Here is a 72,089-nt window from a genome sequence, read left to right as displayed (position 1 = left end):
TCTCCCTACATCCACAGAGCCATTCATCTCATTATAGAAGGCAATCTGGTTGGTCAGGAACTACTTGCCCTTGGTGAATCCATGCTGACTGTTCTTAATCAGCTTCTTCTCCTCCAAGTGCTTAGAAATGGATACCTTAAGGACCTGCTCCATGACTTTTCCAGTGACTGGGGTGAGACTGACCGGGCTGTAGTTTCCAGAATCCTCCTTTTTCCTTTTCTTAAATATGGGTACTATATTTACCCTTTTCTTAAATATGGGTACTATATTTACCCTTTTCCAATTGTCTGGGATCTCTCCCAGTCACCATGAGTTTTCAAAGATTATGGCTGGTGGCTCTGCAACCACATTGGCCAACTCCCTCAGCACCCTCAGGTGCACCCTGTCTGCTCCATGGATTTGTATGGACCCCACGGAGCCCAGCTTTTTTAGATCGTTTCCTAGACCACTCAGAGTCCAGTTTTTTCACCTGTTCTTTCACCACTATTGGCTGCTCACCTCTTCCCTAAGCTGTGCTGCAGGGTGCAGTAGTCTGGGAGCTGACCTTGTCTATGAAGACTGAGCTGAAAAAGGCACTGAGTACTTGAGCCTTTTCTGAATCCTCTATCACTAGGTTGCCTCCCACATCCAGTAGGGGACCCACACGTGACCTTATCTTCCTCTTGCTACTGACATACTTGTAGGAAACCTTCTTTTTACCCTTCACAACCCTTGCTAGCTGCAACTCCAATTTCGATTGGGCCTTTCTGACTTCATCCTGGCATGCCTGAGCCATACTCTTATACTCTTCCCTAGTTGCTTGTCCAAGTTCCCACTTTCTATAAGCTTCCTTTTTGTAATTTAGCTTACTGAACAATTCCCCTGCTAAGCCAAGCTAGTCTTCTGCCATGCTTGCTAGTCTTCCTGCACATTGAGATTGTTTGTTCCTGCACTCTCAGTAAGATTTCTTTATAGTACAACCAGCTCTCCTGGATTCCTCTCCCCCTCAGACTAGCTTCCCAGGGGATCCTGCTCATGAGTTCCCTGAGCAAGTCAAAGTCTATTTTTATGAAGTCTAGGGTCTAAACTCTGCTGCTTTCCTTCCTTCCTTTCCTCAGGATCCTGAACTCAATTATCTTGTGGCCACTGCTACCCAAGCTGCCATCCACCACTACATTCCCACCAATTCTTCCCTGTTTGCAAGCAGCAGGTCAAGAAGAGCACAGCCCCTAGTTGGCTACTTCAGCACTTGCACCAGGAACTTGTCCCCAACACTCTCCAAAAACTTCCTGAATTGCTTGTGCACTGCTGTATTGCCTTCTCAGAAGATGTTAGGCTGATTGAAGTCCCCCATGATAACCAGGACCCGTGATTGGGAAACTTCTGCTAGCTGTTTGAAGAAAGCCTCATTCACCACATCCTCCTGGTCTAGTGGTAAATAGCAGAACCCCAGCACAACATCACCCTTGTTGCTCTCTCCTCTGACCCTAACTCAGAGACTTTCAACAAACCTATCTCCAGTTTCATACTGGAGCTCTGAGCAAGCATACATCTCTTTCACATAAAGTGCAATTCCACCTCCTGTTCTTCCAGGTTTTACCCATCCATGACAGTGTTCTAGTCATGTGAACTATCTCAGCAAGTCTCTTATTTCAGTTGCATCATATTTCCTTGACTGTGTGAAGACTTTCAATTCTTCCTGCTTGTTTCCCAGGCAAGGTTCCCTCCAAGGTGCGTGCTTGCATGGCTGCACACAACTAAAGGTGTGGCTGTGCACAGCCTTTTCAAGGCAGTGCATGAGGACAGGCTGGGGCAGGAGCCTGGCATGGGCTCCGCTGGCTCCGGGGAAGTGATCTGCTCCCTTGCATCAGGGCCGGGGAGTGGAGCACTTCCCCAGAGTCAGCGGAGCCTGTGCCAGCACCCTGCCCAGCCTCCATCCCTGCCTTGCCTCACCTTGGGGAGGAGCCGCTGCCTGCCCCAATGAGGCTCCGCCGGCTCTGGGACACTGCTCCGCTCCTTGGCATTGCCTTGGGGAACGAGGAGGCACATGGCATCAGGGCTGGGGAGCAGAGCAGTGTCCTGGAGCCAGTGGAGACCTCCTGAGACAACAGATAAGGCTGGTAGATAGATGCCTCTGCCCTGCAGAAGGGAGTCTCCAGACACTACCACCTATCATTTCTTCTTGGTGGTGGTGCTGGTCACAATCCTTCACACCTTGGGGAAGCCTATTCTCCTCCACCAATGGAAGGTGCTCCTCCCCCTCTGTTGCTAGCACTTCATATTTGTTCTCCATGCAAACTGCTGGAGGTAGAGATGAAGATTTCTGCTTGCTGCTAGAGGTCGCAAGCTTCCAGCTTCTGCCTTCCTCAGAGTCCATGTCCTCTCTCTTCTATAGCATTACCTTCGGCAATCCTTCCTCCACAGTCCTGGAGGTCTCCTCCAACATCAAATCAATGATCTCCTCAGAGACTCCCTATGCCTGAAAAAGGGTGTTTGTGCCCAAAAGCTTACTAAAAACTTTTTTCCAATTACTCAGTTGGTCTAATACAAGATATCACATCTACTCAAAGAACCTTGCCTGTCATAAAGAAGGATGCTTCAGAAGTCTCAGCCCATGAAAAGCCCAAAGAAAATCTTAGGCCCTGCATATAATAAATGTGCACCCTTTTCCCTCACATATACCACCAAGCTGTGTGAAAAGGTAGGGCTTGGGCCTAATGCCCTTTTTTCCGCTCTGTTCACCAACTCACAGAACTGACCTGACTGGGTATGGAGTAGACTGCACAGCAATGAATGGATGACTTGGTCATCTAGATGACTTGGGTGTTTTCACTGTATGCTGGTAACCCCAAGAGAGCTGCTGTTTCTGAGGGTCAGTGCCCCACTACAATGTGACTGCACTATTTCTAAATCAGGACTGCTTTTAAAGAACACATATGTTTCTGCCAGGCTGAGGGCATGGCAGAAAGCACTCAGGGCCAACCATCCAACCCTTGTGCACCCAAATCCCATATTGACTTCAGTAGTGAGTAGCAGTGGGATTCGGAGCCTGGGCAATCTAGGCAACATGGCTGATGTTCCAAAATGTTGTTTGTCCTTTGAATTCAAAGATGACCATGCCATCACTAGTTGGTGTGGTTTCTATGAGCATGTGAGTGGCTAATCAGGCCAATTTGTGGTTTGAACTCTCTGTGGTACAGTAAGCAAGAGATGCTGCTTTGGGTTGCTTGATCAACAGTGGATGTGCTGCTGTTGCAACATTTACCCTGTTTGCATTTCTGCTCTGCCTCAGCAGTTGTTCCAAAATGTTTGTCCTTCCAAAATAGAAGAATGATAAAGCACTATGGCCTTCACAATGGGCATGTCTGCCTACATGATGATCCTGAGACCCACCCCATTACAAAAAAAAACCCCACTCACTGATCCCTGCTCCATGTGAGCCATATACTGAAAAAGCCACATATTGCAGCCACCAGTAGAGCTGGTCTAGATATATCCAGCTTTGCTGTCAGGGGCAAGCCCAAGGCAGAGATCCTAAATGAGCTTCTAGGCATGCCCCAGAAAGTGACCACATAACTTTTTTTGGTAAGGGGTGAAGATGAAGCAAGAGTGAATGGGTGGGGCTAGTTTCTCAGCAGCAGTCTTAGGATCACCATGGAGACACAACAAACATACCTTATGATAGCCAAAGATTGTACTTTGGGGGTGCATAACATATGGACCACCAGGTAACCCCAGTAGATGCCACAACTCTTTATTAAATGACTTGAATAAATGGAAAAGGATTTGAAAAGCAGAATGGTGAATCCTGCATCCTCACTGTGCCACTATTCATTAATCTCTCACTAGTCATTAATTTCACATGCCACTGTGGTCCAGCTCTAATTACAGTGGACAGAGGGCTTATATCTGACTGAAGCAAGTCCTACTAGTGGTGGGCTCCTACTGGAATATGTACCTTGCAAATGGTCCTCAATGAAGGTTATGAGGTGTACCCAACCTGCAGCCTACTTCAAAAGAAATTATTCAATGTGTCCAAACAAGTGCTGCTAAATCAGAGCATTTTTGCCATGGACCCAGACAAATCTCCATCTAAACAGTTTGGGTGGTAATGGTCTCTGGGTATGGATCTCACAGTTTCTGGTCTAGTATTTAAGAAGTATTAAATTCTAGTAGATTCTTCAAGGTCATTAATGGAGAACAGGTGGAATGATTTCAGCTTCTCGGGGTACACACTGGCACTAAACCAATTCAAACTGAATTAGTTTCATTCTTAAATTTTTATTAAGTCTACTGCAAATTATTTTGTTCTAATGAACTATTAGGATGTTTCATTGCCTGTGTGTGGATGCAACTGTTCAGGGGCTTTGATCTGTCACTACAGACCAGGGCTGGGTAAGAAAATGACAAAGATCATTAAGGAAAGAAATGAAAAATAATTTATAACCAAATAGCTCCAAACCAACATCACAAAGATGAGTGAAAACAGAATATCAAATTTTAGACAGCATCATCACAGAAGCAAAAGCCACTCTCGCATAGTTCCTGGACTGTCACGGCTACAATATCACTCTAACTCTACCAAAAAGGAAAATTGCTTATTAAGTATTCAAGATGCAAACTGTACAAAAAAAAAAGACCAGCAACCCAAGAAACATTTCTCCATTTCCCCCTTCCCATTTCAAATGTTCAGTTGAGACATTCCAGTCCCAGGGTCGAGGTGGTAAGTTTGCAAATTGGCATAACAGTGCACTGCTCAGAGACTTCTGGACAGCACTGATGGCAGAAGAAACAAGACTACACTATATTTTATGCTGAACAGTGAAAGGCAAATAAACACAACGCCTTTCATGGCAACAGCCCAGGTCAGCTGTGTAAGTGAACAGCAAAAACATTCCTCTGTTCTTCAGAAACCCTTGGAAGGAATCCAGAACTGTATTTACTTAGCCTGACTATTTTTCTCTTATTAATGTAAATACATTTAGGTATTAACTTACTGAGTTCTCTCATTTTTTCCCTGGTAGTTTGTTTGTCCACTCTATCCCCCTGCTTGGGTGAGATCCTGAAGGAATAGTAGCATATTAATAGCCCTGTTATTCCTCAGTCACAGTAGAAATCTTAGAGAAAATACTTACAGCATGTGCACTAATAGTAGATGAGTTCATTCTGATTCTTGTAGCACATCATTCAAAAGCACCCCAGGCTTCAATAAACTAATCAAAACAATTTACCAAGTCATCAATATTCAGTGATCTGAAAAATGCTCTCTGTGACTGATGCAGATGTGTCTCTCAAGCACTGTAGAACCACACCCAGAAAATGAGCTATTTTGTTAGTTCTTGTAATGCTTCAGTGTAAATTAAAAAACAAAACAGAAAAATATCCCAAGGAGCTGCCCAATGATGTCTCTTTTGAACATTTTTGAACATGGCCATGCACAACCATTGCTGTTATGCCAAGGTTTTAACTTTTATTGGCCCCCATCAGGTGCTGCTGCCCCTGATACTCTGGATGATTACATTTAATGAATGAGAGTAATCAATTACTTTTATCACAATGCTTTTGATCATGACGGACAGGCGAGCCTTAACCACAGCAGATGATTTATTTGCACTGTTTTCTAATTTAACCACTAAGACAAGTTAGCTGTTACAACTGAACTACAAGGATAGCTCGCTGTTATAGGTCAACCTAAAGAAAATTACTGTCATTTTGAAAAGCTTTCTAAAACCCGAGACAATAAAGGCTCTAGTCATTGCACTCTATTATTCCTAGCCAGACTCTAGAATACTGTTGGTGTAAGAAAATGTCATTCGTGTGGCTCCTGCTGCTTTTTGTTACTGACCAGCTCTGTAGACTATTTGGACAAAAATGATAAAAGCTATGGATTTCTTTTATAGCATTTTTGTGTCATTTTAGGAATAGGTTAGACAAGGACATGTATGGAGTAGTTTGGATAGGGATTACCTTGTCTTGAGCAGGCAGTTGGACAAGGTGCCCTCCAGAGGTCCCTTCTACCCCTGCTTTTCTCTGATTCTAATCTTTGTTTTATTTTTCATGGAACTGCTGGGCTAGTTCATAGGGGAAATGTGCTGGATGTTTTTTAGAATCTGATATTTGCTCACATATAACCAAGGTGCCTGTTATTAATTAGATAAATTTGTAGATTGTTCTGCATTTTTGCTTACCAGTTATTAGCGGAAAATGGTTCCCCTTTTTCCAGTAAATATATATATTTTTTCCACAGGTCATGAGAAACTTTCCTTGAATTCCTTCAAAATCTAGCCCCTCCCAAACCCCAAATTCCCAAGGTACGAACTGGTCTTCTCTTAAACCTCCTTAACCCTGGCACAACAATATGTTTTGGATTTGTGTTTATAAAGACAAATATTGGTACACCTGGACATTTAACCAAAGTCCCAGTTTTCCAAAGTGACATCATCCTTGGCTCTTCAGTGCCAAACAGCTCTTGACAAATATTCTAAGCCTTAAAATTTTACCCAAAGGTTTTGCTGTTGGAAGGATTTTATCGGGTTTCATCAGTTGTTAACCAATACAGAAACAGTGGTAGCAAATGAATCCCATCCATAAACTTACTCACCTGCGAACTTCTACCAATAGTCCTCTATTGCTATGAAATACCTTTAGATTCCACCTAAAAGATAACTGTGTTATCCAAAAGAAATAGAAGGTAAAAAAAGGAGAAATATTTTGCAAGGATAATCTGACTGGTAAGAGAGAATTCTGTGGCTGTAAGCATCAAAGACTTTTGGAATGAAATGTTTTGTTTTTTCTTTCTTAATGACATTTGTATATTATTGATTATCATGGTGTATTTTAAATTTTCCTTTTGTATTATACTGCACAATGCAAACTTAAAAAGTTTCAACTTTCATTTCAACTTTGTCAAACCAAAACATTTCACCTGATTATAAGCAGGTTTTTATATGCATATATTCCTTTATGAAATATCATATTGTTTTGATTTTGATTCCAGTTTGGAACAATGATAGCTTTCAAAAATCTCAGAATCCTTCATGGGACAGAGCTTCTGTCCTCCACACAGCACTTGTGTTCAAGGGAGAAGTCTATGGAATATCTGCAAATCTTTAATAGTCATCGGCTAAAGATCAAATTCTGTGAAATTAGAAAAGTGAAAGAGACTTCTATTTTTTGACTTTTGGATCATCAGAGACTACTAGTAATGGTAGGTATAGGAATAATTTATTCCTCTGTTTCTAATACCAGCCAATATTTAATATTTTGAAGGAAGGTGAGCCCCAGCCTAACCAAAACAAAACCCACCAAAAAATCCACCATCCCCTCTTCCCCCATCCACAAACAAACAAAAAATCCCACACTCACCTGTCAAATTATACAGTGTTATGGAAGACCTTTTCCTTACTTTCCTTCATGGAAGATTAATTTCTAACTCAGGCTTGACGTTTGATTTTCCCTGTATAATTGTCTACCATAAACATGGTGAAGGGTGACAAAATAATCTAAACCTTTAAATCTTCCAACATGTATCCTTTACGACTTGCTGTAAAATGCAATCTGCAGAATTATTCCCTTTTATTTGTTTTAAGGGTTTTTCATTCCCTCTGCATATACTATAGCTTTCATTATTTTTATACCCAAAGCAAGTCTTTATTGCCTTTTATTTATCTTTTTCTTTATCACTGAAGCACAGTACACAGCTATTTTCAATGAGCTACTAACAATGGCTCCTAAATCTTTTCCCATGGAGAAAACTGCTTGTTCAAACTCATCAGCATACAGGAGAAGCTAAGATTATTCTGCCTACTGTATATTACCTTGTAATTTTCTAAGTTAAATTTCACCTGACACTGTGCTCGTTGAATTAGGTCCTTCTTGATTTTCTCATGTGGCTCCTGCAGTTTTTATGTAATTTAATATTTGCATGCGAAGGCCAGATTTTATCAAATCACTGTCTATTGTCTTCAAATCACTAATAAACTTTGTACAATTGTCTCAGAACTGAGCTCTTTGCAACTCACTATTAACTTTTATATATTTTGAGAAAACAATGTTATTTACAATTCTACCTCTTGGGACTTAGCCAGTTTTTTAAAAAGGATTTTGCCTGTGCTATATAATATAAAATTCCTCCTTGCAAAGGGACCTAATCAAAGTCACCTAAAAACCTTGATGATGTATGCCACCTACTCTCTTTCTACCATTTAATAACACTTTCAATTATCTTCAAAGAGTGAATGAGGACAGCAGAAACTGTTGATGGTTTGACCACATGAGCCCACATATCCCTCTTGCAGCATCTCAACCCCCTTTGTGATCCTGCAAGATGCACACTGGGAACAAAACACCATTCTTTGTGCTGCATATTTGCAGTGTGGGGTCAAAATTCAATACCTGGATACCCAGGTACCAAAAATAGCTTGGGGAAAAAAATTGGGGCAAGACACGGTCGGGGAGTTGGGGGAATCAATGGAGGGGCTGGGGCAGTGGTCAGGGAGCTGGGGGAGTGATCGGGATGTTGGGACTGGGTGGGGGAGTCAGCGGCAGGCTGGAGGCACGTGAGCCCTGTGGGGATTGTAGCCCCTTCAGGGGGACTTGTGCACCTTTTGGGGGACTTTGGCTCCTGTTGAGGGGCTGTGGGCCCCTGTTAGGGGGCTGGGAGCTCTGCTGGGAAACTGTACCCCCCTATGGGGGGAGCTGTAGCCTCTGGTGGGGGGCTCTGTGCCCCTGCTGGGGGGCCTGTAGACCCTGTGGGGGGAGCTGTGGCCCTGTTGGGGTGCAGTCTGTGAGCTGTGCTGGGGGGCTGCACCCTGCAGGGGACAGAGAACCCAGCCCTCCTGAGCAGCCCCCATGCACCCCTCCCCAAACCCACAGTCCCCACACAATCCACCCACAAACCCCACACCCCTAAGCAACCCCCACAAACTCCTCATCCACATACCTGGCCCTGCGGGTCAGGAGTGAGGGGACTGGGGCGGAGGGCAGGCTGTAGGTTGAGAGTGAAGGGCAAAGCATGGGCAAGGCACTGGCATGTCAGTGCTACTCAGCACTACACATCCTGGTGAGCAAAGTGGGTAGGGCAGCTCTGATTTTGCTATGACAAAAAAGCCAAAAGTAAATGCCAAACTGTATAGATATTTAGAATTTATTTTATTATGATAAATAAAATAAGGCACTGGTAGGCTTCTAAATTGCTTTAAAATTGTAAATGTATCAATTCAAAATACATTCAAAAACATTGATCAGCCGATTTGTTCTCTCTCTCTCTAGCAGTCTTTTGTTTTAATTGTGGAAGAACATGGATTTGGGGGTATTTTAAAGAGTGAATTTAGGATTTCTTTTTTTTTAATCAGGGATTTTGCAGTTTTTAAATAGTGAACACCGGATTCCTGCTAGTAAGGCAAGTAGCAGGACCCAGGCAGAGGAGCCTGCTCAGAGCTGGCACCCAGGACCCAGCTGGAGATGGCTGACCATCTCCATGTATTGACACTTCAAAACAGGCCACCACACTGAGAACATCTTCTGGGCGATAGCTACCCAGATGGCCAGGTGGTGGCACATATGGCAGTAGTGCTACACAAAGGCCAACTGTGTTGCCAGAGCCCACTGGCAGCTTGCCCAGAGGTGCAGATGCTTCTAATGGCCATGCAGTCCCCATCCAGGTCTGGCAGGTGTGCAGCCTTGAGGCCACATGCTGTCCCAGGTGGCAGCAGGTCACAGCCAGGCAGCAGCCCCCTCTGCCAGACTGCTGCAGTGGGTAAAGGGTACAGGGAACATTCAGGGCTGCTTCAGCAGTCCAGCTGGCACAAGGGATAGTGTCCCCAGATACCAATTGAATGGGCCCCAGAAGCTCCTGAGAGTGATTTGCCATGAGCTAATTGCCAGGGCAGCTTTTTATACTGCTGGGGCCAGCTCAGGTGCTGGCTCCAGCCTCTAGCTCCCCCTGGCTGCACATCTGGAAGGAGCCAGGCAATGTTATTTTGCCCCCCCATGGCACCATTTGCCCCAAACCAAAGTTCATGTCCAGGCCTATGCATTGAGGCAAAAAGCCCTAGCTCAAATTTGCACCGCTGCTGCGAGTGCACATGCCTGCATGTATGGATGCATCCACTGTAATTTTCAGAATACATATCTTTGTTCTGATCATTGTGAATCAGCTTCCCCATATCTGTTTCATTAACCATTTGTCTGTAATTCACAAGGTCACTTTTTGTTCCATGTTGGAACATAAGCTCCATGGTAGTAATTTTGTAATGGTTACAGTTTTAAGGAATGTTTTACATGTGTTTGCCAGTAACTGCTACTTTGGAGTTTACACCTCTCACACTTCTCAGATAAAAACCATCTGGTCCTGGTGATCTACTGGAAATCTGTTTTTCAAGTTGCTCTATTACCTATGCCTTAAAGACTTTTCCCGCTGTCAAGATTTCCCACAAAAAGTTTGCTTGGGTTGGGAATTTCATCTATGCTCTTCTGTTTCAAATTTAGCTTTTTGGCAATCCTGCCATACTACTTTTAATTGCCTTTCCTGTCTTGGAGATTCACAGGCACAAATGTGATCCGTTTCAGAGCTAGACAAGGTTCTTTTGATGAATCTGATATCTTTCATTAGACCAACTAAAATAGTTGGAAAAATTCTTCTTTGTAAGCTTTTGGGTACAAACACCCTTCTTCAGGCAGATGCATATAAATCCTTTTTGTTTGAGTTTGCTCTTCAGATATTTGTTTGTTATGACTTTTTGTGGGATATCAGTACTGTACATAGCGTAACAGGCATACATGGAACTTCCTTTGGGTTGGGATGCATTCAGGATTTTTGCCCTAATGCAGGCTGCCCAGCTTCAAAGCAGGTGGGAGCCACATGTGCCATGGGCTGCACCATCTGGGGTTGCACACTGCAGGGACAGGACTAGCAGGGGCCACGGGCTCTCCAGTAGAGCTGTGCTAAGCTTTGGCAGCCGATTCAATTTGGAGGAGATCCGGTCCTGAATCTCCAAATCTGAATCGAATCAAGAGACCCAATAAAAGGTCCAAATCGAATTGGAAGCCTCCAAATAGATTCAGAAGGATCCAAATCATAGTTTCATAGTATCTAGGGTTGGAAGGGAACTAAGCAGATCATCTAGTCCGACCACCTGCCATGGCAGGAAAGAATACTGGGGTCAAACGACCCCAGCAAGATGTGCATCTAACCTCCTCTTAAACACCCCCAGGGTAGAAGCCTGCACCACTTCTCTTGGAAGTTGGTTCCAGACCCTAGCCACCCTGACTGTGAAGTAGCGCCTCCTGATATCTAACCTAAACCTACCCTCTGCCAGCTTGTGACCGTTATTCCTGGTCACTCCTGGCGGTGCTCGGGGGGAACAGTGACTCCTCCAATGCCTGCTGATCCCCCCTGACTAGTTTATAACAGGCCACAAGAACCCCTCTCAGCCTTCTCTTTTGGAGGCTGAACAGGTTCAGGTCCCGTAGCCTCTCCTCATAGGGCCTGCCCTATTGCCCCTGATCATACGAGTGGCCCTCCTCTGGATGCTGTCCACATCCCTCTTGAAGTGTGGTGCCCAGAACTGGACTCAATACTCCAGCTGCAGCCTGACCAGTGCCGCATAGAGGGGGAGGATTACCTCTTTGGACCTGCTCGAGATGCATCTGTGGATGCATGACAAGGTGCGGTTGGCCTTCCTGACTGCCCCTCCACACTGCCGGCCCACGTTCATCTTGGTGTCAGAGATGACCCCCAGATCCCTTTCCACCTCTGTGCTGACAAGAGGGGAGTTCCCTAACCTGTAGGTATGGTGCCGGTTGTTTCTCCCGAGGTGCATCACCTTGCACTTGTCTGTGTTGAAACCCATCCTATTCTCGCCCGCCCACCCTTGTAACCTGTCTAGGTCTGATTGTAGCCTGTTGCATCCTTCCAGTGTGCCCACGTCCCCCCACATCTTAGTGTCATCAGCAAATTTGAACAGGGTGCTTTTTACCCCCTCGTCCAAATCACTGATGAAGATGTTGAACAGTGCGGGCCCGAGGACCGAGCCCTGAGGAATCCCACTGCCCACGTCCTTCCAGGTTGAGAAGGACCCATCCACTACCACCCTCTGGATGCGGCCCTCCAGCCAGTCGGCGAACCATTTGACTGTGTGGATGTCTACACCACAGCCCTCCAGTTTCTTAATGAGAACGGGGTGAGAGACAGTGTCAAAAGCCTTCCGGAAGTCCAGGAACACTATATCCACTGCTACCCCTGCATCTAATGATCTGGTGATCTGATCGTAAAAGACCACCAGGTTGGTCTGACAGGACCTGCCACTGATGAACCCGTGTTGGTTGCCCCTAAGCATGCAGTCCCCTGCTGGCCCCTCCTGGATGTGTGCCAGCATAATTTTCTTGAACAGCTTGCCTAGGATCAAGGTAAGACTAACCGGCCTATAGTTTCCCGGGTCCTCCTTCCTGCCTTTTTTGAAGATGGGGACCACATTGGCCCTCTTCCAGTCCTCCAGTACCTCACCAGAGCACCACGAGTGCTCATAAAGTTGTGCCAGGGGACTTGCAATGACCTCGGCCAGTTCCTTTAGAACTCTAGGGTGCAGATCATCCGGGCCGGCTGACTTGAATACGTCCAACCCCTCCAGAAGCTCCTTAACTAAATCCTCGCTAACCCGTGGCCCAGGTGTGCCTCCCCCTGCTGTTCTGGTCCCTACTTAGGAAGACAGAGGCAAAGAAATCGTTAAACATGTTAGCTTTGTTGTCTGGTGTGACGACCAAGTTTCCCATGGCGTCCTGCAAGGGCCCCACATTACCCGGAACCTTCTTTTTATCCCCTACGTATTTAAAAAAGGACTTATTGTCCTTAATCTGGGAAGCTAGTCCCAGTTCCATCTCTGCCTTGGCCTTCCTAACTATCCCCCTACATCCCCGAGCAACTACAGAATAGTCCTCCCTGGTGATGACCCCTTCTTTCCATTGGGTGTAAGCCTCCTTTTTAGCCAGGAGACATTCCCGGATGCTTTTGGTGAGCCACGGAGGCTTGTGTGCTCTCTTGCTCCCTTTGATCCTCGTTGGGATTACCTTCCTTTGGGCTTGGAGGATGGTCTCTTTAAGGAGCGACCACTCTTCTTGGACACCTGGCTCCCCTCCCCTCCGGGACCTCAGCGCTTCTCCAACTATCCTCCTTAGTTCATTGAAGTCTGCCCTCCTAAAATCTAGGGCCGCTGCCTTACTGCATGCCTTTGCCACCTTGCGCTGGATGGTGAATTCCAGCAGGCAATGATCGCTGTCATCCAGGTGGTCGAGCACCCGCAGCCCCCTTACCAGGTCATCACCCGTGGCCAGCACTAGGTCCAACAAGGCGTCTCCCCTGGTGCAGCTGTGCACCTCCTGGGTTAGATGGAGGTCCTGCACTCAGGCCAAGAATCTACGTGAGCGTTCAGACCTGGCTGACTGTTCTTCCCAGGAGATGTCTGGGAAGTTCAGGTCCCCCATGACTACCACATCCTTAGCCTTCACTACCTCTGTGAGCTGACCCAAGAATTCCTGGTCAAGCTCTTCTCCCTGGTTGGGAGGTCTGTAGTAGACTCCCACCGTTAAGTCTCTTTCCCCTCGACTGCCTTGTACTCTAACCCAAAGCACTTCAGAGTGCCCCTCCCCTGACTCCTTGCTCCCAAATCAATTTAGATTTGGGCAGTCCCTGCTCATTGCCACAGGGAGCTGGACTTAGGCTCCATGCTGGTAAGTAGGAGGTTGGGGGGGCCTGGAAGAGGAGAGAGGGGACTATGGGGGGACCCCTGCCTGACTCCATGCCCACTCCAGCTCCTCCAGCCCCCTGAGCACGCCTCTATCCAGCTCCACCCCCTACCTGCTCCTTCAGCCCCCTCCCATGGCTGCCCCACCTGTCTCCAGAGTCCTGGCACTTGAAAAAAAAAAAAAAAGGAGCCCCATACTCACCAGCTGCAGCAGCAGCAATTGAGGCCTCTGGGGGCTCATGGCAGAGCCTCCCTCATGCAGTATGGGGCAGTGGGGATTGCTCCCCCACCTGGCACCCACACAGCTGCTGTCACATCATGAGGGTGCAGCATGGCTCAGCAGGGTGGTGCGGGGGTCTGCACACTGTCTGGGACCTGGGGCCACTCAGGCTGAGCGCTGCTAGGCTCTGGGTGTGCCCCATCTCCAGACATCACACAGTGCCCTGCTAAGTTACATTGCCACATGGGGGGGGGAATCTCCCCTGCCCCCCACTGCTCTGTGCTGTGCGGGGGGTGGAGGAGGGGTTGCTCTGCTGTTAGCTGCTAGAGGCCCCAATCACTGCTGCTGAAGCTAGTGAGTGCTGGGCTTTTTGAAAAAAACTCCACACTCACCAGCTGCAGCAGCAGCGATCAGGGCCCCTATGGGATCGTGGCAGAGCACCCCCCCCCGTAGGGCAGCAGGGGGCAGTGGGGATTGCCCCTGCTGCCTGCACCCATGCAGTAGCTGTCACATCACATGGGTGCAGTGCAGCTCGGTAGGGCACTGCACACTGTCCTGGAGCTGGGGTGGCTCCAGCAGTCACCTAGAGCTGGCAGTGCTCAGCCTGAGTGGCCCCAGCTCCCAGGCAGTGTGCAGAACCTGACAGCACCCTGCCGAGCCATGCTGCACCCTTGTGATGTAAGAGCTGCCATGCAGGTGCCAGTCAGGGGAGGCGATCCCCGTTGCCCCCCACTGCCTCACGCTGCATTGGGGTGGGGGAGTAGCTCTGCCACAAGGCCCCAGAGGCCCTGATCACTGCTGCAGCATCTGGTGAGTGCAAGGCTTTTTTTTTTTTTTTAAATGCCAGGAAGCTGAGGGCAGGTGTGGCAGCCATTTGGGGAGGGGCAGGTCTGGGGGAGCAGGCGTGGTGGGTGGGGGGTCCACTGGCCACTGCCATGCCCCCTGCTGCCAATACTGCCACTTGTTCAATTCAGAGGAAATTCAGCCTGATTTGGTGGTTGAATCTCCAAATCTGATGATTTGAATCGGGACAATGATTTGAATCGCTGAATCGAATCATTATCCCTCTGAACTGGCTGAATTTGAAGCCAAATTGAATACTTGCTGCTTTGCACAGGCCTACTCTTCAGGCTGTATGCTCCATGCATGTGAATAGGAAGGTGCTGCCCACTGCTACATGGCAAATGCAGGCCAGTGCCCCCATACCTGCCATCCTGTGGGAGTGCAGGTGCTACATGTTAACCCCCCACAGACCATACGTGACCCATCAGCTGCCACTTTGATAGCCCTGCCCTAACATAATTACACTGGCACAAATGGTTCAGATTCAAGCAATCTAAGAATTTAAGACAAGAAGCATTTAAGGCCATTTCCATAGTCCAGTCTGACCTCCTATAGAAGACAAGCAACAGTACTTTTCTGAATGCACTTTGGACTGAACTAGACCACATCCTTTTACATAAGCATCAAAACTTGATGAATCAATTTCCAGCAATGGAGAATCCATCACGACCTTCCATAACTTATCTAGGGGTTAATTACTTTCAGTGTTAAAAAAGAAAGGGTGGTGTGATCTGTATAGCCCTAATTTCCATCCAAATTCATTTTCCTTTCCAGGAGAAGCCTAAGGGAGCACTGGGGCTCTGGGCTAACTCCCATCAGCAACAGGAAGTCAGTGGCTACATTTAGAGACTTCCTGGACTGAGCTTAATCTTGACTCAGATGTGCAAACAAGGCTCTCATGTCACAGATCCAGAGATGCCTCTGCAGAACTTATCAAAGGCTGCCTCCTATTACAGGAGTCTCTGGCTTGAAGTACACGTCTTTAGTACCTCCTTACTCTTTCCAATTTCACTGCATACTACAACCATTCTCATTCATTTCATCCTTTTTGCTTTTGTCCAGTGAAGCTAAAAATATTTTCCGAATCTGCAGTCTGTAGCCCTCCAAAATCTGACAGGAAAATTAGAAGCAGGCTGATAACAATCAAAGCCACATGGCAAAGGTGTAATAGAAACTCAAAACCTATATGAACGCACTCTTGAATAAGGAAAGCATTCCAGAAGGAAGACAAACAGTTCTTCTAATATTTGATGTTCTTTTTTACTCTCTAGCTTTTCTTTAATACACCAGAATTAAATTTGCTCTCAGAACAAATACATCTTCTCTTTCTTTGGGCACCATGGGCACAAAGCTTTCAGCAGTTCTGAATTGTACTTGACACATTACACCGACAAAATGCCATGCACTTCAGGTGAAGTCATGTTAATTCTTGTATAGAATTTGCTGCCAAAGGATTTTAAGGGCTTCACAAGCTGCATTTAATTTAGCCATATCACAACTCCAATGCACAAAAAGATTATGCGCCTCTAATATTTGAATTTAGATATGTGAGCACCAGAGGCAGATTAAGGTGTACTGGGGTCCTGGGCAAACGGAAAATTGGAGGCCCCCTCCAACCATGGGAGCTGGTCTGCTGGGAGGGGAGAGGGGCCCCTTCCCCTCCTAGTGCTGGTGGGGGAGGCTGGGTGGCACATGCCTGCCTCTTCTCCCTGCTCCCCATCCCTACTATAGCTGAATGTACACACACACACACACGGATAAGGGAAGCAGTTTGCAGGTAGTTCATGGGTAGTACCATAGCCCGTTACCACACAATCGCTCTTGGCCATGGCAGTAACTCATCATACCCGCAGGAGTCCTGGCATCTCTGAGACCTCCACCAGACAAAGCCTGTGGCCCCAGACTGTGAGGGCTACCTGGCATGGCTAATGGCAACTGGGCACAGGGGCACCTCCACTTGTGGGGTGTACTCCCTGATGGAGTCTCTGGAGGGCTGGGTGCAGGAGCTTGAGAAGGAGATGTCAACTGCACACCATCAGGGCTCATGAAGACTCCACTGATGGCTACTGCCAGGCCCTTCTACAGAAGAAGGAAGAAGAGAAAGAGACAGAGATGGTGGTCAACGTGATAGCTAACCAAGATGACCCACCTGGAGTGATCTGGAAGACAGTCACCTAATGTTCCAAGAAATGCAGGGCCATGACTGCTCATCCCCTAGCCCTGAACAACAGGTATGCTCCTCTCCTCACACATGAGGCTCTGATGGTGACACCGGAACAGGAGGAAGGTAAGCAGCTTGCTGTCACCCCTAAAAGGAGGTGCAAGGTGGTGGTAGTGGGGGACTTCCTCCTGCAGGGCTCTGAGGGACCCATCTGGACTCCCTAGCCCATGAGGTTTGCTGCCTCCAAGGACTCACATCTAAGATGTAGCAGAGAAGATCTCCAGGCTCTTCCAGCCCTCTGACTACTACCCCATGCTCCTCATCCATGTAGGAACTAATGACATGGCCAGGAGTAATCCAGACTGGGTCATGAGCAACTACAGTGCTCTGAGGGCTGGGCTCAAGGGGTTGGGGGCCCTGGTAATCTTTTCCTCTCTGCTCCCTGTTGCAGGCCAGGACCCCAGAAGGGAAGGATGCATTGAGGAAGTGAACCGTCCGCTCCAACACTAGTGCCATTGAGAAGGCTTCGGATTCCTTGGCCACAGTGCACACTTCAGGGAGAGAGGACTCCTTGGAAGGGACAGCATCCACCTCAGGAAAGATAAGTCCCTGTTCGTGGCCAGGATGGCTGATTTTCTGGACAGGGCTTTAAACTAAGATTGCTGGGGGACAGGGATACACAAATTCAAACATGTCCAGGGACCAACATACAAGTAAGCCCTGTAGATAGAGACACTGGGAGAGCCACTCTTGCAGGAGCTGAGGGAATAGTTCCCCATCAGCAGGGCAGGAAAACAAGGGCCTCAGCAGGAGGACTCAGGTGCCTATATACTAACACCAGGAGCATGGGGAACAAGCAGGAGGAGCTAGCCCTCCTACTCTCCAGTGGGCATTGTGCTCCAAGTAAGGATTATGGAGACTTGGTGGGGCTCCTCACATGACTGGAGCATAGCTATAGAGGGCTACACCACCAGGTGGAGAAGAAAGGTGGTGATGTTACTCTCTAAGTGAAAAAGCCGTACACCTCCTTGGAGGCTGACATCAGTTCTAAAAATAAACAGCTTGAAAGCCTCTGGGTTAAGTTCATCTGAAAACTGACTGAGGCCACATGTGCACGTGACATGGTCATCATGAGTGATTTTAATTATCCAGATATCTCCTGGAAGTTGGATCGGTTATGATCCTTCCTGACCTGTGTTGAGGAGCTCTTCCTGACTCAGGAGGTGCATGGGCCAACCAGAGGTAATGCTCTGCTAGACTTGGTCCTGGCCAAAGGAGATGACCTGATGACTGACTTAAATACAGAGGGAAGTCTGAGTGACAGCAACCATGAAACTATCATGTTCAGTATCCAACATAAGGCAGACAAATCTGATAGCAGGATTAAAGTTTTGGACTTCAAAAATGCAAATTTCAACAAGATTAGGTTACTACTAGCGGAAGTGCTGTGGGACCAGGGACCAAGGGTGAAAGGTGTGTATGGAGAGTGGTTGTTTCTTACAGACATGATCCTTGAAGCACAAAGGAAGTCCATTCCCATGCAGAGAAAAAGGTAACAGAAGGGCTAGGAAGCCCTCTTAGCTAAACAGGGAAATCATGATCCTCTTAAGAAAGAAAAAGAGAGGCTTATAAACAAATAGAAGCTCAAGGCAGGCCCCAAGGAGGACTAGTCCAAGATGGCCTGCACTTGCAGGGAACAGATAAGAAAGGCTAAATGGCGACCAAACTTAGATCAGCAACATGAACCAAGGACAACAAGTTGTCCTTTTTTAGGTACAAAGGGAACAGGAGGAAAATAAATGGGAGTGTGGGGCCACTGCTCAGCAACTCAGGAGAGCTTGTTACTGGCATCCAGGAGAAACTTGAACTCTTGAATGATTACTTCACCTCAGACTTCCACCAGACCAAGGGGAAAACAATGCCAGGTAATTAAAAAAATGAGACATTTACAAATCAGCGGGACCAGGTAATCTTCATCTGAGAGTGCTGAAAGAGCTGGCCAAAGTTATTGCAGAACCCCTAGTGAAACTCTTCCACAACTTGTGGCACTCTGGAGATGTCCCTGAGGACTGGAAGAGGGCCAATGTTGTGCCCATCCACAAGAAGGGCAGGAGGGAGAACCCGGGCAACTCTAGGCCAATCAGCCTAACTTACATCCTAGGGAAAATCCTAGAAAAAGTTAATCAAGGAGTCTATCTGCGATAAGCTCGCAGAAAATAAGATTCTGAATAACAGCCAGCATGGCTTCATCGAGGGCAGGTCTTGCCTTACAAACCTCATCTCCTTCCATGGCCAAGTAACTTGTCACCTGGACATGAGAGAGCAGCCTTTGAGCTAGTACCCCACAATGTCCTTGTGAGAAAGTTGGAGGATTGTGGGCTTTAATCTGAGACAGTCAGGTGGGTGAGAAAGTGGCTACAGGATAGGACCCAGAGAGTCATAGTGAATGGATCCGTATCACCTGGAGAGAAGTGGACAGCAGTGTCCTGCAGGGGTCAGTGCTGGGTCCAGTACTTTTCAATATCTTTATCAATGATTTGGATGTAGGTGTGAAGAGCTCACTGGACAAACTCACAGATGACACCAAGTTATGGGGAAGCGTGGTCACACTTGAAGATTAGCTATAGATATAAACAGACCTAGAAAGGCTAGCAAGTTGGGCAGATCGGAATCTGATGAAGTTCAATGTCAAGAAATGTAAATGCCCCACCTTGGGAGAAGCAACCTCCAACACACCTATAGGCTTGGCAGCACCAAACTGACTAGTACCATGAATGAAAGGGACCAGGGGGTAATAATACATCACAGTATGAATATAAGCCAGCAGTGCAATGCTGTAGCCAGTAGGGAAAATAATATTCTGGCATGCATCAATCAATGCATCCCCAGCAAAACCAAGGAGATAATTCTTCTGCTCTACTCAGCAGTGGTGAGACTGCAGCTGGAGTACTGCAGCCAGTTCTTGGCACCACACTTTAACAAGGATGTGGACAAGCTTGAGAGAGTCCAAAGAAGAGCCACCCGTATGATCAGAGTCTCACACAGTAAGCTGTATGAGGACAGGCTGAGGAATCTGGGAAGCTTCGGCCTGAAGAAAAAGAGGCTGAGAGGGGACCTGGTTTTTGAGGGGAAAACTAGGAGTTTGTGGCCATTGCTCCTGGAAGACAGATTCAGGCTCAGCATTAGGAAAAATTTCTTCACAGTCAGGTTGTCCAGACTGTGGAATAAGCTCCCTCCAGATGTGATGCAATCACCTACCCTGGAAATCTTCAAGAGGAGACAAAACAGTCACTGTGCTGGGGTCACCTGACCCCCGGTTATCTTTTCTGCTTGGTGGAGGGGGCTGGACCCTATGATCTACTGAAGTCCCTTTCAGCCTTACAATCTATGAATCTATGCACGCACACAGGCATGTGCACTCTATTCTCTGCACATGGACACAGACACACACACAGACCCCAACTCCACATACCCAGACAGACCCACACAGACACAGACTAGATTCACAGACAGATGCTTCCACACACACAGACCCCCCACACAGACACTTTCCCCTCACAAGACCTCCCCCAGTCTCAATCGCATGGAGGCAACCATCTCCCCCTCCACACTGTGAGCCACCTGTGGCTCAGTCTTGCTTTCCACCCAGCCCCTGTTACACTGACCTGCAGAGAGCAGCTGCAGGTAGGCAGTGGCATAGGGAGGGGTGGCTGCAGGGGGTCTAAGATTAATTTTGGGGGGTTATAACCCTTTAAGGCCTCCCAGTGCTGCTGCCAGCAAAGATGCAGCATGGTGCTCCTGGCCCAGCCCAACTGCACCCCTCCCCCCCCGCAACAGCTAGGGTATGGCCCTCCCAACCCAGCTCAGCCCCCTCCCCCAGGTGCATTGCAGCACTCCTGGGCCAACCCCAGCCCTATCTCCCCCCTCTCCCCAGTCCCACTGTGGAAGGGGCCACACTTCTAGCTCCCAGGAAAGCAAATGTGAAAGCCGCAGTTTTAAATATGGCACCGACAATGGGCACCGAGTTTAAAACTGCAGCTTTCACTTGCCTGCTGATGAGGATCCCAGGGCCAGGGACCCAAATTGTCAGGGGTCCCCGTGATAAGGGTTAGACTTTGGTGACAGTCCCTTACAAGGGAATGTCTTATAACATGAGGAATTTGAACATGATCCCTGGGTGTGGAGGCAGGGTGGGAATCAAGATGGAGGAACACTGTGCTATGATATTATTAAAAGGTCTGTTCTCTTCCTCATTCATAGTTGTCGTTGTTCACTGCAGGACCTAAACTATTACATGGTGTCAGCAGTGGTGAATAGGGAAGATTGGATTGATCTGCAGAGTTATCCCTAGGAGAAAGCTGGTAATTCAGGGCCTGGAAGTGTTGCAAAAGATTGCGGTCCGTTTCTTGGAGGCCACCAAAATCATAGACACACACTCATTTAGCAGCACAAAAGGTGTATTTGCAAATAGAGTCAGAGCAGAGTCAAAAACTCAGATTACTCCGAACCCCCAAGGAATTTTTGCAGGCTGTATTTATCCTTTCCCTCCTGGGCACGTGTGCAGAAACAGGAACTCTTACAGCTCATTTCCGTTTCATACAAACATATATGTGGTTACATCCCTACATTCATCGCATGTACATTATAATTAACTACTTAAGTATGCAGGGCGGAGAAGTAAATATGCATCAGCTAATTGCGCATGCTCAGAAAGTTCTTTAGGTCACCAAGAGTTTAAACCCCCCCCCTTTCAAGGACACAGTCAGTTGAATTCCAGCTTCTGTAATCTGCATGAGAAAGGCTAGGGGGAGGCTGGGGGAGAGTCTGTGATTTAGTATAAGAAGAGCTGTGGCAAGGCTGGCCAAGAAAAAAAGTCCTTGGCAGTGTTTTTTTCTTATCAGGTGCGAGATGCAAACTGTGCATTTCTAACAATACTCCATTTCTAACAGAAGCAACACTCAACAAGGAACAAAGGCCTCTGTGAGTACTTTCTCTGCAAGCCAGAAGTGTAACCAGCTGAGAGAGACAGTTAAACATGGATGCATTACAAGCCCCTTCTTGTCTTCAGCTGTCAGGCAATATTGCTGAGAACTGAAAAACGTTTAGACAAAGGTTTGAGTTGTATTTGGCAGCTATAGGAGCAGAAAAGAAAGCTGATAAAAGTTAAATCATCCATTTTCTTGCATGTGGTACAGGAAGAAGAGCTTCAGGTGTACAACAACTTAACTTCATGTTTTGGCCTTGAGCAAATGAAAAATGAGATATTGAATACATTTGAAGAATATTGCATGCCAAAATGAAATGAGACTTTTGAAAGTCACAATTTTTTCATGTGCATGCAAAAAACCAGATGAAAGCATAGAGCACTATATCACAGAGTTAAAAAGGCTCAGTGTAACAGGGTAGCCTCCTCATCAGATCTTCACCAGCCACCCGGCTCCTGGGGTAACCGCCCACTTCGCTCATCTGTCATGTCTTGCTGGAAAAAATATGAGAGTTGTTAACAAAGGTGGCAGGCTACCCATTTCTTGCTCTGCTGATGAGGGCCTAATACCTGCTGCAACCTTCCCTCTATGGGTCCTATGCCTTGCAGATGTTATTCTGGTGTTACTTCTCTGGCCTATAGCGAACTGGGCACATAGTTGTAGCTCTATTTACAGTCCCAGAGTGAATGGGGCCCCTCTCTCACTGGCGTCTCATTCACTCCACTGGCTCTCAACCAGCCTCTTTCATACTACCCTTTCAGGGGCCACACTCATGCTGCCCAGCCTCACCTGGTTTCAGGCTTAGCTCTCCTCTCCTCAGGCACCGAATAGACTGCACTGGAGCTATGTCCTGCTACCCTCACCTGAGCATTGACTGAGTGATTGTACAACTGTAGGCCTGTTTTGCTCCTAGCCCCTCACTAGGCCACTATGCCCTGCACTGGGCCTCCTTACCTATCCAATCATGGGGCCACTCTGTTCGTTGCCCCTCTCTCAGGGTCTCTCTACTTGTTGTCCCTCTCACACAGGGCCTCATTAACCATCACCCCTCTCACATGGGGTCTCACTTGTGCCCCCAGGCTTTTCTTTGCCACCTGGGCACAGCCCCAGGTCTGTCCTCCTTAACTGAACCCTGGGTTCCCCCTGCTCACTAGAAACCCACCAGGGAAGTGGGTCTGGGGTTAATAAGACCACCCAACCTGCCTTTCACCAGGGAGGTATCTGGTCTGGCATTTCCTGGCGGCTCCCACACCATTAGGAGCCCCACCAGACCACCCTTTCCCAGCAGGGTTATTTTACCCAGGACAAGGGGTCACTTCCTCCCCATAGCCCCTACCCTTACCTCCTGCCTCTAGCCAGAGCAGCCTTTCAGCCTATTTCCTCCTTCCTTTCTACAGCAAACTGCAGCCCATTTTATATCCCTGGGCCAAAATGGCTGCCCTCATCAGGCACCTGGCTGCTGCCTGTTTGCTTTGGTGCTCTTAAAGTGGCCACCAAAGGTGCCCTGCCACACTCAGCAAGACCTGTATTTTTGGGGACATAACAGATTCTCTGATCAGGGATAGAATCATTTGTGACATCACAGACAATGGATTAAGAGACAGGCTGCTACAGGAGGGAGACCTCTTCCTAGAAAAAACTATACAGATTTGTAGAGCAGCTGAAACTGTGAAGGCCCAGGCCAAAGAGCTGAATGCAGCCAAAGGTGTTGTCCATGCAATAAATAGTAAAGACAGACAAAAAAGACCAATTCAAATGGAGGTTGCCCCAGCCACCACAACTACTACTAAGGGTCAGATGGGGTACAGGCAAGTATGCAGCAGGTGTGGAATGCAGCATAGCTCCAAATGATGTGCTGCATTAGGAAAGCTCTGTTTTACATTGTGGTAAGAATAATCATTTTGCCAAATGTTGCAAAGTGCAAGCCCATAAAGCCCAAGTGCATATAGTTGAAGATACTCCAGAGGGAGACTATTATATAGATACAGTAGAATCAAGCAGAGCTACTGAGAAGGACTGGATCCTGCCACCAGAAGTGCATGGGATAATGATTCGATTTAAACTGGATACAGGGTCTCAGGTAGACGTTCTACCAGAGCAAGGTTATAAAAGGCTAAAAAGTAAACCAAACCTGAGGCCAACAAAAGTAACCATGACTTCCTATTCAGGAGCGAAGATGCCAGTCAAAAGTGCTTTGCTGGCATCAGACAGAAATGTGGCATACAATCTTGCATTCATTGTAGTATCTAAGGAGGTGACACCCATTTTGGGCTTAGCAGCTCATGAAAAGCTCAATTTGGTTAAACAGGTGCTTGCATTAGAACACTCTGGCTTGGGTTATGAGGACCTTATCTTGGAATATCAAGATTTGTTTCAAAGCCTTGGTTGCTTACCAGGGAAACATACAATTCAGATAAATAAATAGGTCCTTCCAGTTATACATGCATGCAGAAAGATGCCTTTTGCCCTCCGTGATAAACTAAAGGCAGAGCTAAAGAATGGAGGAAGCCCAGGTAATACAGAAAATTGAGGAGCCAACAGAGTGGGTGAACTCCCTAGTAATTGTGGAAAAAAATAATGGACAGCTGTGGATCTGCCTGGATCCAAGGAGTCTCAATAAGGCCATAAAAAGAGAACATTTTAAGTTGCCCACCACAGAAGAGATTATGGCTCACTTTGCAAATGCGCAGTTCTTCAGGAAATTGGATACTTCTTTGGGATTCTGGCAGCTGAAGTTATCAGAGGAAAGTTCTGAATTATGCACATTCAATACTCCATTTGTAAGGTATTGATTTCTGTGTTTACCTTTTTGTATAGCTTCAGCTCCAGAGGTGTATCACAAAACTATACATATGATTTATGAGCATATTCTGGGTGTAGACACCTCTATGGATGATGTCATCACCTGGGGCTCCATCAAGGAAGAGCATGATTGTAGGCGTGAGATGTGTTGGAGGCAACTAGGGCTGCAAATTTGAAATTAAATAAAGAGAAATGTGGTTTTGGAGCAACAGAATTGATATTTCTGGGAGACATTATTTCTAGAGAAGGGGTGAAACCTGTCAAGAAAAAAATGCAGGCTATTGAAAGGATACCGCACCCTCCAAAAAGCCTTGCAATGCTTTTTGGGAATGGCAGATTATCTGGGAAGGTTTATACCAAACCTGTCTACAACAGCAACACCTCTAAGGATGCTTCTTGAGAGTAAAAATGGATGGTGCTGGAATCCAGAGCAGGAGGAAGCATGGAAGGCATTGAAGCAGCAATTAATACAAGAACCTGTATTAAAATTCTATACCCCTGGGAAACCAATACAAATATCAACAGATGTGTCACAGTTGGGATTAGGTGCTGTGCTACTGCAGAGTTTTGACAACCGATGGCAACCCATTGCTTATGCATCTAAATCACTGACTGAGGCAGAAAGCAGGTACACACAGTTTGAGAAAGAGTTGTTAGGAATTTTGTTTGCATGCCAGAGATTCATTCAATATATTTATGGGCAGACAGAAAGTGGGTGCAGAAACAGACCACAAGCCCTATGTACATTTTACCTTTCAAAGTACAACACCCTGCATCTGATTCTGTTGGACCCACTGTGTAAAATGGCCATATCAAAATGGTATTATAGAGCAGGGAACTTGAGCAACCCTTGTAAGTCACAAGAAAATGGGTGCAAACCTCATATGGAAAACTTTCCTCCTGAGTAGATATTTTATTTCTCATTTTATAAATAGAGGAACTGAGGCCCAGGCCCATGGTCATAAGAAAGTACCCAGACTGGGAATAGAACAAAACACAGATGTGAGTAGAAGCTGTTTTCTGGTTCTTTCAGTCACAAGAAAATGGGTGTAAACTTCATATGCAAAAAACTTTCCTCCTGAGTAGATATTTTATTTCTCATTTTATAAATAGAGGAACTGAGGCCCAGGCCCATGGGCATAAGAAAGAAAGTACCCAGACTGGGAATGGAACAAAACAGAGATGTGAGTAGAAGCTGTTTTCTGGTTCTTTCAGTCTTCATATAGCAGATTATACCTAAAGAATTAATATAAAATAAAGCCGATGTGAATATTCTGAAGGAAAGGAGAATGTTTGATGGGTCATTACTTCCTTGTAGATTTAAAAAAGCATCTACTTACTGTTAAAGCAAAAACCAAAACCGTTGTTTACAAAACAAACACTAGGTAGATTCAGTAACCTGTGTTGTGTTTCTCAGTGGTTTTGAGCATCCCCAGCCCCTGTTTGTTTCTACTGGCCTTGTAGATGTTAAATAGCTCTGAAATGAAAAGCTCAAGAGTGATGATTCTCAACCAGGGTGTCCTGAGGTGCCTTGAGATATTTACAGGGGTGCTGTGGAGTGCTATACAGTGCTTAGCAAACATGTGCAAACATGATTCACAGAATACCCAGAGTTTTCAAATAGAAAGCAACAGTATTAAAAACATTCTTACCTGCTATGGTCTTTCTGAATTCTTTGCAACAGACAAATTGCTTTAGTATTTTCTGTAGTAAAAAGAAAAGTGAAAACTAAGAGCTGGCATTTTCTGAGGGGGATCTTGACCCGAAGGAGGCATGCCTTGAGTCTAAAAAGGTTGAGAACCACTGCTCTAGAGAATGGAGAAAGAGCCAAATGTGGGCATAAATTCCCATTGGAGTGAATGGGATTACACTGGTCTTAATGAATGTTGGCAAAATAGAACAGCGCAGCACAAGAATTTTTAGCTCTATGCACAGGCAAGAAGAAGAAAGAGGCAGACAATAGCATTGAAAAGGAAACTCATTGTTCTGTTACTTATTTGTGTAGTTGTAATGACTTTTAATACAGGGCATCTTCCTGGGGAATAAACAGCCAGCTTTAGCTAATGGCTTAAGGAAAAACCAAAGGCGTTGATTGCCTTTTCAGCTAAGTTACTGTACACAAAGCTAAACTAGTTTAAATAGATGGATGTGCTGAAAAACCTGGACAGTGAAGAGAGGAAGAAGGGATAAAAAAAGAAGATTACCTGGAAGAAAGCAAGGTGGCCTCCTCTTCTTTCCAGGGCCCTGTAGGTCTTATCACAGATCCATTTTGGATTTAGTTATGCAAATGTATCTTCCTAAATTGTACCTTCCTAACTTGTAATTTCTTCACCCTAAACCACAGGCAAGAGATATCAATATTTGCATCCTTATCCTCTGCACATGATTCATAAAGAACAACTTCTTTCTACTCCAACTACTTTACATTTTTCATATGTGTTAGAAACACCACTCACTAATCACTCTCAATGTCAATCAGTAACCCTTCCAGCCAGTTTTCTGTTTTGGCTCTGTCATCTCCACAAGTAAAAAGCTCACTTGTTCCCTAATATAAATTAGACAACTTACACATTTTTATTTATCATTCACAGAGGAGAGAGGGAAGCCAATATTATACAGATGAGATAGAACTTTAATTAATTGTTTGATTTTTAAAAAAATACGTATAACCCACATCTATCTACATCACATGGATAGTGCATGATGTCTTGGGATATGGGCGGTGTTCTGTTGAACAAATTTTCTGACATTCATGTATCTATTTAAAATGACAACATTCTCATAATGCTCCTTTTTAATGATAAGCATTTTCAGCAACTTAACTAAGAAGGTTTGGGGGGTGACAGGGGCACTAGCCCTGGGCACCAAATTAGGCAGTCCTCAGTAACAGCAGCTGCCATTGGTGCTGGTCTCACACTGCTGCTGCTGTTGCTGCTACCAGCACCAGTGCTCCAGCTGGTGCCTGTGTACTGCCACTATTCATGATGCAAAACTGCCCAGCTACACTTCTGTGTATTTCCAGCATTAGTCCTACCTTACTTTACTTATGAGAATTGGAATTTTAAATCCAACTTCTGTCTAAAGCTCGGCTGAAGGTTCGGCCCAGTTTTTGTTCCACCTAATGCAGATCTCTGCTTCATCATGCCATGCAATGGTCTCCACTGTATTATGCTTTAATCTTATTGCTGTCATTTCTCTCTGTCTGAATATTTTATATTGCCACCTGGAGGTGCATTATCTGACTAGAGACCACACCAGATCAGTTGGGCTGATATCCTTTGGACAACTGTGCTATAGACAGGGCTGTCCCTAAGTGGGGGTGGGGGTGGGGTAAATCGGAGTGACCTCCCTGGGCCCCACACTTTGGGGGTCCCTGCAGTCATTGCTGCATAGGCCCCACCGTGGCTGTCATGTACCACTGCTCCCGAGCACTGCCAGCTCCTGCCACTCACTACTCCTCGCCCTGCCACTGGGTCCTGCACAGGCTGATATGCCCCAGGCCCTGCACCCCCCTAGGGACAACGCTGGCTATAGATAGATTCTTTGATTGGGACCCTGTCGTTCTTCCAGGGCTTTGTGATCTACCTTATCTCAGGAGATTACAGATTGAAATTCAGGCTCTGATGTACTTAGGGGCTGATTGCTTTGATACACTTTACTTTTTTGTCTGTCCTCTTCTCCACTGTCTTCTTAAGTTTGCAATTCATCTCACAAGGAAATAAATAGGGGCAGACCCCTATACCTTCACAATCCATTTGCAGGATCTAAATCTGCTTAATTTCTTCATGTCATCTTTTTTCATCCCAGACGCTCTTGGACACAGGAAAAGCAGAATCATACATTTGAATCTCCTTCCCTACCATGCGTACTAGAATCAGAATTTCAGAGTGTTGCCAAAAATAAACTATGCTCTACACCAAAAACTTGCAACTTGGCATTTGTGAAATGGTAAATAAGACAGCTATGTGTTCGTTTTTGTATTCATTTTCACACATTTGCTTTGTGAGCAGCCAAATTGTGTCAGTTAGTCTTCTTTGCTTTTCCTCTGGCTATCCTATGGTACAGTATGTGCACTGCAACATGGCACTTATAATTTTTTTTGCTCCAGTAAACTTTTTTCATTCCAGTTTTTTATTTTACAGATCTCATACCTTATTCTAATCAAGAACAAAATAGAAGTATTTATATTTCTGCACCTCTATCCATGCACCACTAACAATGGGTTCTTTAATCACCCTGAACTGTTTCTATAACCTTATTACATTTAGCAGAGTGGCACAAAGCAGCTGGAAGGGGCAAAGAACTGCCCCAAGATATTTGCAACATTTTTGTCTATGCCATCCTTACACAGCCTAGCATCTTACTTACTCAGTTTGCAGGCTCTGTGCATTGAACAGCCATCTGTCAATAACCAAAAAACAATGCCTTTATCGGGTCATTGACATTTAGTCTCCAAGGGACCAGGTGCAAATATTGCACTTCCTTTCCCACAACACACTATAGAAGAATATGGCACCTGAGAATAATTAGAGAAGCAATCCTTCTTTTGAAGTTTAGGGCCTTATTTACATGAGCCAAAGATCAATGTAGACTGCTTTCAAATCAGAATAGACACCTGTCCACCCACTTGCCCAAAACCAAATGACAACGCTAGGGGCAAAGTAGTAGGGAATCAGGATCTTAATGTTTTTTTAAACTTCACATGTTTTCTCCATGCTGCATAAGGTTTTTTTTCAAGCTACTTAAAATTCAAGAAATCTATCACATTCCATCTGCTCAAACCTTAGCAGAACTATTCTTCAACTTGGGTAAAGGAAGCTATGTTTATTTGTTAGGCAGTGAGAAGTTAATAACTTTTTCTGTCATTATGCTGTCACTGAAATAAGTTAAAATCATTACAAAATGAGTAATTCAGAAGTAATTTGCTTTCCTGTTAAAAAATTATTTGTTTAAAAAACTCTCCATTAAGTCAGTTTAAGTACATCCCAAAGACCTCACTAATTCCAAATGAGATTTTATCTAATTGGTTTTTGCTTTGCTATTAACTTGTTCAGCAGAGCTTTCTCCTCTTCTGGTTTAAGATTACACTGTCTTAGATTTTACACTGCCTCTTCAGTGAACATAGGGGCAATGCTTTCAAACTGGCCATAATAACAACATAAGCAAGTCACTCTGATGAGGAGAAAATCCCTGTGGAATGGCTTAGGACAAAGCTCTGCAAAGGAAAATATCCGAAGACCAAAAGTGCCACTAAAGAAAATGCCCTTTGGCTCTCTTGACCAAACATCTGCTAAAATCTCACTCCCTGTCTCTGAGCTCTTACTACTAAGGCTGACCAAGGCCTAAGAAGAATCCTTTGTAGAACTGAACCTAACTATCCTCTTCTTTCTTCTGGATCAGAGCTGTTCTGGCCCAGTGTCAGATTTGAAGTAGCTTTCAAAATCAAAATCAACAGATCACATTTGGTATTAAAGAAGATGTCACTCCATTGTATAATGTTGCACAGCTAGGGCATAATAAGCTTTATTTTACAGGTTTCCACACCAAAGCAAAGATGCATGATGTATTCTAGAATATCTAAGTAAGATTTTCAGGTCATGGAGATACTGCTCAAAACCAAGTATATCCTTTGAGTAAATAAAGCAGAACTGACTCGGAGCAGAATCAAGCAAGACGTTGAGAGAAATCTTTCCACCCACAATATTAAACATCACTCGCAAAGTTTTATTTGACAGAGACAAAAGTGACCTTTTTCCAGTAATGCAAAGCACCTATAATGCTTATGATCACAGAGAGATGTTGTTGCATGAAGTATTTGAAAAAGAAGACTTCTTTTTTGAGATATGGCAAATAAACCTAGCACACTCATTTCTGAGTGGGTATCAATTTAAAGATTCATTTGACTGTCTAGAGTCTACACATTCTGCATGGAACAGTTCTCCTGATTTTAAAATATATATAGTATATGCTATTGCCACAACAAACACTATTCAAAAGAGACTTATTGGCACCCTGTCTGTAGTGTGCAGCAATAGCAGACAGTCTAAAAACTTAAACAAGACTGAACTATATTCTTCCCTCTGGAAGTAGCTCCTGTAAGTTAGGGATGTCTAGCTGGTGGCCCAGGAAGACCTGTGGGCTCCTCTTATTCACAGCTCCTCCCATTGCTCCTGCTGCTGGCTTAGCTGGCATTTCTGAGTTTCACTTCAGCTTCTGCTTCTTGCCCCATCCCTAGGTGTAGGACAGTGCAGCAGGAGGGAAAGGGGAGTGGGGCTGGACTGCTCTGCATAGCGGAAGATCCTGGGAGCCTGTGGCCCACAAAACATGTGGACCCTGGCTGCTTAGAAGTTAGACACCCTTGCTGTTAAGTCATCCTAAGAGTCTAATTGATAGGTAATGATGCTTGCAGAGCTTCTGCCTGTGCTACAGAATAATATAATCGTAAAGTTGGAAGCAAGCTCAAGGCTGACCTAGTCCAACCCCAATCCTATAAGCTGTCTTAGCTCTTTCACAGTACTCACATTGCACATGGAATGTGCCACGCGTTACACCATTGTTCCTTCTAATACATTGCACACTGCTCCTTAATAAGCAAGTAAACATTTTTATCAAGTTACTGGCACTTTTGCAGAGTGCACAGCCTCTAAAAGCACCTGTGTTAAAGGAAACAACTTTCTATCAATCCACCACTTTCAACACACCTGCCCCTGTGGATTTATGAGATAGCTTTGTAGCACATTATCTAGTATTGCTAATTACAAACTAAGCTCAGGAGACATGAATCAAAACTTCCCAGCAGTGATTTTCAGTAACATCATTAAAAGATTTTTTGACAAGGCTTAGTCATTGCAGGTTGTAGCAAGGGGTAAAGTGAATTTTCCCTAATGAATACAAATCAGGACCTTAACTTTAAATGAGCAGTACTGACTAGCCTGTGACCTTTGTTATATATGTACACTTCTGTGGCATCAGTTCATTGAAGTCACTTTGTATTACAAGTTAAAAGTCCAGTCCTGTTCCTGTTGTAGTCCATGGCCAAACTCCCATTCACTTCACTGGTGTAAAAAGCAAACTCTGAATTCTTCTGAAAGACATCCTGATCTCAGTTTGCCTACTTACAGGATTTTTCATACATTAATAAAACTTGAGCAAACTTCCTCTGCCATAGACTTTTTTATTAACATGAAAAATGGCTCCAATTACTTGGGTGAAAGGTATTATAAAACTGCACTGTTCTGAAAGCATTTTGATCTACCTTCTGCTAGTTAGTGGGTGAATCCTAGGCTAGCTACTTCCTTTACCAACCATAATCAAAATGTTTGCCTGGCTGTCATACAGAGAATGACTCACACCTCTACCGTTCCATTTCCAGCTCTCTGCTGTTGTATGGGTACACCCATAAAAATGACCTGTGCCTTCACTAAATGAGAGTCACTCTAACAGTGTGAAGTCACATGCTTCTCAGTGTGGTTTGCTCAAAGAGTTGAAAGGTCTAAACATTCTTTTAAAAAAAACTGTTCACATCGCAAGTCAGTTACCATGATTTAGTCATTGTGGAAGACAATGACCTGACAGCCCTGGGGGGTGGGGGAAGAGACTAGAACCATGTTTGGGAGCTTCCCTGAACTGTGCCTGATCCAGAAAGACGTGTTCTCCAGTTTCTTGACCACTGTAATCCTTATCCTTGCAGTCAGGCTCCCAAAAGTGTTTGTTAATGTAAATCATGGTGGTGCAACTTAAAGTCTATGGAGACTAGAATCCTGCAAGCTGACCCACACAGGCAGACCCGGAGGTCAGTGGGACTGTTTGTGGTTCTAAGGCACTGCTTGGCTGAATCAAGTTGCAGGACACAAGTTTAGGATGAGATTACATGTGAGAGTTAGCAAGTGCTAATTCTAAGGACCATTAGTCTGTGTTGAGGCTAACTAGTATTAGTAATCAGTAACATGTTGGGGTTAATAACCTCTCTAATGTGCACTGCTCAGATCTGATGAGCACTGGTATTGCTAGGGGCTGCAAGTTTGCTCCCCCAAATTACCCCATTACCCCCCATCACCTCCCAGATACCCCCTCCACCCCATGGTCAGCCCTTCCACCCTCCTGATTGGCTTCTCCACCCCTGGATTGCTACTCTGCCATCCTATCCTGATCAATCTGAAAGGAGTTGTGGTGGCAGCCCTCCCTTCATACCTGCTCCTGGGCTCCTTGCAGTCCATGCCATCTCCGTGCACCCAGATTCAGCCCTCACTGGGGCCCTACAGCTGCCTGGTAGCTTTTTGCCTCCCCTGTCTCATCTCCCCTACTTCTTCAGTTTTATAGCCTTGCAGGGGGTGGATTTGGGTGTGCAGGGTCAGTCTGGTCTGGAAGGACCCCAGGAGCAGTCAGGAAGGGAGACCCCCAGCAAGTACCTCCACCACCCTTGTATTGGTGCAGCATGGCAGTGATCTGGGGGTAAGTGGCCAATGGAGGACAGAGAGGACAATTGGGGTGGCAGGGAGAGATCTGGGGGTGGAAAGGGTGATTTGGAAGACAAAGGGGACAGCAACCCAGCAGCTCTTTACCTCCACCCACCCATTCCTCCCTCCCCTCTCTTCCTCCCTTTTCCCTACTCCAATCTTGACCCCCCCCAACTCTGCTGCCCCCTTCACCCCTTTTCTCTTCTTCCCCACTCACCTATGTCCCCAGCTGTTTCCAGCTGCCAGGCTGAGGCCATAGAGTGCTGGATGATAGCTAGTCCACCTGCAAGCAATGCTTCTGCAGATTGGTGGTTTTATCTCAGGTGAACACACAGAAATTAACTGAACTAAAACTAGGTAGCATAGCTCAAAAATAATCCCTGTCCAAAGTGGCATAACTTTAAGATGCCTAAGGGACACTTAGCACTAATTAATGAGCCTTAATGTGTGATCATTCAAGTTTTAAGTGATCTTAACATGATCTAATTGTAATATGTAATCTCACCCCAAGATAACAGAGGATAGTTAAGAATTATTAAGAATTCTGCCTTCAGTTTTACAACTGTGTTCAGGGGCAGGGTCATAAGCATAAACATTTTTTGTCTCTCAGCAGAAATCAGGAACCTTGTAGCTTTGTTACATCATCTTCCGGAAAACTAAATGCCAATAAAATGTAATACTGGCCATGTACAAAATGTGAAACTAATGCAAGCAAAAATTACAATCTAGGATTAAGGTCACAGTGCACTTGATTTGTTGCTTTTTTCCGTGTACTAAAAGACACAGTATTTACTGACTTGCTCTTAAATACCTTATTAAAATGCTACTGAAAAAACTTCCTGGCACTAAAGATCTACAGCTGGATTTTTCCCTTTAACTTCCATACGGTTGCATGTGTGTGAAAGAAGGGAAGAATTCAGCCTCCTGAAGCTGAAGCCCATATTTAGAATCAGTCTAGGCTGTGTTCTTTTCTTGCCTTTAGTTAGCTGCTCCTTCCCTCCAGCTACTGCAGCTATTTGTTTGTAACTTACTTTAAATCTCTGCCTTTTTATAAGGCACTTCACTTTTGACAGCACTGCCTTCTAAATTTAGTAAAGGGGAAAAACAGATTGTTTGCTGGTCTTGCTTCTTACTATTCTTCTGTTGCAAAATACCCTCCATAAGTTCCTGTCTATCGCCTTTTGTAAATAACATCTGCTTTTCAAATGTTTCCCGTATGCTAATTACTTCAGATTGTTTGTAAAAGTACTGTACTTATTTAGAAATACACAAATCAAATTGCTAATGAATTGTAATGAAATTTCACTCTCACTCTGCATTTCCATCAATTTCTACAGTTAAAGCTTGGGAATATATATATATATATATTCCTGTGAATAGTAAATTCACTGAAAAAAAGAAAACAGTTTCAATTATCTCAAAGCTATTGGTGAACTTTTGTTGATTTTGCCAAATATTTGACTTACAACCCCCCCCCCACACACAACCACTTTCAGAGCTATATTTGTTGTGAGGTTACCACTTTTCATTTCCACAGGATGATCTACATTCAGTTCCCTCCTCTGCCATCTCTTCTGCTTCTCAGGAGTGTGTCTCAGCCACATGGAAAATCATTCCCACTCACTCACTCTATGTCTCGGTGACTGCTAAGTGTGTTATGCAACATGTTGAGGACTGAGAACACCCTCATACAAAATGACATGTTCTGAGCTGGGAGACCCCAATTCAAGACCTTTCACTGCCTGATTTAGGTAAAAAACTTAGATCAGATTTAGATTTAGGTCTGTCCAGCTGGTGGCCTGCAGAGGGTTAATTTGTGGCCCTTGAGCTCCCACCCAACCACTGCTCTGCCATCCAGGGAGCACTTATTTATCCAGGAGAGAGACTTGGGGCCCTACCTCAAAATGCCCTGACACCTGGTAGTGGTGGCCCCTTCCTGAGAGATGGGAGATGTGGATACAAATTCTTTCACACAGATGAAAGACTTGATCCAGGGTAGTCAGGGAATGGTCCTGGGTAAAAGGGAAGTGACAACATCATCTCTTCTGGCAGGTTTGTGAAAATACCTTTTGGACCCTTGGTTCCATATACCCCCAGGGGGTTTATGGAAAGTGGTGTGCTGCACAAAATGTGTTGAACAAAACAATTTTTTGGGTCCTCATTTTTTTTGAGGAAATCTGAAAAATAAAACTAAATTAAATGCACCCCCTTTTTGGTGGTTCCATCTGCGAGCAGAAACTTCCAGATAACATCTGCTTTTCAAACACATGTTAATTCAGTCTTTACATGGGCAGGTGCTTATGAGGAAGTGCTGTAGAAGTGAACTGAATGTCATCTCTCTTGTCTTGATCAGACCTACTAGGTGCAAACAGAATAAAATGGAAACTAGTATATGTATATATACATGCATACACACATGCGCGCATGCACATACACATACACATTTCAAAGGGCCACTTCACAAAGCTGAAAAAAATGATGAGCTGAATCGGCTGGTAGAAAGGTTATAATCAGAAAATGTGAATGATAATTGGAAAGGTTTTACACTATCTTATCAGAAGCCTCTAAAGCCACAAGTTCAGAATAGGAAAATAGGAATGGGCAGTCTTTACCTTAGAGAGGAGGCAAAGGCAGTATAATAAATTAGAAAGTAGGAAATACATAAGGTTGTTAAGAGAAGTTAAAGGACACAAGGAGAAATCTACGGCTAGCAGAATTAAGGAATAATATAAGATTTTTAAAGTCTTTTAATTATATTAAAAGTGTATTAAAAAGGCATACAATTTGCAAGGGATATAAAAGGCAGCAAATACATACATGAGTTCTACAGTAGGCAACCATCGATCTTCTGGATTATGGTGTACATGTAGCAGTCTAGTAAGATGCCTGATGAATCCGTTTGTGGCTGACAAGGCCAATTCTACAGTGACATGACTTGTTACAAGTTTCACAGATCCTTATGTTGTCTGAGTCAGAGTCCAAATTTACAGCATGCTGCTTGCTTCTTTCTCACTTTGCTTCTATTTTCTGAGTCAAAGCTGCTTCATGTTTAGCTCCATCCAGTGCCATATGTTCTGTCCAGATCAGATGGGATTCTGCAAGCTCTTCCCAGCTTTCTACATTGATGTTGAATGACTCCATATCATTTTTGCACACATTTTGGTATCGCCATACAGAGCTACCCCACTTTCTAGAGCTATCTTGAATCTATACACACATCACAAATAAGGGGAAGACAAGATATAGATCCATTACAAAATGGAGGAGAAGAGCAAGTAATGCGCAACTGAAAGGGTACTACAGTCCATGGGAGCTGGCTGGTAACAAATCAATTTTACTTGGGCTATGCCCCCCAAGCTCTAATCTCAATCCTAGATATTGCATACTCTACGTTAGTATCTGTGCCTTCTGAGGGTTCACTAAAAATCCTGTATGCTTGATGATACTTAGCACTATGCTGATCCGATCCAAACACTCTTCCCTCGACAAGGCTGTTACCAATATATTGTTGACGTATGATATGATGTACTCTCGTCCCCTCTCAGGCAGCTGCTCCCACATCTTGGAGATGTCTCGGTGGCAGTGTGACAGATTGCTGTGGAAGCCCTGAGTTTAGACCCAAACATAAACGCAAACTTATAATATGAGTCAGGGTGGAGGGTATGGCGAAGAAAGCATTTTTAGGTCCAAGATAGGTCCAAGAGCGTAAACCAAGTAGCTCCATGTACAATACTTTCGAGTCCCTCTTTGCTTTGCCACAATTGGAGCAAAGGCTGGAGTGCTTTTATTGAGCTGGCGATAATCTATCATGAGCCTCCAGGTTCTGCCATCCCCTTTCAATATAGGCCATATCGGGCTATTCATAGTGCTGTGCGTTTCCACTAACACTTGTTGTTTGACCAAAGCATCTATGGTCACTTTAATACTGCCTTCCGCTTCTCTTGGGAATGTATATTGTCTCTGTGGGCATGGATCTTTGCCCTGGACCTTGATGCAAGCATCAATCTTTCCACATTGTAATTTATGTGTGGCCCATACCTGTTGAGTCCTTGAGGCCATCTGGCTTATATCCTCTTCAAGGGAAGGGTTAATTGCTCAGCAGCTTTCACTGCAGCACACCTGTGTCTGGCAGGAGTGATTATCATGTCCTGTATGCATCTTGTTATTCTCAATACCCTGTTTGGGAAATCTACAATTATTCTCCACAGTGACATTAAGTCACTGCCTAATATTCCTGTGCCATTTAATTCAAATAAGCCAAAGCAATAATCCCCAATTGTAGAGCCAATTTGTATAATCTTATTTGCAGTGAAACCCACCCTCTGTCTGGACCCATCGAATCCCTCTAGGATGGGGGTCTGCACTGGTTCCCACCCTGCGAATGGCTCTTTCTCTATGCTCACAAGACTGTGAGTGGCACCAGCGTTGACTAACATTTCTTGTGAATGTGTCACAGCGCTTCCCTTAAAGTGTCTCTACAATTAACTAGAACCAAAGGATGTCCCCATTTATCATAAGTCATCAGTGTCTGATCATATTCTGGTGTTTGGAGAACTGGAAGCACTGGGCTGTCTCAGTCTGAACCAAGACCAACTACTGGAGGTGGCAGGAGTCGCCCTTTCTCTCCTGTACTAGTAGTGTCCTGTTTCTTATAATCCACTAATAACTCTAGCAACCTCAAAGTAGGCAGCCCATGGATAACCTCCCTGCTAGTATATTTTAGGGGCTCTTTCCATATTGAATCCCTAAATTCCATGATGGGGAACAATACTCTGTCTGTATGGCTTACAAACCTTGTCTTGGTTGTTGGCAGGGGCTTCTGCTGTCTTGTCCTTATTCTGTGCTCGGTTGAACTGCGTGACTCCATTACTCTGCTTCATAGTGCTGGCAGGCGGTCATCCTCTGGGTATCACTCACTTGCTGTCAGTGTTCTCGCTGTTGAACCTAACAAATCTTGTTTGCTTCCTCTTTAAGTTTTCTTCCCCCTCACTATGGCTTCCCTGCAAGATTGAGGCCACCTTTGCTTTCTTGGCTTCATAAACCCTATTGACCTTGAATTCATACCCTTCTCTGGCTCATGTCATAATATCCTCTAATGGAGCATTCTGGGCTCCACCACCAAGACAGGTTTTTAGTCTGGCTGTAAAACCCTTTATCAACGGATTCTTAAAATCTGGAATGTCAAAATCACAACGACCATTAAATCCATCTGGCTAACCCAGCCACCATGTAAAGTAATGTCTTTCTCTCAACATAAGCCTCAGGCCTCTCACCATTCTTCTGTTTTTCACTGTGGAAGAGCACTATTGCCAGCTCCACAGGAAAGAATAACTTTAAGATCTCAATGTGGATCGCCACACTGTTTGGGGCCTGTTTACTCCTAATGGCTACTGGCAAGGCCACAAAATCTTTATGGTCCATGCATTCTTGGACAATTTCTATGAGATCAGACACCGTGTAACCCATGCTGTCCCCAGTCATGGCCATTTCTGTAAGCCAGCTTACTGCTATGTCTCTCTTAAGTGGACCGACTCTTTTCCCAGCTGCCCTGTGGTAAATGGTACTATCACGGTATCCGCTACATTACCGCCACACATTCCAGGCCTCTTAGCTTCCTTAAAACATATGGGTGCTACCAGAGCTGTGTTCTCTCTCTTCTCAACTGGCACGCTAAGCTGTGCTACTATAACCTTCTCAGTAGCATTACAGCTTCTGAGAGTAAAAGTACTCCTGGCAGAAGAGCTAAGCTCAGTGGTGCTCTCTTCAGCTGGTTGCGGCTTCCTATATACCCAATGGTCCTTTTCATACATATATAACTGTCTCTTTAAATCATTTATTCTCCTCTCGCACAGATCATGACAGGTTGTATGTTCCTGTTCTGCAGCTCCCCCTGCAGTGCATTCCTTCAGCTCTCTCAAGTGCTGCTTATGCATGACCCTAAATGCAGCCTCTAGGTCCTCTGCCTGTCATTTCCAATAATCCTTGGCCTCTGTTTCTAAAGCCGCTCTCTCTTTCTTTACCGCTGCAGTCTCTTCTTTCAACTCTATAATTTCCTTGGCATCTCTCCATGCCACTCCCTGTAATGCCTGCACTTCTGCCTGCTTTTTCTCCATCTCTTCTAATTTACTTTGTGTCAGAGCATCTATCTGATCTTGCAGACCCTTCACTACATCAACATCTTTCTTGGCTTCTTGGCCAGTTCCCTAACACACGCAAAGATCCCTAAAACCATGGCCTTCCTACCAGTTCTCTCGTCTCCCCACTATTCTCCCAACCACAACTGCTAACACTCACATAGCCGCTCATAGGCCAGTGCATTGTTGACCAAATTCTCTTCCTTCTAAAACATAAATTTCCTAACCAGATATTGCTATGCATGTTTATTTTTAATCTTTGGTTCAATCCATTCTTTGAACAGCTCCATGGCTTGGCCATCACACCAGTCTCAGCTATCACTGCTGAGCTGTCCATCTTGTCCCACAGTAACAAGCTGTTCACATACACCTCAAACTCAAAATGGTGTGCTCTCACTGCTGTCTCACATCAGGACACGACACTTATGGTGGTGGTGTGTGTATATCTAGTCAATGTACGGACACATATACAATCTTTGCCAGCAAGTTTCAAATACTTCCAATACACTATACCAGTCTGCTGCATGTGGTGACCCCTCCTCAGGTCAATCTGTCCCCTGGACTACCACACTGCAGCACGCCTCTCTGAACACTCCCAAAGCAACTCTTTTGCTGCCCACCCAGGGACACCAATCTGAAAGGTGCGGGCCTCAATTATCTAACACCAAGACCTTATATGACAAAAGGGGCAGAAGGTTGTTAGGCCTCCTACAAAGCCTGGGTTCCTTTAGTCTGTGAATCTGTGGTTGATGGCTTTAGGGTCACAGATTGACATAGAGCTAGTGCCTGCCCATGGCCAACCTCTGCAAATCAAATGGAGACTGATTAAAGTTAACCATAAACTTGAATTAGAAGGTATCAAGAAGGCAGTTATTAAACATGTACTATATACAACACATCAGCAGAGAACACTGCCATCAACATCAACAGAAATAGCAATGCTCATGACAACTCTGCCAGGGGCAGTATGGTGCAGCACCAGGCCTGCACCGTAAATCCAGTCACAGCGAAGCTCCAAATCCCTTCCCTTAAGGGTACTTGGATTGGAGATGAGGGAGCAGGTGCTACTTTACCCACCAAATAATGGTCCTCTACAATGTTGTCGTCATCTGGTAAGTATCCAGGTGAGTATTGTTCACCGTACACAATACCCAGCCAGGATGTCTAAACCACTCTCTCTCAATATCACCCTCGGTACCACACCAAATGCACACCCACAACTCACCCATGCCTCACACATCACTAATACTCTTCACATACCCTTACACTTGAGCCACCACACACCTCAAGTAAAATCCACACACGTGCGCGAGCATCCGCACACACTCTGACAGGATTTCTGTATGTACTGCCTTCAATCACTCCACCTGTCACTCACTTTCCTCAACTGATCACTTTGTTATACACACAACACTCCAGGTGTTTCACACGGCACTCTAGTGGTCAATGGGCATCTCTGCACATGTCTCGCTGTTGTGAGTGGGTCAGATGTCATCATTGAGGTGAGGTGTTCATGGGCTCCTGAATGCTCTTGCCTCTAGTCCTACTGCACATGTCCATGGTGGGGGCTGAGCCAAGGTCCGTTTTCCCAACATGATGAGAAGGCTGAAGTACTAACTGCCTTCTTTACTTCAGTTCTTCATAAGGTTAATTGTGATAAGATAAAGAACAAAATTAATTTTAATAAGATGAAAGGAGTGCAGATCAGAATAGGAAAAGACCAGTCAGAAGGGTCAGATGAGTTTCAGCTTAAAGAACGAGCCAAAACAATCTCCAAATTCTTAGTACCATAACTGCCTACAAGAACTCATGGACAGGGAGTCCCAGGGGGCTAGAGAAGAGGGAAAAACCAGGACTTGGGGGGGATTACTGATTGGCCAGTCTTGCTTCAGTTCTCCGAACAAATTCATAAACCATTTATGAGCACCTAAAATATAGTAAAGTGATATAAAACAGACAACATAGATTTGTCAAGAACTGATCATGTCAAACCAATTTAATTTTCTGCTTTGACAGGCTAACAGGCCTAATGAACAAGTGGACTATATCTTGACATCAGTAAAGCGTTTGACAGTCACAAAAGGGCGGATGAAATCACTATGAGCTGGATGCACTCAGAAAAATGTATTCCCACTATAACATCATCACAGTAGCTATTCAGTTTCTTGAGGGGGTCTGTCTTGGTCACAGTTCTATTCAACATTTGTATTATTGACTTGGCTGATGAGAGTGTGCTTATAAAAATTGTGGATGACATCTCACTGGAGAGCTTGCAAGAACAGTGGCGGATTGAATGAGAATTCAAAATTATCTTGATAAATTGGAGAAATGGTCCAATTTCAACAAGGTGAAATTCAATAAAGGAAAGTGCAAAGCACTGCCTTTCTATATAGTCTCCAGGTAAGCTCTTACTAACAATGAACAGAGCAAATAATGATCTCCCAAGTCTTATATGGGACACTCCTGTTAATACATCCCAGAATGAGATTTGACTTTTTTGAAACAGCATCACAGCATTGACTCTTGCTCAGTTCGTTATCTGCAGATCCTTTTCTTTCAGACTTCTGCCTAGCTAGTTAGTCCCCATTTTATGCATTTGATTCCTTCCTCCCAGGAGTAGTATTTGGCACTTTCCCTTAAAATATTTCAACTTTCTCGCTTGGTAAGGATTGAGAGCTAGTTCTTAACTGAACTTTTTACTACCTTGGACATATCTGGGCACCTCCAGATTACTATAGATGTTTGGTTCCCAAGGGACAACTAGCAGCGGGACACCATGTGCCACTGCTAGTTGTCCCCGGCAAATGCCCATGCCATATACCCTTTGGTGCATGGCAGGTTACCCCAGGTGGGGCGGGAGAGTCTGGAGGCACCATAGTTGCTGGTCCCAGCAGCCTTACCTAGGGTTTGGGGGGCAGGGAAGCTGCAGCTGTGTCACTCCTGCAGCTTGGAGCCTTGATGGTAGCTGGAGTATGGCTCCAGCCAGCCAGACTCCAGTTTTGGGCAGTATGTGCTGTCCCCACATGCATTGCTCCACTTTGTTTTTGTGTGGGTCTTTTTGACCCCCGGATCTCCAGGGGTCACCCCCACCCACCCCACAAGGTAGCAGCATAGGAAATGCCTGAATGTGCAGTATGTGGCACTGCAGACAGGTCTGTGGTCCACATAGAGCACAGCTGTACTTGTTTGGATGCAGCCTCTGAGGGTAAAGTTTGTTTCTGAGCAAGACCTGCAAGTTAGGGTCTAACTGCAGGGAAATAATCTGTTTTCCCTTTCTTGTTTCTAGGATGTGTTGTTTTGTCTCATTCTTCTGGCTTTTCACCTTTAGGTAGCCACACAACTCTCCTCTGAGATGAGCTACTCTTTTCTCATCTCCATTAATCACATTTACTGTAACTTTTTTACTACTTAGCCTTTATACAATGCTTGTCTAACAGCTAAATAGAGTCATTAGTGCAGTTTGGAAGATGTGCGGGTAGACAGTGTATCTTTCTGAATAGGCTCAGTTCAGATTGCCTTTGTCCAAGCATCTTGAGTGAAAGACCAGGTGCACCTACACAAGAGTCAGTGTAAAAGTACACCTGGAGTTGCCTGGTGCATTAGCCCATGGGGCCAAGGCAATACACACATAATACCACTGCTTAGCTAGCACAGGTTTGGGAAACTTGGTCAAAGGTATGGCTATTTCCTATGCTCCTGACCACCTGCTGATCTTATGCTGCTGTCTTCAAAGTCATCTGTAGGGGAAATATTGCTGAGAAGGCTCCCTGAAACCCCAGAGCTATTCTTCCTGCATCTGGTGCACACAAAAAATAGCTTTCTGAACCCTCTATGGACTTCTACAGATCCATTCCTGTTTCTGAGCAAACCAGTAACAACCAACACAAGATTTAGCCCATAGGTTAAGTGCTGTATGTATTTACAGTGCTACCTACATGATTAATAATGATGATTTTTCTTTTTAGTTAAAGAAAGAATTCAGTATTTGTGTACACTGTGGTGTATTAAATAGTAGTAATGGATCTCAGTTACACAAAAGACCACTAATTAAATCCTCTATTGGCTATGCTTGTGTTGAGAGAGAACTCATGAGATTAATTCCTGTTCCCACAGGGCTGCTGAGACCTTCATTGGCATTTTCCATGAACCAAGCAATATTGCTGTTACCCAAAAAACCTTTTATTGGGGGGAAAAACCCCTCATCTCAAATAACAGTTTTCATCATCATGTCCTCCTCTGCCTGCTGTTTTCTACATTGGCTAGAGATACTGTAATGAGAGAGACTAATTGAAAAAAAAAAGTATGTACCGGTATTGTGCTAGCTAAAAGTTGTAGTTCTCCTTCTTAGGCAATCTACCCTAATAATTTAAGCTGCTTTTCTCCTCAGCCCCACAGCCTTTCCTTTTCTCCTACACTTTCACTTTGAATTTCTTCATGAATCATTTGCCTTTTCTGAGTTTTAGTGCACCCTCCCTGCTCTGTCTCTAGTCTCTCTGATATTTTCCTCTGCCTAAAAGCTTTTTTTCTCAAAACTTTCTGAAAAGCCTCATATACTGATGATGACCAAGTTTTGATTGAATGATAGTCTGTTTGCTGAGCTTTTCAGCATGTGATTTTTATTACAGGGGTATATATCAACCCACCAATGACAGGTGAAGCTGTTTTACTTGACTTATGTTTTCATTCTACATTAACAAAATCAGTTATGCTGTGTGTGTGTGTGTGTGTGTGTGTGTGTGTGAGAGAGTGTGTGTGTGTGTGTGTATACAGGTATATGCATGCATATATATAACAACAAACAACAACAATATAATCTTCCAATAACAGCTGAAATCCTTAGTCATAAATATACGGCAATATGTTGCTTTCATTTTTCATGTCACTAACTCTGTTTGTCTGAACTGCTTTCAATTTTTTAAACTGTTTTCTCCAGAGTTCATTAGCTACATCTAAGATATCTCCTGAAGTATCTAAATTGAAGTGTGAAATCTCATCAGGATCCAGGAAATCTGTCTAGATGCACAATGTAATAATGAAACTTAACATCTGCTTAACTAATAGAAACAGGCAGGCTTAGTGCAAGATGAGGCTCCATTCTAATTGAACTTTACACTTCTGTGAAGGCCTAATACTTCATGCCATAGCATGATTCTTACATTACAGCTCCAGTGACACTTGAGAAATTCACCTTATCTTATGCAGATGTAGAAGGGTATGTATGGAGCAAAAGTGAATAAGTAAGGAACTCTGGGAAGTGTACTTACTGGAGGTTCAGGAAGGTTTCTGGCCATGGTGGATGTGGCAGGGCACTATTTGTGCCTGCCACTTTATGGGCTTGAAGCCAGCAGGTGCTTGACTAGGGCAGCCATTTTGGATCCAGGGCTGCCTATCTAAACAGGGCATTCTGCTGCTGGAAGGACAGGCAACAACATCGCCTGGCTGCAAGGCTGCTGATATCACCTGGAAGTAAGGGAGGAACTGTAGGGAATGGTTTAGGAGGCTCCTGGTCCTGGGCATGATCTAAATCTGCACCCTGCCAGGAGTGGGTGGCCTGGTGGGGCTCTCAGTGGCACGAGAGCCCCCAGGAAATGCCAGGCTAGTTACCACCCCAGTGAAAGGCAGGTCGAGGCGCCTTAACCCCAGCTCCCATCTTTGGGTGGGTCAGGCAACAACGGAGGTGGAGGGGGCCAGGCACGGTTACAGTCACCTGAGCCTACCCGAGGAGGGAAACCCTGAGCAGAGGGGGTAGTGTGGAGCCCCAAGTAGAGGACTGAGGGCCCAGTACACCTACAGACACTGAGTATTACCCTGAAAGGGGCCCAAGTGTGCTTAGACCCGGTCAGGTAATTGACTGGCCATTACGCCGGTGAGGGTCATGGGAGAAACCCAACAGATGGTACGTCTGCCACTCAAGGAATGGACTAGCTAAGCCTATGGCCAAAGGGTGCCCGCTCCAAGTGGAAACAAGGTAGCATAAGTTGTCAATGTGAGAGAGACTGTCTGAGAGAGGGTGGAGTGAGTGAGGCCCAAGTGAGAGGCAGGTGGTATGACTGTGTGTGTGACTGAGGCCTGACGGCATGGCCTAAGCATGCTCTGGCTGTAGGCCGGGGGCACTGTAACATCTGGATGCCATCTGCGAGGTTTGGGCCACAGTGTAGGGGAGGTACAGAGCCGTGGACACCCCCAAATATGGGGGTGCAGTAATGGGCAGCCTCCCATCTTATTTAACAGCATATTAGTATATTAGTAATCCAACAAAGTGTGGCAGACAAGACAGGCGGGCAGCATGCCCAAAGGCAAGTGGGGAGCTAGCTGTGGCTAGCACGGATCCCCACTTTGCTACAGTGGAAATAAGGTTTGGGACATGTGTTGGAAGGAATTATCCATTACACTGATGACCTCTCAACTTCGTAAAGTAGTTCCCAGCCTTGGGGGGCCTCACAACTCTATTTATGACTTCTCCTTTCACTTCCCCCACCTTCAGAATGAAGAGAACACACATTGCTTACCACAAGACCAAAACAAAATACAACATAACTTTTGAAGAAAGCTCTCATGTTTCACTTTATCATCCATGTGACATGTGAGCTTATCTCCCCATGACTGATAACTGGAACTGTCTTGGATTTCAAATTGGTCCGAAAGGATCCTGGCCCTGAGCACAGAGCACGGGGCACTTTATTCAGGGCCCTGCTTGAATACCACTGGCTTTCCTTTCCACGTCCTCCACTGCTGGCCACATTTTTCCATCCCTTTCTGCTCTGTAAATTCAGCTCTACAACTCTCTCTGCTTTGTTTTGCAGGAGCTGGAAGCCACTTTGCTTCCACTGAAGATGAAAGCCTGTGCTTAAGTCAACCCAAGGGGTTTATGTTACCTTTAGGTAAAGGGATAGCCATATCTGGCCATATCTGTGAGGATCCTACATGATCAATCTGCATGGAATCCAGAAAAGGAAGCAGGGGATTCAGGAGGAATCAGACATGGAAATGCTATGTAAAAGCTCTCTCAATAAATTGTTGCAAGTCTTTGTGCATATTTGAAGAAGTGTGTGCTGGGTGGTTTGGTGGTACTATGAAATATCTGATACTCCCAGCAGCATTACTACTAGACATTAGCACTGCAACCTATTGAGGCTGATAAAGGGATTCTTGGCAGGAAAAAATAATAAGTTTTCAAGACTGGCCTTCCCATCTGAGCCCCATCCAGACAGCAGCACCTGAGACAATTTCAGAAACTATTTGCAGGAGATAAGGCCTTTACCGCCAGGCACTAGATTGAAGCACACCTAACAGGATGAAGCTTCATGCCATTTCCAGAGTAAAGTACAAAAACATTACTTTTTTTCAGAGAATCTCCCTTGTAATAAAGCAAAAAAGGAGCAATTACACAAAGGCAGGTAAGATGCAGGCAAGCAAGAGTCCATTTTAGTAATTCTGTTAGGTTAACATTAACATAGTGTTTTCTGCCTAGAGACTACAGAGATAGACTCCCTTTACAACCGTGGGTGGACCCCAACAAAAGCAATCACAGACACCAAAGATGGATAGCTGTTGTACTACAGCATTTACCCTGAGCCCAGGGTTTGCAGTCATCTTTATAATTAGTATAGGAAATACTTAGAGAAATGAAATACTATAGAAAGTAAAGCATGCTGGTGTTAACAGCACTCCATACTGGTGTGCATTCCTGGGCTGCAGCCATGCTTTTTAAACCTCCCCAGGTACTCAGACCCAGACACTGGGGGGAGGCTCTCTGGTTCCTAGTACCCAGGGATCATCTGCCTTAAAAAGCAGTTCTAGCTCTGCATCATTTTTAAAGCTCCCCATGTGCCAGGAGCCAGAAAATGGGGGTACTTTCCCTGGTGTCTGGGTGGAAAGGCCTGGGAAGGTTAAAAAGCATGGCTGCAGTCTGGCTGTAGGTGCACTCTTTAAAAGTCCCCACACGCTGAGGACTGTAAAAAGCATAGGCACCTCGGAGCTTCTGGCTCCCCATCTGCCTGTGCCCCACACATTGAAGCTGTGCCTGTAACTAGGGAGCAGGAAACTCCCACTCCCCAGCTGCTGCTTACACAGGTGCTCCAGGAATTTTTAAAAAAGCAGGTGTGCAGCTGGGGCTTCCAGCTGTGTGCCTGCTTTTTAAAGGTCCAGGGCACAGTGAGCCCAAGATCAGAGAGGCATTCCCTGATGTCAGGCTCACAGCATTCCCCTCCTGCCTCTGGGGATTGGGCAGGAGCTCTGGGTCCAGGACCTGGAGCTTCCCTCAGCCCAATCCCACCAATTGGGCAGGGGGCAGCTGTGTCCTGAACCCTGGGGTCACACCATGATAGGTCTCGATGCAGAGCTGAGCATCAGGAGCTGTCATGGGTCTGCCCCAACATGCCACATGTTCAAGTTAAAGATGTGATACCAAAAAAGCCACAAAGATGTTATATATTAAATGAGGAACAACATTGTGGCTTATTTGCTATATTATCATGCCATAAATTGGTTTTAACATGCGCCAGGGTTACTATTTATAACATGATCAATACCTAAGTCGTGCCTATAATGTACCATGTGTCAAGGCCCTAAGAGTCAACCTGAGATCTAGGTCCAACAAAGAGCTGTATATATCATATGGAAGAGTAAACAGACCCACGTGGTATCAGACCTTGACTTGTAAACTAATAGGTTAGATAATCATGCTCCTTCCCTTCATGAATCTCTGGGGATCACAGAGGGACAAGGTATGACAGAGTGCAGGCAAAGGCCATCTCTTTCATATTCAGAGCTGATGAGGATACAGCATGAAAAGGAAAAGACAAGTTGATTAGCTATACCAAACATATCAGTAAAAAGTTGTAAGGAAACCAGACAATTACTCCTGGAATGATAAAACCAAAACAATGCAGACTGTAAAATAAACTGGACAGACTTTTCTCTGCCTCCACAGCATTAAAAAGAAAACCAAATCCATTTGTTAGTAAGTAGCTAATACATTATCAAGGGAATATTTTGATTTCATATATATCAGTAACAGAGATGACAGAGAAAAACCTATGAATAAGAAGCTCTCTTTTCACATGTCCTCCTGAGAAAATAATGTTTTTAAAATGATTTTTGTTTGCCTTTATTCAGAGTTTTGAGTCATCAGCAGCATTATCTTAAATGATTTGCTAGGAAAAAGCTCTCTAGAGCACTGGTCAAATCTCACCAGAACTCCTGAACAGCAAATTCCATTTTCTACCTAGGTAGCTCTTGGTTGTGCTAAACTATTTTACTTTGGTCACACCACAGTTTCTGGCTGCTGTGAGTTTCAGGCACTTGCAAATTTTCTCTTCAAACTGAGTCAAAATGTAATTGAAGCAGAGAAATTTAAAATCCAAGGTTCTGAAAAGTCTTATGACTTAGACATTTAACTTTCAACAATGTTATTAATGGCCCGGAAGAGAGCAGTAGCACAAATTTGCATTGCTGAACCAATGGTATTTGCTCTACTGTCAAAGTGCCATCAGCAGTCAAATACCAATCAAATTCAACCCTCACATAAGTAATCCTCAGCAAAAATTGGTCAACAACCAATGCTCTAGGGCTTGAGGGCCTATGTATGGAGGTGCTTAAGGTTTAAGACTGTGTGGTTTCCAGATACAGAGCTTTTCAGGTACTTAGATGGTGCATCTACACATGCAATTAGTTTACATGAATAAACTCTGGCAGAGGCGAGGCATAGGGGGTGTACATGGGTGCACATGCACCCTCAGTGTGTGGTGGTGCACCCCTTGCAAAAAGGCGCTGCTGACACTGTTGGCGGCACCTGCAGGCAGTTGCTGCTTGCCACCCCACTGTTGAGACCACCAGCGGCATCTGCGGGTGGTCCTTGATCCCTGCTGGCTGCTGCCACCACTGCTGGTGGCAGCTGTGGGTGGTCGCCAACCCTTGGTCAGCAGTTGCCACCCCCACCCACCGCCAACAGTGCTCCTCTGCTTATTGCTGCTGTGCTCTGCTGCTGCTGTGCCCCCCCCACTGCTGGGGGCACGCGCCGATCATGAACTCTGGAGATTATTACTTTGGAATTTTTTGCTCCCAGACATGCTGTTTGAACATGCACCCTGGAGTAATTAACTCTGGAGTAAGCAGCTGTGGATTTTATTTGTGTATAGCATGTGAAGTGTGGATAGAGTAGCCCTGGCTGGTGGGGGGCCCCAGGGGTCAGCCTGCCAGCTCTGGGTTGCTCTGACTGGGCTCAGTATGCTGCAGAGAGACTGTCTGGGGCATGAGGGTGCTTAAATGTGAGGTTAGCCAGCAGGTAGTGCAGCCTCTGCACTGAAGTACCCTCGTGCCCCAGCCAGCCAGGTCTTCACCTACATGTGTGCTGCTGCACATGAAAAAACTGTGGAGAGTAGGACTTGTATTGTTGAGTTCATTTCCTAAACCCTAATAGTCATGCCCATGTAGACACAACTCACAGATGCACAGAGCGGTTTGGGAGGGAGGGCTAGGGGAGGTGAGAGAGGGAGCAAGGGAGAGGGGCAGATCAGGGTCCCCATGAGCTGGAGCTTCCCTCCTGGGGCAGGGGCAGGGCCAGGGGCAGTATCCCTGTGATCTGGGGCTATCTGATCCCAATCCCAATCCCAATCTATTAAAACATAAGACTTTCAAGTGGAGTACCCCAGGGATTTGTCCTGGGGCCACTTTTGTTCAATATCTTCATTAATAATCTGGAATATGGGATGGATTGCACCCTAAGCAAGTTTGCCAATGACACCAGGTTTGGGGGTGTAGTAGATATGCTGGAGGGTAGAGTTAAAATTCAGAGTGAACTAAACAAATTGTAGGATTGGGCCAAAAGAAATCTCATGAGGTTCAACAAGGACAGGTGCAGAGTCCAAGCACTGCTACAAGCTTGGGACCAACTGGCTAAGCAGCAGCTTTGCAAAAAGGACCTGGAGGTTACAGTGGACAGTAATATGGATATGAGTCAGCAGTGTGCCCTTGTTGCCAAGAAGGCTAATAGCATACTGGGCTGCATTAGTAGAAGCATTGCCAGCAGATTGAGAGAAGTAATTATTCCCCTCTATTCTGCACTGGTGAGACCGCATCTGGAGTACTGTGTCCAGTTTTGGGCCCCCCACCATAGAAAGGATGTGGACAAGTTGGAAACAGTCCAGCAGAGAGTAACAAAATGGTTCAGAGCCTGGGGCACATGACTTATGAGAGGCTATGAGAACGATTCATTTCATCTGGAGAAGAGATGACTGAGAGTGGATTTGATACCAGCCTTTAACTACCTGAAGGGTGGTTATGAAGAGGATGGAGCTAGAGTGTTCTCAGTGGTGACAGATGACAGAGCAATGGTCTCAAGTTACAGCAAGAGAGATTTAGGCTGGATATTAAGAAGAACTCTCTCTCTAGGAGGGTGGTGAAGCACTGGAACAGGTTACCTAGAGAGGTGGTGGAATCTCCATCCTTAGAGGTTTTTAAGGCCTAGCTCGACAAAGCCCTAGTTGGGGATGGTTCTGCTTTGAGCTAGGGGTAGGACTAGATCAGCGGTCCTCAATGTTTTTTATACCAGAACTCATTTGTAAACATGGATAGCCAGTCCTGACCCAGTGTTCTTCACTCCCAACCCACTTTCCCCAACCACCCCCTGTGTGTGAGGCGGGGGTGGGTGTGTGAGACGGGTGGGTGGGGAGACAAGCAGGCCCTTGCAGCCTGGAACTTTGCCAGCTTGAAAGGGAAAAAGCCACATTTTTCTTCATTTTTACAATTTGTTTGCCACCCTTTCATATATTCTTGCCACCCACTTTTGGGTTGTCCCCCACAGGTTGAGAAACTAGTACTAGACTAGAGATCCCTTCCAGCCCTAAGGTCCTGAGGTCTCTTCCAGCCCTAATTTTCTATGATTCTATAAAAAATGCTGCTGACTGCCTAATGCCTCAGCGGGGGTGCATTTCTGTCCAGATATCCTTTAGCCTTTCTCTAACCAGGGAGTACCTATAAGGCAGCAGGGACTAGGATTAACATCCTCGTTAATTAGCAAGGAGTCAGGGGAGGGGCACTCTGAAGTGCTTTGGGTTAGAGTACAAGGCAGTCAAGGGGAAAGGGACTTAACGGTGGGAGTCTACTACAGACCTCCCAACCAGGGAGAAGAGCTTGACCAGGAATTCTTGGGTCAGCTCACAGAGGTAGTGAAGGCTAAGGATGTGGTAGTCATGGGGGACCTGAACTTCCCAGACATCTGCTGGGAAGAACAGTCAGCCAGGTCTGAATGCTCAGGAAGGTGCACAGCCCCACCAGGGGTGATGCCTTGTTGGACCTAGTGCTGGCCACGGGTGATGACCTGGTAAGGGGGCTCCGGGTGCTTGACCACCTGGGCGACAGCGATCATCGCCTGCTGGAATTCACCATCCAGCGCAAGGTGGCAAAGGCATGCAGTAAGGCAGCGGCCCTAGATTTTAGGAGGGCAGACTTCAATGAGCTAAGGAGGATAGTTGGAGAAGCGCTGAGGTCCCGGAGGGGAGGGGAGCCAGGTGTCCAAGAAGAGTGGTCGCTCCTTAAAGAGACCATCCTCCAAGCCCAAAGGAAGGTAATCCCAACGAGGGTCAAAGGGAGCAGGAGAGCACACAAGCCTCCGTGGCTCACCAAAAGCATCCGGGAATGTCTCCTTGCTGAAAAGGAAGCTTACACCCAATGGAAGAAGGGGTCATCACCGGGGAGGACTATTCTGTAGTTGCTCGGGGATGTAGGAGGGTAGTTAGGAAGGCCAAGGCAGAGATGGAACTGGGACTAGCTTCCCAGATGAAGGACAATAAGAAGTCCTTTTTTAAATATGTAGGGGGTAAAAAGAAGGTCCCGGGTAATGTGGGGCCCTTGCAGGGTGCCATGGGAAACTTGGTTGTCACACCAGATGACAAAGCTAACATGTTTAACGATTTCTTTGCCTCTGTCTTCCTAAGTAGGGACCAGAACAGCCACCTCCCTGCTGGGCCCCCCTCGGGCCCTGGGGGAGGCACACCTGGGCCACGGGTTAGCGAGGATTTAGTTAGGGAGCTTCTGGAGGGGTTGGACATATTCAAGTCAGCTGGCCTGGATGATCTGCACCCTAGAGTTCTAAAGGAACTGGCTGAGGTCATTGCAAGTCCCCTGGCACAACTTTATGAGCACTCGTGGTGCTCTGGTGAGGTACCGGAGGACTGGAAGAGGGCCAACGTGGTCCCCATCTTCAAAAAAGGCAGGAAGGAGGACCCGGGAAACTATAGGCCAGTTAGTCTTACCTCGATCCTAGGCAAGCTGTTCAAGAAAATTATGCTGGCACACATCCAGGAGGGGCCAGCAGGGGACTGCATGCTTAGGGGCAACCAACACGGGTTCATCAGTGGCAGGTCCTGTCAGACCAACGTGGTGGCCTTTTATGATCAGATCATTAGATGCAGAGGTAGTAGTGGATATAGTGTTCCTGGACTTCCGGAAGGCTTTTGACACTGTCTCTCACCCCGTTCTCATTAAGAAACTGGGAGGCTGTGGTGTAGACACCCACACAGTCAAATAGGTCGCCAACTGGCTGGAGGGCCGCACCCAGAGGGTGGTAGTGGATGGGTCCTTCTCAACCTGAAAGGACGTGGGCAGTGGGGTTCCGCAGGGCTCGGTCCTCGGGCCCGCGCTGTTCAACATCTTCATCAGTGATTTGGACGAGGGGGTAAAAAGCACCCTGTTCAAATTTGCTGTTGACACTAAGATGTGGGGGGACATGGGCACACTAGAAGGATGCAACAGGCTACAATCAGACCTAGACAGGTTACAAGGGTGGGTGGATGAGAATAGGATGGGATTCAACACAGACAAGCGCAAGGTGATGCACCTTGGGAGGAACAATCGGCACCATACCTACAGGTTAGGGAACTCCCCTCTTATCAGCACGGAGGCAGAAAGGGATCTGGGGGTCATCATTGACTCCAAGATGAACATGGGCCAGCAGTGTGGGGAGGCAGTCAGGAAGGCCAACCGCACTTTGTCATGCATCCACAGATGCATCTCGAGCAGGTCCAAAGAGGTAATCCTCCCCCTCTATGCGGCACTGGTCAGGCTGCAGCTGGAGTATTGAGTCCAGGTCTGGGCGCCACACTTCAAGAGGGATGTAGACAGCATGGAGAGGGTCCAGAGGAGGGCCACTCGTATGATCAGGGGACAACAGGGCAGGCCCTATGAGAAGAGGCTACGGGATCTGAACCTGTTCAGCCTCCAAAAGAGAAGGCTGAGCAAAAATCTTGTGGCCTGTTATAAACTAGTCAGGGGGGATCAGCAGGCATTGGGGGAGTCACTGTTCCCCCGAGCACCACCAGGAGTGACCAGGAATAACGGTCACAAGCTGGCAGAGGGTAGGTTTAGGTTAGATATCAGGAGGCGCTACTTCACAGTCAGGGCAGCTTATTCTGTCACAGCTCTCTCAGTGCATAGTGGTACATCTGTAGTATGGCAGTACAAAGGAATACAGCTTCTAAACCGTGGTTACAAAATTGCTGATCCAAATAAAATATGCATGTTTCCTCTGTAAGGAAAGACTCAAGAGACTCAGAAGTGATAAATGTGAAGAATGACTCTGAAACTTAGTTGATACCTTCTGACAATACTTAGTTGGCTCTCTAAATGGGACTTCCTGAGGGTTATTTTCCCCAAGATCAGGGATGTCTACTCATACACACCCTCAGGTCAGACATACCATGGAACTTCTTGTAACCCAGATCTGGACCACAAGGCACTTCCCAGGTTGGATCTGGATGCAGCAGCAGTGGGTAAGCAGTGGCAGGAGGATGAGAAACAGTAGAGGCTGCAAGGCAAGGCAGCAGCATAAACAGTCTGGAGATTAATGAAGCCCCCACCACCAACATGTGTCCCACTGAGGCTCTGTAGCAGGCAATGTGGCAGCAATCCTATTTTTGCTCACTCCACTCCTGAATTCCCAGCCCCTCTGGGAGCCCCACTGGCTGGGTGAAATGGCTCTGTGGGCCATATCCAGTCCTGAGGCCATGCGTTTGACAACCCTGCCCTACATTATTGAGCCTGACAGTGTTGCTCCTATTTTCTGACATATAGCAGTAAGCAGACCTTATTTGCCAAACTTTTACTGCTTTGTACAACAGCAGTGTTAGGGCTTTGACTGAGATTGCAATTACAGTGTGACTGTATACTTTTATTTTAAATTAGGTTCACCTACTTTTTACATGCTGCGGGTGGCAAAATTAAAATATAGACCTCAATACAGAATTGTACTAAAAACTCTTTCCAGTTTTACAGCAGCTTCCTTCCTAGATAAGTTAGACTGTGCTACAGCAAGGGAACTTATTTGCGTTTGCTGTGACTATTATTTTGGTTATCAAAGTCTTCTTGTACAGTAATTTCCCTGATATGAATGCATCTATAAATAATGAACAGGTAATCTCTCCATTAGTGCTTTGCCATTTATTTGATGCAGGCAGCCTCACAAGTCTGGGAATTTGGGTTCTTTCAACCTTCAGTTTCCTGTCTGACAGTGCAATCTATCATTGTCATCCTACGAGGGCGCTTGACAACAAAGCATATAGTAATACAACTACAAATTGGAAACCTATTGGCTTGATTCTCATTTCAGTTACACCAGTATAAATCCAGATTAATATAAAAGAAGACAGAGGTGCTAGAAATTTACATGAATGAAGGTGAAATCAGATTTTAGCTCACTCATGAATACCTTATGTATTTGGCAGTCATATCATTTTATTTTAGTAGGCAAAAAAAAGCTAACAAATAACACTAACTGTATTGTAGCAATTGACCATAAAAGTGCACAGTGAGAATAATCACACTGCAAAATATGTTTAAATTAGACTTATGAGATATAATTAATTACATTTTAAATAAATATCTCATTTTAATTATTGTGTGTTCACCAGAAACAGTGTCTTTAAAGGACATTTTTTATGTCATTATGAATGAAATGGCTATGTGTGCTGTCAAATTAAATAAGACCCTAAATTCATGGTGGATTGACTGTACTGTCTAATACCTGAGTGTAGGGATGCACACTAGTTGCCAAGCTTGTTTGCTATGTTCTAGCATTCCAGTCCCTTCATAGCATTTTCACTGGTCAAAAGCTATTTTGACCTGCATAAGCATATATTGAAAGAGGAAAATTCTCATCTAATTCACATGTCCCAATGTCCCAGTTTGGTGTCAGCAACCTTCATAATGGTACTTAACACTTCTAGAAAAAATTCTAAAGCATTCAGAGCTCTCATGTCTGGTGACCTGGGAAGGGTCTATGCAAACCTGATGACCTGGGAGGTGCTGGATTGAAGCAAGGGTGGGGAAGAAAGGTTTGTTTGTTCCAGCTTTCTTGGGGACCAAGTAAATGTGAGAAGAGCTGTACAAGACAGCTGGACAGGAGGGGAAGTCACAGAGAAAAGCTACTCAGCCTTTAGCAAAGGAGAGGTTTCCATATATGTCTGGGAAACATTTGCCTAGGACAGATGTTTAATTGTCTAAGATTGTCCTAGCCAAATCTGTTGGCAGGTACAAACACCGTCTTCTTAAAAGAATGTTTTTGGTTTCAACTAGTGTGTCACATTTCAGGCTCAGCTGTATCTCTGCCCCATTTATGGTCTAAGTGTAACCCATTTTGGTGTCAAGTCCTTAGTCATTAATCGCTGATTCTTCCACTCTCAGAGAGGGCTCAGGGCTTTACCTCTGCTTACCTATCAAAATCTGTGGGCACATCTACACATGCTATTAATTCACACTAGGCTTACTGCACAGTAAAACACTGCACAGTAAGCCTTCCCTGGGAGCATATTTGCTCCCAACGGGAGCAGCCCAGTGCAGGGGGCTGGCACAGGGCATGGAGCCATTCCCAATAGACATGGGGTCAGAAGAGTTCTGCTAACTGCAGCAGGCAGAGCTCTCAGGGCCCCATGCCCAATCAGGATACACAGCTGCCAGATGGGAGCTATCCTGGGTGTGGAGCAGCTGCTGGTGAGCCTCCTGCTGGGTGAGGGGTGGGCACAGGGCTCACTGGCAGCTGCCCTCCTCAGCAGGGAGCTGGCTGCTTCAGGGCATGGGCAGGGGCTGAGAACCACCCTTGCCTACCTCCCAAAGCAGCCAGGTCCCTGCTGCACAGAGCTGCTTCAGAGGGTGGGCAGGGGCTGGGTTCCCAGCCCCCACTCAACCTCCAGAGCTACCAGCTCCATGCTGGGAGCTGGGACAGGGGGCAGAGAACTCCGCAGCCCCAGTGCTGATTCCAGGACCAAGGACAGAGAGCTCCCTTTCCCCTGTGGCCTCCTACTGCCTAGGATGACTGGGAGCAAATTTGCTCCCAGTCAGCATCTACACAGTAACTACTGTGCAGTTAATTTAGTACCTTTATTTACAAGTATTAGCTAATGGTACAGTAGTCTAATTTACTGTGCTGTAAATATCCCACATATGTAGATGGTGATGCTTTACTGCACAGTGTGTTAGTTTACTGCACAGTAAAGCATCTCATGTAAACCTGCCCAGTAACTGAAGAGGGGTAAAACCTATTTAACAAGCCTAGTAGGGATTCAGACTGCACATAAAAAAAATCTTCTCCATGTTGTCCATCGAATGTTTGCAGAGAGGGTAAATCAGGATTAATTTCTCCCTCATTACACATTACCTGACAATCTTGCCAGTGAATTAATACATTATATGCATATTGCACACAGCATCATAACTTGAACAAGGAACAGTATTAATAAATTATTACAGGCAGCTCTAAATCTGTCACACATGCAGGGCTATAAACCAATTTCCCAACAAATGCAAAAAACCCCTTAATATGATGTCTGAAAACTTAACTTCAAAGTGGTCAGGAAATAGCAATGTTAAGATTTGCATTGCAATCATCAACTCCCTCATCTTACATTCTGTGACACTGCATGTAGTAAGGTATACATGTAGCTGGTTAATAATAAGCAAAAAATGTTACAGCATACATGTACATACAGATGGGTGAATTAATGTTAATTAAATGTAATGTCTTCTTTTTTTAAAAGTTTTAACTTGGGTGTTTCATAGACAGTTAATGTTAAAAAAAAAATCCTAACTGCTGCACAAGGGAATTGTAAAAGTGAGTTTCATTACATCATATGTTACAAACTATCTAATCTGTAGATATAATGGCTATCTAATAGTAATACAGAGCTGGACTTCTTTATGTCATTCAGTACTAAAAGAAACAATTATGTACCTGAGGAACCTGTTTCTGTAGTTGACTGTGCACAAACAATTAACAAGTGGAGATCAGGACTGGACAGCATACTTTTTTTTACTTTGCGGTAGATGAAAAATCTCATTTTAAAGTATTTTATAACTTTGTTATTTAAACTTCTCCCCATATTTAGACACCATCTGTCAGATGTACACTTAAAGCATGATGCTTTAAAAGTTCAGCTGTTTGAGTTATTCAGTATCTAAATTTTCAACTTATAAAAACAGGTTTTTCTGCTCTCAAACCTTAACTCAAATAGTTATATAAATTTAACACAAACTTGCTTTTTTTTAAAAACTGCTTTTCTGTCATGACCAAACATGGAAAGATTCAGACCAAAAGGGTCTGTCACACAGGGACTGTCAAATACACAAGAGTTTGTAGTCTGCACACAGCCATGTAGAATGGTTAGTTACCCACAGTACTACAATGCTGCTTCAACAGGCTGACACATCAGAGAAGGAGTTTGCATTTAACAAATAAACAAGACTTAGTGGCTACACAAGAAAATGCCCACTAACTTTGGCTGCCTAACCTGATACCTACCGCCTGGTTTTCAGAGGTCCTGAACAGCACTCGTTATCTCCCATTGAATTCATTTGGGATCAGAGATGCACAGGACCTCTTAAAACCAGGAAGCATAGAATCATTCTATCACAAGAGGTGAAGTGGATCGGGCTGCTTCTGCAGAGAGGTAAATACTTACAGGATGCAAGAATGGTACATTCTAGTTCAAACAGCTCAAAATAGAACCATGAAAAGAGAGGCCACTCCAAAATATGGAAACTCTTGTTACAGTATGATTGTTGGATGGAAGGTCATTTACAGTGTGTTGCACTGGGCTCTAGTCTGCTTGTGTAACAAATATATCAGCCAATGCCAGCTATAGGCTTACATTTCAATTTAAAATGGGTTTTGCTCCAAAAACTTTGCCTGCTGTAGCCATGACACTTCTCTTGTGGCACCATGGTACATGATTAGTATGCTAAGAAGCCAGGACTAGCTTTTTTTTGGAGGTAATTAGGTACTGACTGCTGCAGGTAGACTGACTGCTATGAAGAGCCCACGTCATGGAGACACTGCTGAAACAAAAGATAACTTGTCAAAACAAGCAGACGTTCTATTCAGTGACAAATGCAGCATTCACAGCTGCCCTATCTGGAAGCAACTTCAGCTTCTGGATTTTAAAGATATGTATTCAAATGGATTTGTCTTTTTGTATGGCTGTTCTGCAATAATACATTTTATTATTACAAAAAAGGCAAAAGACTTGAACCAAACTACTTTTTTACTGTTCTAAACTGAATTCCATATAGTGAATTAAATGATTCAGGTGAGCTGGTTAGTTCTAGTGAATTGAGGTAAAAAATAGGCAAAAACTACCCAGTGCTTCCTAATATGGCACAAATTCAAATGCAATTGTCAGAGCTTGAATTGTCAGCTTATTGTCTAGAGAGAGACACTAGTTCTGAATGGAAGTCTTTTGTAAATGTGAACTGCTAATGGATTGGTAATGCACTGACAAGGATTTAGAAATTGGCTGCTAGTGAGTATTTCTAAAATATCTGTGGAAGTGGAGATGAAGTGTGAATAGTGAATGAGGTTTCAGATAAATTTGAATAATTTATCTAGGGCTTTTTTGTCAAGAGTTAAGTCGCAATCACATGTTTTCTGTTTAGAAATCCCATGTTTTCTGTTTAGAAATCCACACTTGCAACTTCAATTGTTCTGTACAGTAAAATACCTTTGATAAGTCTGCTCCCATCTCCCATTTACACATGTTCTAGTGCAATAAGGGCCAATCATTTTGGTATGTGAGCATGCACTTTATTGTGCAGTAGACCAATTTACTGCACAGTAAAGCATCACTGTCTGTATGTATGTAGTGACTGGGCCAGTATACACTCATTTATAGTGCTATTGCATTGTTTTGTCAGAGGCAGGTGCTATCCAAGAGCAGAGTAAATTACTGTGCTTAAACACATGTGTAGATAGTGATGTTGGGATTAGCTTACCCCAGCTCAAGTTACACCAGAGTTTATTCAGGTGCTTTAATTGTATGTGTAGATGCACCCACAGTAGTTGAAATCTCATGACACTAACCCGTTCTTGGGAAATTCAGCCACCTCTGAACAGAATAGGACAAAAACATTCTTCTAGTTTTGAATCTGACCCAGATGCCCTGATCTGGACATTCCAATCTGAACACAGTCAACTTTCTAAAATATCTAAGAATAACTAGTATAAAAGCAGAGGAAAAGGATAAAGAAAAAACACTGCCACCAGCATGCTGAGTGACACAGAACTAGACACGTTTTTTCCCCATGGCTGTATTTAAACTTCTCTAGACAGAACCAAGAGGAGCGATGGTCTCAGGCTGCAGCAAGGGAAGCTTAGGTTGGATACTAGGAAAAAATCTTAGTAGGAGGGAACAGTTTACCCAGACAAGTTGTAGAATCTGCATCCTTTGAGGTTTTTAAGACCTAGCTAGACAAAGTCTTGGGTGGGATGATCTAGTGGGGGACAGTCCTGCTTTGAGCAGGGGATTGGGTTAGATATCCACCCAAATCCCTTCCAACTCTGATTTTTCTATGATTCTGTCTTGTTAACCTGCATTTGGCAAGGCAGCTACTGTATTTTATCATGAATGACCAACACCCTTCCCACCAAAACCAGACAAGGAAAATTGGGGTGTACATTATATGGGAGGAAATGGACTCCTAGCAGGCAGGAGGGGGCACATTGGTGGCTGCGTTAATTGCCATGGTTCTGGAATAAATGCCAATTAATGCTGACACTGCTCCCTCCTTCCCCCTGCCACCAAGTTTCTGGACCTGCAGAGAGCCTCCCTCCCCAACCACAGGTTAGATCAGGATGGCATATAGGGTTACTCTGTGACCGGTCCTGGTGCACTGGGTCCAACCCAGAACATGACCCCAGAACCAGCATGTGGCATGACTTAGCACACAGCTCCAAAGCCAGCATGCTGGATCAGGCCCTGCTATACCACATGGTTCTGCTACTGGCAAGCTGGATCTGGCCCCACCCCAATAACTCTCAGCCTCAGGGTTTGACCCCATATGCCAGCCCCAGAGTCCTATACTCCAAGGTAAGATTTTTTTTTTTTAACCTTCCTGGGGCTTTCCAAAAATAGGACGTGTTCATGCAAGAAAACATGGTATGTCACAAAACTTTCTTCTAGTGATAACATCTGACAAATTCCTCACTCCTAGTGCAGAACGAATGCAAGTGGTGGGGCAGATATCAAGGTGCAACACTGAAGTGAAAAATCAAACACTACTTTCATAAGTATACACTTGATGACAATACTCCTCTTCTGACTTATGGATGTAGGGCCAGTGCACATGAAATAATGGCAGAGAAGTATTCATCCCTCTGCTGTGCTTTTACCGAAAAGCATCTCACAGCAGGATATTTTTTCTTCCTGCTATTCAAACAGCACAAATGCATCTATGAAACTCACTTTGGATATTTGCTATAAAAATCAATTTACAAAAGGTACCCAAGCTGTTGAAAAAAAAACCAGGAGCAGGGAAGGAGACTCATGTTTACACAGTATGGTCAGGTGAATCTATTCCTTTCTTCATAAATGTCGGTATGGTTGAGGAGGAAAGTAGATGTGGAATTTAAGGCTTACCTTAGCATTTAAGAACTGCTTGTGGTCTCCACAAAAATTTCTTTTTGGGCTGGAACTCAGTATTAAATTAGAGGTAGTTTACTTCTATTCAACTCTATAACATAGCTAAACTGGAAACAAACACACATTTTAGAATTATAGTTTGCTTTTATGAAACAGGCGATATGACCCATATAGTGGTCAGGAAGGGGAGTTCCTCATGGGTCTAGACGTTTGAGCTAAGTACAGACAGCCAACAAGCCTGAAGCTTTCATAGATTTCATAGACATTAGGGCTGGAAGGGACCTCGGGAGATCATCGAGTCCAGCCCCCTGCCCAAAGCGCAGGAAGTCAGCTGGGGTCATAGGATCCCAGCAAGATAAGCATCCAATTTACTCTTGAAGGTGTTCAATGTAGGTGCTTGAACCACCTCCAATGGCAGACTGTTCCAGACCTCAGGGGCTCGGACAGTAAAGAAATTCTTCCTTATGTCCAGCCTGAAACGGTCTTGCAGGAGTTTGTGACCGTTCGACCTCGTCATCCCTTGGGGCGCTCTGGTGAACAGATGTTCCCCCAGATCCTGGTGTTCACCCCTGATAAACTTATAGGTGGCCATCAGATCACCCCTGAGCCTGCGCTTTTCCAGGCTAAAGAGTCCCATGGCTCTCAGCCTGTCATTGTAAGATCTGTTTTCCTGACCTCTGATCATGCGCGTGGCTCTCCTCTGGACTCTCTCAAGTTTCTCCACATCCTTTTTGAATTGTGGAGCCCAAAACTGGATGCAGTACTCCAGTTATATAAATATTGAAGCTGAATCGATTCAATATTTATAGGTTAGTCTAAGCTGCATAGCTTGAACCGATATGCAAGTGAACAGACATTTTTTATTCTGGAAATGAAGGCACATCCTTGCAGTGGTCCAGATCAGAGGCAGGAGGCACTAGAGCATGCCTCCCTGTTCATTAGATCAGACATCTTGGGCCAAGGTTAACCTGCCCAGCCAATGAGGGGTGGGGGGAATGTGGGGGAGGTGCAAAGCACTCTGGGAAGCTAGAGATTTGCTGATGACACTAAGATGTAGGGAGATGTGGACACACTAGAAGGGAGGAATAGGCTGCAATCAGACTTAGGTTACAGGGGTGGGTGTATTCAACACTGACAAGTGCAAGGTGATACACCTGGGGAAGAAGAACCAGCAGCATACCTACAGGCTGGGGAACTCCCTTCTTTTCAGTGCAGAGGCAGAAAAGGATCTTGGAGTTATCATTGATGCCAAGATGAACATGGGCCGGCAGTGTGGGGATGAAGTCAGGAAGGCCAACTGTACCTTGTCATGCATCCACAGATGCATCTCAAACAGGTCCAAGGAGGTGATTCTCCCTCTCTATCCAGCACTGGTCGGGCCGCAGCTGGAGTACTGCATCCAGTTCTGGGCACTGCACTTCAGGAGGTATGTGGACAACATGGAGAGGGTCTAGAGGAGGGCCACTCGCATGATCGGGGGCAGCAGAGCAGGCCCTATGAGGAGAGGCTACGGGACCTTAACCTGTTCAGCCTCCATAAGAGAAGGCTGAAGAGGGATCTAGTGGCCTGTTACAAACTAGTCAGAGGAGACCAGCAGGCATTGGGGGAGTCCCTGTTCCCCCGAGCACCACCAGGAGTGACTAGAAATAACAGTCACAAGCTGGCAGAGGGTAAAATCAGATTAGATATCAGGAGGCGCTACTTTACAGTCAGGGTGGTTGAGAACTGGAACCAACTTCCAAGCAAAGTGGTGCTGGCTCCTACCTTGGGGGTCTTTAAGACAATGTTAGATAGACACCTTGCCGGGGTCATTTAACCCCAGCATTCTTTCCTGCCAAGGCAGGGGGTCGGACTTGATGATCTGCTCAGGTCCCTTCTGACCCTACAAACTATGAAACTATGGAGGACTGTGAGTTAACTTGAATTTGGAGGGAATCTGGGACAGAAGATCAATAAACCAATTTAAATTAAGTCAGCTAAGTCTGATAATACATCCATCTAGGTTTATCCTAAACCGTTTTGCAGCATTTTGAAAGTGATTTATGTGTACTGAACTTCCATTGCGTTACAGATTTGAACTGGCTTCCAGTCACTTAGATCAGTTTATGTCCCTGGCCTTGGTGGCAAGCAGAAAGGGGGTGAGGAGGGGAGAAAGCGGGGGGGAACAGTGTCAGCATTAACTCACTTTTCTCCCTGACCTATGGCAAATTAATGCTGCCATCACTCCGTCCTCGCCTTTTTCCCTGCTTAAATTTTTGGACCGAATGGGGAGCCCTTTTCCTCACATAATGCACACCCCAATTTTTCCCATCTGGTTTTGGGGGAAAAGATGTGGGTCATATGGTCATGTATGGCTCAAGATGAGGTTTCGTCATTTCAGTGAATGCACTTTTCCTTCTGACAAAGGAGGCTATCTCCTACATTTAGGGGCTGTAGAAATTAAAATCATTTTCTAGTCCTTCTCTTTGCAAAGATGGTTCCCAAAACATGGACCAATATAAACTATTTATTAAGGCTATAAGCTTGGCACTGATTTTTTTCTAAAGATCATAGCTTCTTCAAACCTTCACCTGTCTGCATAGGCCTCTGGTGTCCCTCATTTCCACACCCCTCTGTATGCAAAGACAAAACAGTTTCTTGGATCGGTTAGCAGCATGGTTTGAGTTGGCTGATGGAGGAACAGAAGAGGGAGAAAGGAAATTGGATAGGATGGGGGAGGTGATATCTGAAGCCAGTTGGAAAAAAAAATACCTTTTTGTGTGGGAATCTGCTGTTCTATAGAAAAATCAAATCATTTCACAGAAATGGTTCAATTCTGATGACCTTTAGGTTGAGTAACAAAGGAAGTCTTCCAGCCTGTTTTCCTAAAAGATCACCCATCCATTTCCTCTACAGCCTGCCTGCGGGGGTTGCTAACCCTCACCTCCCTGCAATAGCAGATCCATTGTTTTTTGGGGCCAACTGTCCTCTGTAAAATGCCAGAAAAATATACCTGGACCCACGCAGAGGAAGCAAGTGATTGAGGACATGGCTATCTCCCTTGGTTTTTATATAAAATGAGTTAAGTTTAAGTGGTCTCAAAGTACCATTCTGGCAACCCTCCCCAAATCCTGAGGCCAATCCTGGCTAGATGTTGATGAAGCGGAGTCTGTTGTCTTTAGGCAAACAATTGTTTCACATTCCCAAACAAAATACTACAGCCATCTCTGCCCAAATCTAATTCTAATAAAGGGGAAGTCTTGAGTGAAAGTTGGCTATAGGTACTACTTTGGGTCCATTCTACTGCCAGAGGTTTGATAGATTTTGTAATGCTGACTAACTTTGAACTAAATTGTGATACTATCTCATCTGACTCTATTTCCAAGGTTGCCAGAGAACTGGCCACAAGAACAGTTTGCACACTTGGTAAAATGTCTCACAAGTCCTCCTGAACAACGTCTCAGAAGATAAGATCTGATAGGCAGAAAGAAGCAACCAGTATAGCTTAAAAGCTTTGAGGATATTGCCAAGAAGAATGTTCTGTTCATTTGACAGCTGATAATTTTTCTACAATGCATTTATATTTCTACAACTGAATGAAAGCAGTTGTCATTAATGAAACCTACCAAGAATGCAAGATACTTAAACAAGTACTCACAGCCTTGCAATTCTTGCTCTTAGGACCCTACTGCTCTGTCTGAGATGAAAGAAATGTTATGACTGAAAAATATTACGACAAGAAGAGAGTGCAGGCCAGTCTTTGCTGGTGTAAGTCAATATAGCATTACTGCCATCACCCTCTTATGCCTAGCTATTCCCTAGCATGCCCTCTGTTGGGGCTTATGCCAGGTCCTTCAAAAAGCTGCCAAGTGAGTGGGATTTATGTAGTGGCCAAACAAACAAAGTGTGTTATTTCTAGGTATAGAGTTCCTGGGTTGTCTTCATGGATTCCTCCATGCAATGCACTAGGTTCTCCCCAGTTTTCTTGTTAAGTGTAAGCTGAATTGTCAGTTATCATATACTTATCATTTTGTGTTTTTACAGCTGGGGCTGTGCTCAAATAAGATGCTCTTGGTTTCCAGGAATCTCCTCCTAAAACAGCTTTAAAACCGAGTGAATGCATTTTCATAAAGACGTTGCAAGACAGGAAGATGATATTGTTCCCATTTTGCATACATGGGCATTGAATGGCAAGCATGTGCCAGACTCAGAAAAGGAGCCTGTGGCAAAGCCAGAGCCATGAAAAATCCCGATATCTTGACTCTTTAACCACATTTGAAAAGCAAGGGCCTTGTTACACATTAATGTTAGACAACTTCTGGAGTTAACTGGATTATCCACACACCAGCACCTGAAACTAATTTTAAGCACACTTTAGATAGCTTAAAGTTACACAACTCCTGTGTAGGTTTATCTCTGATCTATGTTACCCAGCTTGTGTTCCATTAATGCATGGCCACCATGCACAGATGAGCCACTTAAGTTGCAGTCCTTCAACATCCCAGGATGCAGTGTCCCCTCCCCCACCCTCCTGTTCTCTGTGGGTAGATTTCTACCCCCTGAAATCTATTGCCCAGGTAGAAGCGGGTTCTGGCACAAAGCCAGCTCTCACTCCCACCCCCCTGGCAGTGTGACCTTCCCTCCCAGGGTTGCAACCCCACGCAAACATCCTGCACAGCACATGCCAGCTAACCAGGTAACAGGGCATGGGCAGGTCTGGGAGTGGGGTTTAGGGGGAGAAGAGGGTGGAACAAGGTAGGGGGTAAGATTGAGCTGGGGCTTCCTTCCTCAGGCAGGGGTAGTAGCTTCCCTAGAGGTGCCTTCCCTCACCACTCCCAGCCACCCCAGGAAGCACAACTAGTACCCCTCCCCCCAGTTTATCAAAACATGAGTACTTCTTTATTTCCTCTTTAGTTCTTTTTACATTCTTTTGTTTTTTACTTTTTTTTTTTATCCTTAGTGGCTGACTGCCTTCATTTCACTACCCTTCCCTCACCCCCATTTCCTTTCCACCTCCCATTACATTACCCATCCTGATCTCCTTAACTCTCTACTACCCTTATTTTTTCCCTCTCTCACACACACTCCCACCAAGAACAGGAATAGAACTGTCCTGGCTCACCAACTCCCTAGTGGCAACTCACAGCTATAGTTCCTAGTCTGGTCCCTGCTCACCAGCTGTCTAGTGGCAAGTCATAGTTCTGCAGGCCAGACACAGTCAGAGAAGGTTTTTAGCCGTAAGGTCTGACTGCTCTAAAACTTGAGCTAGCACTAACACCAATAAACATCTGAGGAGCTCAAAGTGCAACGTGTAATAAGGTCCCAAAAGTATGTTCCTTCCACATTCCTCCATGTAATACACTGTGTAGGGAAACAGATAAAGGCTGCATTTTTAAGGTCTGTAGAAGTAAGTCCCAAAACATAAACCCTAATTAAATAAAAAGGTAGCTGTCTTAAAAGACCAACATGAGTCTGGAAATTCAGAGCTAACATAACATTTAAACATAAAACCAAACAGTGAAATGGAGACATGCACAGTTAATATCACATAATTAACATTTCCACAGCTCTCATCCCATCATAGCTATCTCAAATAAGGACATTTTGACTATTTTGTTATTGATGTTCAAAAGTTAGGCTGTCATAACAGGCATCTTAAATTCTCTAGAAGTATTTTGCTTGCATAGTTTACCCGTGGATTAAATTCTGGCATAATATTGATTGGTCTGCCTTTGGAAAGTGTGCATGTGTGGCAAATAAGCATGACACTGCTTACCCCTTTCCCTGTACCTTGGCACAGAATTCTTCTTCTAGGACCATGTGGAATCCATTACTTAAATGGAGCCCTTGAGGTATATAGAAACTATGTTATTAATGCTGTTAGTGATAATGAATTCTTACAACAAGGCCTCCAAAACTAGTCAAACCACCCATCTTTGCCAAGACCAACAGATTAAAATGAATTTGGAATAAGACATTTTGTAGTAGTAGTGAGCCAAAAAAATTTATGAAATACTGAAAACCTGAGATCATCTGGGTTTTTGATCTTTTATCACAACCTAGGAGTCTTATCTAATGTGCCTCAAAATTGTTGTGAATTTTTTAGAGGATTTATTCTACATTAGATGAAATGTGAGTGTGGTTAAGAAATAATAGACTGTTTGTTGCAAGAAAACTTTGAGGAAATAAAAATGTTCAGCAGTATATACCATGCTTCACTGTAGTAGGATTCATCCCAATAGTTTCAAAATTGCAATGCAAAAATAGTTCAGCAAAATGTAGAGGTCTAAAAAATCTAAGTAGTCTGAGAGAGAGAAAATGTGCACGTATAAAAAAAATGTAGACATAAAATATGTACATTTCTGGAGAAAGCGGATTACGTATTTTTTTCTTTTCTCAAGAAAACTTGAAGAAAAAAGAGGCGTCAAATATAATTTATTTGCACTACTTTATGCCACTCCATTTAAAATAGAGCCTTTTTCCATCCATATTATTAACTTTTTCAAGAGAGGCAAAATCCTTGTCTCTTGCATAATTCCTGAACTATCCAAAAAAAAAAAAAAAATCACTCTAACACTACTGTTTTAACTTATATTTCTCAATTTATCATGCCCAATAGCCCTTATTATTTGACAATATCTGATATAATTTTCATTATAAACTGCACATTAGTGTCCTTAACATAACCTTTTACTAAAGTAAACTCTTTCCATAGAGCTACCTATTTGTATTTAGTGATGAGTAGTTTGTTAATTGAGAGTTCGTGCAGCATCCAGACAGATCATACCTTTTCACAGAAGGAAAAAGACATGGGAAGACTCATATGCAGAGTAATAGTTCTTTCCCCAAGTTTAGTCAAATCTTGTAGTATGTCATGGGCCAAGAGAAAGTGGGCTGGAAAACCTGAGGTTGTTTGCTCTCCTCTTCAAATTATCCTGGGTTAGGCTTGAAGAGGTTGTGGCATGTCAAGAGCAGTTTTCCAGCTGTTCAGATGCAACACAGGACCAGAGAGGACCTCTTGGGAAACTGAAACAGCACATGAACCATTCTTAACAGTGATGCTCATTTAAAAAAAAAAAATCATAGCGCCTGGGGATATACCTATAGGAAAAGGTTTTATATACATTTCATGTTCTGTATCTCACAGACTTCTCTGGATCCTTAGTTTGGCACTACTACCTAGCTAGCTTGTAGTATGTGTCACTGTCCTGAAGCCCAGCCTGGTGGACCTCATAGGACGCACGCAGATGAGTGTGCACATGCTTCTTGTGGTGTCTCAAAGCAGTTTGAGACACCACAAGAGGTGCGCTGGGAACAAAAATAATGTGAGGTATAAGGGAGGGGAGGGATTTAGGATTTGTGGGGGAGCTTGAGCAGAGGCTGCCACATACCTGCCCCCCAACCTGTCCCCTGAGGGGCTGGCAGCAGCTGCCAGCCGGACCGTTGGGGCCATGGCCTGGCTGTAGGCATAGCTCGCAGCAGCGTGGTGATGCCCGATATGGGCTCTGTACTGAACGGACCCGACCCAGCCTGGCCTGGCCCGCTCCACTAGCACATCACTTTCCCAGTCCTGTACAAAGCTGTGAGCTAGTGGGGTGGGCCAGGCCAGGCTGGGTAGGGTCCATTTAGCATAGAGCCCACATCAGGCAGTGCTGTGGCACCGCAGGCTGTGGCTGCAGCCAAGCCACGGTCCTGATGGCCTGGCTGGCTGCTGCTGCTACCACTGCGGAGGCAGGTGGGGGGCATGCATGTCATGGTCCCTGCTCAAGCCCCTCCCAAAACCCCATATCCCCGCCACACCCTACACACCTGGCGCTGGCAACAGCAGCAGCCAGCCAGGCTGTGCCCATTGCAGTGCTGCCTTACCTGCAGTCTGTGCATGGAGAAGGGGCCTGGCCTGGCCTGGTCCCGCCCTGTCCCACTAGTGCGTCTTTGGACAGGACTAGGATGACTCCTGCCCAAAGGTGCACACTAGTGGGGCAGGCCGGGCCGAGTTTGGTCAGGCCCATTCTCCATGAGGGTCAGGCAGTGATGTGCAGCCACAGGGATGTGCCTGTATGTGGGCCATTATGTACAGCCTCCAAGAATGATCTATAACTATGCTGGTATTTCAGAGGACAGGGAAGGGAAACCTATATTCCACAGGCTATGATATATAATGAGGTAAAATATTCCTTCCTCTCAACTTATGCCCTGAAGTGAAAGGCTTACCATGACCCTTGTAACTTTCAATCTAGCTAGCATAAATTCAAGTGTTATTACTATTCATATAAATGTCTAATACTTTTCTGAATCTACTTAAGCTCTTGGCCACAATGACAGCCCATGGCACAGAATTGCAAGAGCTGATTATAGGTTAAATTCAACAGCATTTATTTTTATGCATTTTAAAAGCAGTGCTTTTTATACCAGCTTCCAGCTTCTTGGTCTCACCCACTCTTTTTCTATATGTTCCCAGACACTATTCCTCTTGTCTCTAGTCCAAGTCCATTATACAGGGGGAGAATAGGATGAACAGGTACATGCCTGTCTCTTCCCACAAAACACACCTTTTCATTAGACTTAGTTTAGGAGAACTAACTAGAGACCCAGTAAGAATACTGGAATATTGAACTAGATGGGACCACTTAAGTAAGAGTGTAGGCAATCAAATAATAGAAGTTTGACCAAAAGGGTGCACAACCCTCTGGTTTTCCTGCACAAAGACACTAAATGCAACCTCTAAACACTTCCAAACCACTTTGACTATAGAAAAGAAAAAAAACTAAACACTCTATAATGGACCAAAGAAATAGCCTATGAGCAAGACACGGGCATCACCAAGCCTTAAGCCTTTGCCTTGGCAGGGGATTTCTTGATGGAAGTGTTGGACCCAGATCGTCTCCTACACTACAGAAAAAAGCAAAATATCCCCAAAAAACCAGCCCATGCCCATTTGAATTGAAGGAAATTTCTGTCACAATACCAAATCTGGCAATTATTTTGACTGAGTGTAAGCATGGCTCACCAGCCAGGCACCCAAAGTGTTTCTTATCATTAGAAACACCAGAATGGCAATGCTGAATGATTCAGATGAAGGCAGAGAAGTCACCCCCAAAAGACAATTAACTGGCTCTGGGGAGAGATTCAGAGCCCAGAAGTCCAGCTCAGAAGCACAGAATGAGCAGCATCCATGCAAGCTTTCCCACAGTGTTTTACCTACATGCCAAGACCTGGATTAGCCTGCACTATGGCTATCCTGCTCCACATCCTGAGTATCTGAGCAGCATGGTGCACAGCAAGGCATTATAGAAAGAGTACATGAGTCCAAAATGACAGGTAACAGCAAGTTAACTATAATATGATTATAGCAAATGGTGAAAGTAACTAAGCATTTGCATGTATGAAAATGAAGTGCCTATTCAACATATGTTCATTCAAAACAGAATCCTACAAAAGGCTCTATGCCTTCAATCACAGTGACAGTTTGACTCTCCTCCTGGCTCTACCACAGACTTCTTTCTTGGCATAAAACAAGTTACTTAATCTCCTTCTGTCTCAATTTCCCCATCTGCAAATGTCCCACCTCATTGGAATATTTTGAGGATAAATCTATTAATATTTATAAAGGATCCTCTACTGGAAAGTGCTATATAACTACAAGGGTATAGGCTGTAGCTGTGTTGGTCTAAGGACATAGGCAGACAAGGTTCTTTGGGTAAAAGGGATATCTTTTATTAGACCAACTCAAATAATTGGAAAACAATTTCCAACTATTTGAATTGGTCTAATAAAAGATATCCCTTTTACCCAAAGAACCTTGTCTGCTTATATAAATACAAAGCATTTACTGTTCGTGTTTATGTAGTCATTGCTGATATGCTATGTTTTAACTATCCATAAACTGCATAACGAGCCATTATATGGAAAGCACCACATATTTTGTACAACATTCATTTTTGAAAATATAATAAAAAAGTTCTTTTTCTACATTCTTTATTTTAAGAGAACCAACTTGTTGGTACAAAATATCTTCATTTGCAAGTTCATTGCACATTACCTAAAAGAATGACTAGGCTTCATGCTTATAAAACTATATCAGGTGTTAGTGTTTTGGTTTTTTTAAACATATTTCCTCATGTGAATCTCAGGCACGTTCAGTACGCTAGAACACCAACAGCAGAGAATCGCCCTCAGGTCTGCACCTTTTTATCCACATAATAGGTTTTCACGGGAGCAGCAGCCAAGCAAGCTTTCCAGTTATGCCTTTCCAAAACACTCTGACCTAGATTAACCATCTCCAGCAGTGAGATGCCATGCTCATCTCCTCCTCAGTCTCTCTGATAAGACTGCCACTCAATATACAGTTATCCCAGAATCAGAAAAAAGTGTTGCTAAAAGCAACCTCAAGAAAACTAGTTCGATCCCCTACTCAAAGAAGGATCACCTCAGACTCGACTATCTCAAACTGTTTATTTCACCTGCTCTTAAAAAATGCTGAAGGATGGAGACTTCACCACCTCTCCAAGTAATCCATCACACTGCATAGCCAGCCTCATGGTTACAATGTTCCTCTTCTCATGGCACCCCAGGGTCATTACTGCACTCCACATCCACATACTGCTGTACCAGATAGTGCTCTAAGTGCTGAAGAGAGCTGCTTATGGAGCAGGAGCAGGGTCTGTGATAAGGGAGATGCAGTAGTCCTAGTTTCTTATGAATAAGTAGCAGGAAGGAGCTGTTGCCTTACAACCTGTCCCCAAGTCTGGAGCATGACATTTGCCTTCCAACCTTCATGAAGGTCACCTGCGTAAACTCCAATTTACTAAGGCTTTAAGCAGTGAATTTATTCTTATTACATAGGATGAACTTTTCAATATCCGTGAAGCCCATTGACACTTGAATAGCTA

Source organism: Crocodylus siamensis, chromosome 5 (assembly GCF_052110815.1).
Source record: "Crocodylus siamensis isolate JL-2025a chromosome 5, ASM5211081v1, whole genome shotgun sequence".
Taxonomy (NCBI): Eukaryota; Metazoa; Chordata; order Crocodylia; family Crocodylidae; genus Crocodylus; species Crocodylus siamensis.
This window is presented reverse-complemented; position numbering follows the sequence as displayed.